Consider the following 72,089-nt stretch of genomic DNA (forward strand, 5'->3'; position numbering starts at 1 on the left):
TATTGTCAGAGAACCCTGACCAGAACCATCCAATCAGGGAGCAAAATAGAACCCAGCTCTGAATCACAGGACAGAAGGAGAGCTGCAATTATCTGCATTTTTTTTCCCCCTTTAAATAAGGTTTTTCCTGCAAGCAGGTGGAAAGGTGTACCTTACAGGGCCTCTGTGATTGGCTCCCAGCCAGTCTTATGCATTTTTCACAGCTGGCATCAAGATAAACTAATTTTTTTCTAAATTGACCCCTATTACTATCATTTTCATAGCTCATAACTAATTGATGGAATACAATTTAATACAATGCAATTAATGTTGCCACATCCTTCATAGCAAAGCATTTTAAAAAAAGAGACTTAAAACCTAAGTCTCTCACCAGCGTGGGTTGAGGATGGAGATAAAAAATAGAGAGGCTAACATAAGCCTCAGAGAAAAGAAAGTTCTAAGGAATAGAAGAAGGATTTCTGCTGCCTATACTGAGAGAGAAAGGCATTATGAAAAACAAGAGTGACAACAAATGGTCAATAATTAATGACTTCACCAAGATGCTTCTAAGAATTCAAGAAACCTTCCCAAAAGAGGTAACATATAAGCGGAGCCTTGAGAAGGAGTGAGGGAAGGAGGACACAAAGCTGGTGAGAAACGGGGAAACTATTCCAAGCAGAGGGCTGTGGAAAAGCAGATGTGGCCCCCACGACCTGACACCTGCCTTCACCTCCCTGTCAATTCCTACCACCACCCTACTACCTGATGCATTATTCACGTATTTATTTTCATATCAAGTTAGACTCACATGTTTCTATGTTATGGGATGGATTACAATCCATTCCTAGCACTATTCATATCAATAGTCAAATTGTTCTAGATTTCAGTCATCCATAGCCCTTTCAATATATCTTGTGTCTTTTAGACATACCTCCAACATTTCAACATTTTTGAATACTTTCTTAGTTTCTTGAACAACTCCTTTTGTACTTTTTCAGCTTTAGCTTTGATATTGATCATTCCTCCAAGGGGCCCTGGTATTTTTTTTAGGGGCGAATGGTATTTAGGAGCCAAGATATGAATACTAGCTGTGCTCATTGCTACCAGTATGTCATTGCTGTCAACCTCTTTCAGTGTTCAGAGCTAGGAAAACACCAACAAGAATACACACATATTTCTGTATCTATCTATTTATATATTAAAAATAAGTAATTTATCTGATTATTCCAAGTCCAGTCCAACCTCCTGTGTTTATTCTAGCTGTTCCCTTTCCCTATTTATAACTCCAACAGAGGAAAATCTGGCACCTGTTAGCATCTTTGTGCAGTCATAGAACACATAGTTATTTTGAAATTAGTTGTCTATACCATTGTGAAAATCATTCCTCCTAAGTAGACTGTAATATTTATTTGTAGAGAGTAAAGAGTGCAGTACAATATATAAATCTGAAGTGTACAATTTCATGAATTTTGATAAATGCCTGTATCCACATAACTTACACTGCTATTAAGATAGAAAAGGTTCCATCACTGTAGAAAGTTCTCTCTTGCCTCTTCCTGGTAAATCCTCTGTCCAATATGTTAGTGTTTCCTGTTCCGAAATATCATACATTAAAAAACCATTGCCAAAACCGGTTTGGCTCAGTGGATAGAGCGTCGGCCTGCGGACTGAAAGGTCCCAGGTTCGATTCCAGTCAAGGGCATGTAACTGGGTTGCGGGCACATCCCCAGGAGGAGATGTGCAGGAGGCAGCTGATCGATGTTTCTCTCTCATCGATGTTTCTAACTCTCTATCTCTCTCCCTTCCTCTCTGTAAAAAATCAATAAAATATATAAAAAAACACACACAAAAAAAAAACATAAAGTGTGCTTTTTTTTTGCTTTTTTTTTTTTAGTATGCCTATCTTCATTTGCCCAATATATTGTCTGAAAGATTTACCCATGTTGTGGCATGAGTCAACTGTTGTTGTTGTTTTTTCATTTTTATTGCTTAATAATATTCCACTGTATAAAAATTATTTATATATGAATTTAAATGGGGAAAAAAGATGTTTTTAAGAGATAGCACTAATGCGAGGATATTTGACCTCTCAGCATTCTGCCTCCCTTCTGCCTTTCTACTTTCATCCTACTTACATAATGCTGTCAATTTAATTTCCTAAACACTGTTCTCATCCTATTACCTCTTACTCATCAAAAACCTTTAATGGCTCCTGATTGTCCATTTAATAAAGTCTCAACAATTTTAATCTGTCATTCAGGGTTTTTCATGCTTTCTTCACCACTTACATTTTGAATCTAAGGTTCTGCTACTCATCTTCATTCATCTTCAATTTTGTAGAAATGAGTTTTAAGTCCTTGACCCTGAGACACCATTGATTGAAGAGTCCACCGTTCATTTAATACACATGCTACCCCATAGCCTAACGCAGTGGTTGGCAAACTGCGGCTCGCGAGCCACATGTGGCTCTTTGGCCCCTTGAGTGTGGCTCTTCCTTAGCCTTAGGAGGACCCTAATTAAGTTAATAACAATGTACCTACCTATATAGTTTAAGTTTAAAAAATTTGGCTCTCAAAAGAAATTTCAATCGTTGTACTGTTCATATTTGGCTCTGTTGACTAATGAGTTTGCCGACCACTGGCCTAACGGATGGAAAGTGTTTTTTGAAATTGATTCTAAGACAACTCATGGTATTCTAGACATTAAAATATTTTTTAAAATGTGACTGGGAATTAAGGAGAGTTCTCATTGTTTTCCGGATATTTTCTGCTTTCTGTTCCCTGTCTAGAACAATTTCCTCTGCTGTACATAATTCATATTCAAATACTGACTATCTAAAAACCTATTCAAATGTCCTGTGTCCTACAAATTCTAAAGAATGTTCCTCTTCACTGAGGTCAATATAATTACCCTACATGAACTCTCCTAGAAAAGTATTAGAACCACTCCTAGGCACTTGTCACTTCCTACTCTGGATTGGCAACACCTCTTCTTTGCAATTAGTCTACTAGTTGAGGGCAATTCAGCATTTATTGAATATTTCACACTCTCTTTTTGTCATGCCAACTCTAAGTTCTAAGTACAACATCTATTGGGTATTCTGCAAAATATATTTGTTAAGCAAATAGCTCCGAGAGAAACACACAATTAATAAACCTGGGGTTTCTAACATTTTCTTTTCATTTTGTCACTAATTAACCATGTGACCTTAGATAATTTACTTAACCTTATAGGGCTGAGGCCTCACATAACAGACGCAATAATGGCTGTGTGAATACTCTGTATAAATGATAAACTGTAAGATCGGTTCCAGATATCAGCATTGCTTCCTCTTTGGAGAAATGAGGCAGTTGAACCTGATCTATTTCAAAAGCTCTGTAAGTAGCACTCCTCAATGATATGAATACAAGATGCTGCTTTTTCCTTAAGTCTGTTGGCTCAAAGCGTGAGATGACTGGAAAGCCAGTTATGGAAGCTGCCTCAGAAAGCTGCTCTGGGCATTTGATGTACTAGTGAATCCCTACTGTGATTATCATTTCAGACAGCTTTGCCCCATGTGGACAGGTCAAATGAGACCAGAGTATTACGAACCAATGCTAATCAGCCTCTCTCCTGCGCTCTGACACCAAAGATGCCATTCTCACAAAGAAAGAGTTGGGTGTTATTAGAGCAATATAAATCACCCAAGAGTTTGGCTCAGAACTTTTTTTATTAGCTAAAACTTTTATTAATAAAAGTAGATTAAAACATATTAACAGTTCAATATTTTAAAGAATCACCCTTAGGAAATAGGCATATTGTGATTGGCTGTAATGATACACCATAATTAATAAGAGAACTACAGCGTCATGAGTCCCATATCTTTGCATTGTGGCAGATTTTTCCAGGCCAGTTCAATATGGTTCAAATCAATTCACTTGATATTTATTCCAACTCACAACAGCATTATTATATTATGGAAAGAACATGGTCTTTATTTCCCATCTTTGAATTCATGCACTTCAACATCAACTCCTGTTTCTATGACATTTGGCAATTTACCTAATCTCTCAAAATTTTAATTTCCTCATCTGCAAAAGAGGGTAATAACCCAGCTGGTGTGGCTCAGTGGTTGAACACTGACCCAGGAATCAAGAGATCATTGGTTTGATTCCTAGTCAGGGTACATGCCCGGGTTGCAGGTACAGTCCCCAGTTTAAGGTTACTTTTATAGACTAAGGACTGAGGTTACTTCTGTATCTCAAACCTTAATCTATACTCAGACTAACAACACCAATCTTATAGGATGTCTATGAGGATCAAATAAGATACTAATACATTTTCTGGTTTCTAAGAGACTTCTGAATGTCAATGAACTATTTTTTATGTGTCCCTAAAAAAAGAAAAGATGGCTGATAATTAAGCTCTGATACCATGATTTCTTACCATGCAGAATAGTTGTTTTATAATTATTGAAAGAGATCTTTCAGTGTTAGTTTGATATAATTATCATTTATCATGCTTGGGTGATAAGTAAAAGAAATATAAGTGAAATAATTTGGTTTGGTATTCTTGATGAGTTTGACAACTATGAATTAATTTTTGACTCTGTTTTTCTACCCAGAATCATCCTTGGTTCTATTAAGAGTGTTATTGATGATAAAGCTTTTAATAGATGGCTCCACCACTGTCTCCAGGAATTCTTCCAAGTTGCTGACACTCATAGTGAGTCTTCATGCTGACACTTTCTTGATCTTACCAGAAAATGTCAAATGTCAGACAACACAGAGACTTGTATTCTTTTCTTAAATGGTCCTTAAGTTGAAGATTGTTGGCTAAACAGTCAAAGGATTTCACTTGCTCAGTCATTCACCAGGATTAACAACAAATTGTGTGCATATACAAAATTGGCAGCTATGTCATAACTGTTGTTTGGATGAGGAGGACTGTCAAAATGTCGTTGATCCTAAGATATTTTTTCTTCATGTTGAGTGTAAAAAAAGAATATGTTACATTTTATCCCACAGAGTCTTTGCAAAGCTCCTAGAAGATGAAGGAATATCAAAGTATTTGATAAAGAAAAATAAAATAGAGAGGGGGGGGGAAACTAGCAATTTTACTCATCTCAGTTTCTTCATGAATTACCTGCATGGCCTTCCTTAAGACAGGAATTTTTTTTACCTATAAAATAGGAATAATCTGAGCTGTATTGATTGTATGTGACAGTACATAGGTGAATGGTGGTTACCTGTAGACTGTCATGCTAATGGGGGTTGGAAGAATTGATGATGGGGCACAGAAGGTCTCATGGGTTAGGTCTCTTTGGGAAGGGCAGATTGAACTAGTATAGTTCCTCAGAAAAGTAAAACTAAGAAACCCATAATATTTGTTTTGGCCACAAATATAACTTTTTGGAGGTGAGAGAAGATGGGAAGTTTTGATGAGGAAAAAGAGAAAATAGTGCCGACATCATAGGCCAAAGTTGGACATTCTGACTGGATAGTCTCAGACCGTTTAAGTCCAAGTTGTTCTCTCTGTCCTGGGCTGCTTGGCCACAGTGGGTCCAGGAAAAGGCACTGTTTGTGATGCTGAGGTTTTGGGGATTCCCACTTCTCCATTTAACCTGAATCCCAAAGTCCCTCATTCTGAGAGAAAAACAATGTTGCCTCCGCATTTTGGTCCTGAATTGTATCAGTTTGACCCCCCTCAGTCCCTGGATGTATCAGGACTTAGAGAATGAGGCCAGCACCAGAGAGAAATCAGTCAGGATAAGGGTCACCCCTCTCCTACCCCAACTTCCACCGTTCCAAAGGATCCCACAAGCTGAACAGGGCATTGTATATTTCACTTGCGATGACTGTACAACAGCTGTATCATCGATGTTGTTGAAGATATGAATATTGCTCAGAGTGAAGCATAAATGCCCACAGTGAGCTGCAAATGTGAGGAAGAATGGCCCTGCCTGCATAGTAATTGGTATTATTATTGAAATGAATGGAAAAGCCACATAGGGATGAATGGGTGGGGCTGTGAGAGGGTGCAGCGTGGGAGGCTAATGATAGCTTCATTTTTCTCTGATTTGTGCCTGTTCTTTCACAATCCCCATCCTGAGGAGGTGGCGGGAAAGGATACGGAACGGGAACGGAGTGAGGAAAGAGTGAAGCTGTTTACCCCTATTCTATATCCTGCGTCTCCTCTCTGTTAGTGCCCACTCTTGTTAATTGCAATAAAGCGCATCACACATCCCCTCCCTGAAAGACTCCCTGTTAGGAAAGGGTAGAAGGATACACTCAGGTGAAGTAGGTGGGGGTGCGGGGGAGACACAGGGAAGAGAAACACTTCAGGTTAATTGGAGCTGAGAATATAAAATACTCGTCTTAAAGTGTGTGCTTCAGTTATGAGAAGGAAAGTGTCGCGATCATCATGTTTTCTGTGCAGGATTCAACACAGCATGGGTGTTTTAAAACAAGCGGTAATCATTTCTCATGGAGAAATGAGAAGCCACAGCTCCAGGCTCCGGACAAACGCGGGAGACTTGCCTTTCTTTTCCCCAGGGAGACACAACGAGACACGCCGGTCAGCGGCTGAGCCCCTCGAACCACATGGCAGAGCTGGTGACAGGGAGAATGCTATAATTCGTTCACTGCTTTACATGCTTAGCAGGAAAGAACACGGAATTCTAGGATTCTGAAAAGTAAGGAGGCAAGACATTTTGGTTTGGAAAATTAAACTGTCTGGCTTCCCAAGAGATGGTGAGGCAAACTGGTCAACTTTGGAATCAGGAATCAACGAACACAATAGTGTGACAATGATTCCTTTGGCCGGGTTGGCTATGTCCCTTCTTTTAGAGACAGGACCTTTGTGAGCCTCATGCAAAAACAGCCCCAGCCTCCTTCCACAGCTTGCTCTCATCCTGTATGCATTCATGTTAGGTCTCTGTTTAAAGATTCATTTTTGCTAAATAATAAACAATGCACTATATAACACCAAGTTTAACATTCTTAGAAATAAATGCAGGGAAATTAGTTACAATTGCTCACATAGTTCTTCAAAATGGCAACACATGAGAAGAAAAAGGGGTCCCTCTCACCCTTTTTTTTTTTGAAGACCATCTTTGTTTACTTCATTCCCAAGTATTAAGAGATTGCATGAGCCATTTGCATAGGATAACTAACATATACCACATCATTTGCACGTCTGCAAGTACACGTGAGTAACCGTAATTACACGTGACACCAATTACTCTATTACTTTGTATTAAATTATAATGGAAAATTCCACTAGAGAATTGAAGCCTAATTGCATCTTAATTTGCATAATTTTGCATATTAATTACATCTCAGATGAATAATAAATTTCAGCAGATTTTTAATTTATGCATAGACACAAAAACAAGTGGAGAAATAATTTAGAAAAAAAAATACCAGCAACTATTACTTAGGGCATTCAACTAATTTTGCTTAGTTTAGCAAAACAAAACTTGGTTTGTTTAATATAGCATCTTTAGGCTGATTGCTGTTTATTGCACAATATGTCAGTCTTGAAACATAGGTGCAGACATGGCTTTTCTTAATAAAAAAAAAAGTGGTCAATTAAAGCATTTTAAATTTGGGACTTTATATTTTGATAAAACTGTCTTGGGGATAACATTGTTTAGTTGGAAGTGATCTTTAATTGTGATACATTTTTATTGAGGCTTAATTTCTGCTGCAGTTATTTAAATGCAAGGGATTACAAAAAATAGAATGTAAAACTATCATGGTGAGGGAGATCACTAATAAAACATGTCAAATGCTTTCTAATTTCAAGTCTAGGAAGTCACCCAAGATTGTTTTGGTAATTTTGCATGAACAATTCAGAGGGAGAAATTCCATACACTTTTGTTTTGCAGAGAATAACAATTTATAGGAATGGCTTTTAGAGATGATTAGTATTTTCTAATTGTTTTCTTTGTTTTTCCTTGCCTGCATGATTCACAGGAATTGTTTCTGAGAGCTAGAGACTTTGGTTTGAAATTTAGTCACCTTTGCTCTGGATTTATCAAATAAACGGATTTATTTCTATGAGATAATTCACACATTTTAGTTACATCGCTGGATGTGGGTTGATAGTCATAAGAAAACCCCAACTTGGGGGTCCTCAAATGACAGCAGGTAACTGAAAATCCATTTCATCCAACTCGCGCCTAAACCCAAGCCTATGGCTTTCTACCTGCTGCCACTGTGAGAGGAGGCGGAACCCTTAGCTTTGCCTCCACTAAGTCTAATACTGTGATCATTTGCCAAATTATACAAAAGAAGAGGATGACAACGTCCCAATAAATCAGGAAACTGTCAAGATTCATAATCTCAGCCGTCATCTGGTTTCCTATAAAAGCCCTACTGGCATCCAACATCTCCCAGTTTGTTTTGCAGCTCTGCTGGTGCAGAAACTGGACCTGTGCCAGCCCGGTGCCATGCGGCCTCTAAGAGGCCATTCTATATGTCTTTTATCACATTAATCAGGATTTCACAACTGCACTGGTTTGAAGGGCTGTAAGCAAGAATTCTTTACAGCATGTGTTCCCCTTCCCGGTTACCGATCACTGTGATCATTTGCTATTTAACAGACAACACTTTGAGCGAAGGGTTTGGATTTGTCTTTGTTTCCATATATTTCAACGTGTCCTGTGTACACCCAAAAAAAAAAAAAGTTTGCCCTGTTCTTAGGCAAACTATGAGCAATGGAAACGTAAAGACCGTCAGTGCTTTCTTTATTTACATGCGTTCCTATTCGATACTTGACTCTGGTTTTTGGTTTTTGCGAGCCAGGCTGCAGCCCTAGCAGCACCTTTAATTTTGTGAATGCTGAAGGGCTGAAATACTTCAGCTATCAAAAAATAGAACTGCATCGATGATTGCATCTGTCCCTTTACTTTTTTTGTTCAGCCCTTTTGACCAGGTTCTTAATGTGAAAAAGAAATCTGAGCTGGAGGAATTCCTCAAAGGACCCAATTCTTCCAACATTTAAACAACGGTTCCCCCTTGTGGCCATGCTGGAGTACTGCTATTTGGAAAAGTGAGGAAGTAACATTTCTTGCAACATTAAAACGGATTAACCACGAACCATACAGTATTAAGCTTTGCATATTTTATTTGGAGGGCTTCCCAGGTCTCCCGGGCCTTACTTACCTATTTTTCAATCAGGTACAAGGACTTCTCCTTTGAGATATAGTATCCGCATTTTAGGACAATTTTGAAAATGTGAATGAGGATGTTGGGGAAAATGCCTTTTAGGCTCTCATGGAAGGCTTCAGACATGGAGTTAGAACTTCACTATTCACAGTATCCTCTCCTGAGGAAACATTACAAGCACAGAATTAAATCTAGACTAGATTTGTTCTTTCGGGCATTTTATCCTCAAAGTTCATCGGAAAGAGGGGGAAATCTTACACTTAGCCAGTTGCTCAAAAATGGTCTTTCCAAGCACCTTTGATATAATGCTCTCAAAGATTTATTTTCAGTAACATTTCTCCAGGGGCCACCATCTTACACTCTCCAAATTACTGTGATCGAGAGCATTCTTCTAACACAGCAACTGTAAACAGCTCACAAAAGCTTTCTTTCGGTGTTAAGCTATGTGCAGAATGGCAACAGCCAAGAGATGTCCCTTAAGTAGATTTTTCTTCAGATCATGTTTAATGTAAAAGTAAAGTGGTGTTAGCAACAGAGACAAGAAGCTGCTCTTGTGGTCATTTGACCAGAAGTACCTAGGGGGGATCAAGATGGATGCGATGTCTCTTAGTAAACTTCAAAATCCCGAGTAATAAAAATACCATCTTTCAATTCGACGCCAAGGATCCTTTTTAAAGAATAAAAGCATTTGTATTTGTCAGGCCATTTTCAAGCTACAATCCTTCTCATTCACCATAGAGTTTATTTATTTAGAAGTTTAACATGGGGAGTGAGGTTTTGGATGGAAATGAACACTTTATGGGTGTCCTGGGGAGGGTGGTGGAAAAAGAGCTATTTGCCAAGAAGCGAGAGCATAGCGATCATATCATCACTAACACCAGGCTAGTGACTCTTCTGTTTCCAATCCCTTCCTCCCTCCCCTACTTCCACCCACATCAGGCTCAGTCACCACATTCCAAGTCTCTTCACTGCATTGCCAAGGCAGCAAGGCCACGCAGGCCACCTCTGCATACTTTGCTGACCAGCCTCCGTTTTATGCAGAAGAGCACAGGCAGTTCATCTTTAACTTCCCACCTGCAAGATGAGTCATCTAAGAAGCTCACGTAACAAAGGGAGGTTACATGTTCAGAAAAGAGGACTAGCATCAACTTCATTAGCCCGAATTCCAAAATGGAAAAGAATGACTTTCTTCAAATAGTGAACTTGAAAAGAAATCCATGGTGGTGTTTGGCTACCTCTTCCATGCTCACCGGGGTCGGAAGGTGGCCCTCTCACTTCCCAGGGAGTTAGTGCCAAGCAGGTGCCTGTGATTGCTTTCCTAGACTTCTCTTTCTGCCTTTTGGTACATGACAGCAATACAAACGCAAATGACCGGGGGCAGGCTCCTCCTACAAATGCACAATTATTAGCGACTTGTGGGTATGTTTTTAATCATCAACTGGTTTCTATAGGATGTGTACCCTCAAACTCTTAATCTCTCCCTGTACTTGCTTGTGCTGTGTCTATTACTGTCACTCTCTCAGGTTAGCAGGTTAAAGCAGAATAATTCCTTAAAGGCACATAGAAAACGGATTTTAGGCATGGAAGGAGGTGGAATTGATCACATTCACAGATGCTAGCAATGAGAGCATGTACCCAAGAAGATGTAAATTTCCCAAATGGTCTATGTTCAACCACCAAACCATTATATCACCATATAATATATATATCTATATATATCTATATATATCTATATATATTTATGAGATTCATAAATATATATATATGAATTCTATATATATATGAATTCTATATATATGAATCTCATATATATATGAGATTCATATATATATATGAATATATGAGATATTCATATATACATATATGTTGAGATATATATTCCTGGGACCCTATTCTAATTAAGACTACAACCTAGGGTTTAGCTGCGGGAGACAACATGTATTTCTTACTAGTCTTACTCTTGGCCAACCCTTTCTATTTTCAGATTCTCTTCGGTGAACATGATTCCTGATACCTAGGGCTCAGAGCCTGTGGCTATCATGGGCTTGTGGTTCTTTGGAGTTAGAAAGCTTTCTGGAGATGATCTGTCTCCGCCTGCCGGCTGTGTGGAAGAGGAAACTGAGGCTCAGGACGACAAAACAAACTGCCTCTCTGACCGCCCAGCCGGTGCGTGTCCGCCCCAACTACTTGACGGACAGAAGGGAAAAATCATGTGGCAATTTCCACGTTCTGAAAGAGAATTTTTAGAGGTAATCTAATTATTTTATATTGCATTAAGAAAGAGAGAGGGAAGGAGGAGCAAGCTGCCAAAATCAGCAGGGCGAACTCTGCGGAAAACTTGCTTTTATTCAGCTGGCCATAGTCTTGGGAGCCAGACCAGGGGCCCCCGGACAATCCAGGACTGATCCACTCTTGGCAGATACCATTTTGGGGGGTGAGAAATCCACCCACTAGCATTTTTTTTCCCCCACTCTCATCTTCCAGATAAAAATGAGTGTTTAAAAACTGTGCTAAAATTTTCAAAAACACCTTAAAAAGATTCCATTACTTAAAGTGATTTGGATAATTGTGTTCAATGGTAGCCATTATTTAAAAATATAATTAGTTGCTGAACTCAGAGAAGGAGGGAGATTTCTGCAGGTGTTTCTCATTATTTGCTATGCATACAAACTATCTGCATAAATTACCATTATTATTCCAATGTATACTAAGAGACAATAAAGCATTAGCAAGCGAAGAAGAACGCTGTTGACCCGCAGACTGTGAGAGAGGCCTGGATCCGCAGTAATAGCGCGCTGGCCTTCAGAGCGATTGCTGCACATGTGCGACGCTTTCAGGATTGAAAGAAGCAATTTTTTCACCTGTAACAATATTACATATGGAACGTAACGCCATCAGAGAGATATTGAACGTGGAGGAGGGGGCAGAGAGAGACAGCCAGGAAACAATGTGAAGAGGAACAGTGCCGGCTCTAATTGTTTCCAAAGCTTTACACGTGCTCTAGGTGGGTATTTTGGGAGAATGTCTTTGAGTTTAAAGCCCCCATCGAATGCACAAATGGGTGTTTTTTAAGTATGTGGAGTCTTTCACATTTTTATTTTATGATGTTTCTAGAGTTTAACGGCAATTGTCAGCACTGTCCAACAGAACTGACTGTGATGGTGGAAACTGTCTGCACAATTCAACACCACTAGCCACATGTGGCTATTGAGCATTTAAAATGTGGTCAGAGCGACGAAGAAACTGATTTTTAATTCAATTTTAATAAATTTAAATAACCACATGCTGAATTGAACAGCCAAGAACAACTTAATTTCACTGAGTTGTCCCTTGTCAATAAAAATAATAACTAATACCTTTTGAGTATTTACCACATACCAGGCACTGGGCTAAACATTATGTCATTTAATTGCCACAACAAATTTATGAGGTTGGTACTTTTATGGCAGAGGAGACTGAAGTCCATAAAAATTAAGTTACTTATCTTGAAGTCACCAGAGTAACATGTGAAGGCATTGGGATATAATTTAGACAGTCTGACTCCAGATTTTCCCCCATGGAACTCTTGTTAAAATGGCATTGAGAAACATGCTATTGGATTCACTCCAGTTATCCACAGAGTCAACTTCTATAGGCATGTAAGAGGCGATCAAATGATCAATGAATGTTATAGAAATGTGTGACATTGGAAGAAAGATTACCCAAAGATCACTCCGGTCTTACTACTGACAACATGGAATCCCAGAAGCGCTGAGTTCAAGTATACAGTCAAGTATTAGTCAGTGGTGGGAAAGCCTAGAACCAAGGCCATTGAGATAGATGATAGATAGATAGATAGATAGATAGATAGATAGATAGATAGATAGATAGATACATATTTATATATTTGGATATATATATATATATATATATATATATATATATATATATATATGGATCCAAACAGCATGCCACATAGTAAACATGTATAAAGTGGTGAATTCGCACCCCAGGGTAATCTGATGCAGCAACGCAGCAACCAAGAAGGAAGACATGGAAGACATGTTGGGGCCTGACTGTTGGCTGGCAAAGAAATGAAAAGCACTAACTTGGAAATGAAAGCAAGTTATTGACAGTTTAATGCATAATTCTGCTTTTTATTTATCATCCTTGCTTTGCATGAGGAATGCTCCACCAATATACCCCAGCCTCCTGTAGTTCAAGAATTCACAAGCCTCCTTGTGCTTAAGGCTCATCCAGGAAAGGAATGATGGATGCTAAAAGGGTGGTCAAGGAAATAAGGAAGACAGAAAGTTGGTTCAGCTTATTTATCTCTCATAGTGCAGTGGGTGTTAGTAAAAAAACCCAACCATGTGGCATCCTGCTACTCTAGCCTTTGCAGTACTCCTGGAATTCATGTAATCTTTCTGGGAGTTCTACACATCTTCTGACTAGACATGTAGCTGTATAGAAGCCCTTTGGACTAGAGGGGTCCAGAACATAGAAAAAAACTTGCTTTTGTTTCTTAACTGTGTATTAGGCATTGTGCACGTCCTGGCTTGGTAAAATTACTTCCACTGAATTTCAGAGAGGTTAAGTAACTTGCCCCAAATCACATAGCTCATGAGTAAAAAGCTAGGATTTCGTTTCTGATCTACTGAGATTTGAGAATTGGCCCTCTTTTTATTACTCAGACTTGCTCCTCACTACCACACAATAAGGTCTGTGCCACTGGCTTTCATTCTGAATTTAATAGTCTCATTTTTTACGTTTGATGCAACCAGAGTTTCAAAGGCACAAACTAACTCATCAGACCTGCATAATGCTTGCTGATTCTGTTCCTTTCAACTGAACGAGACACCACCCTCTCTATCCCTACCCCCTGCCTTCTGCCATCTCCCACAACTTTCCAAATTTCTCACTTTTCACAGTAATTTTACTGCTTATCTGCCCAAACTTCCTCTGAGGAACAGAGTTAATTACCCCTCCCTTTAGCTCCCACAGTCATTCTTCTGGTTTTTTTGCACCCATTGCACAGTATTACAGTTATTTGTTTAGGTGCCCATGTCCTCCCCTCTGCTACTCAGAGGTGGGTTCTAACCCTGATCCTTTTGGCATCTTCAGTCATGAAGGAAGTGCCTACACACAGTAGGTGCTGAAATATGTGTTGAATTGAATCAAGCAGCAAATTCACACAAACTCTAGCCAAATACTAATTAAACCAAGATATGCAGCATTTTCACCTTGACAATATTATTCAGTGAGCTAGACATAACAATGACATTTTCATAGTTTTATTTACATATTACTCTTAGAACTGTTTGCGTTTGATTCTGCTTCCCCACCAGACTGTGAGCCCCTTTAAGGCAGTATCTTATTTATATCAGTATAGCACATACATTAAGAACACAGACTGGAGCCAGACAGCCTAATGGGTCCCAAGTTCCCCCTCCTCCTTACTAGCTCTGTGATTGAATTGTACCTGAGTTGTAATTTATAAAGGTGACTGAGTGATGACAGGGAGAGGTTGATGGCATTGAAAAAAAACAAGAGGTGTGGCACACCACTCGGGGCCGCAGGAGGAAGTGCCAAGTTCAGGCAGGAGGCAGATGAGGAGTGAGAGGAAAACCTAAATCTGCCTTGAGAAAGGCTGCAAGGCAGGGCAGAATAAAGTTTAGAATTGGCTGATTTGAATAATTTCAGCAGGTTTGGAGCTACCATCCTGATAGCTGGCCCGACCATTATTTAGGGCAAGGGAAATATTGGCTTGCCGTGTGAGAGGTAGATAAAAGGAGTAGTTGGGAGGAAAGACTCAGGGTTGGTTTGCAGTTACAAGTCATGCTCCGGTCTGAGCCCTTTGCCATCTCTGAGAATTGGCTAGCCCTAGTAGAGGCAGTCTTTTCCCAGACAGCAAAGGTTTTAAGATGTGAAAACATTCTAGAAAATAAAAAAAAACCATCAACAATACAATGACTTTGACAAGTTGCTCAACCTCTTTGTCTCATGTTCCTCACCTGAAAGATGGGGATAATAATAATTACAACATCACATAGGCCTGTAGTGAGAATTACGTGAATAAATATGTAAAATCATACAGAACAGTATGTGACATAGGAAATATGATATAAAAATTAGCAATACTATTTGTCACTATAACACCTCTCACAATGACTCCCACTAAGTAGAGATGCTTGGAAAGAAATGAATGAATGAATGCATGAATGAGTGAAGAAGTTCCCATGATTATGCATCTTAATGTTAAGCAACCAATATTTTCAATTTCTTAGAGACAAAAAATGAATCCATGGGTAAAATTGGCACTGGAGTGGAAAGATGAATCAAATCTAGAGAAGGAATAAGATTCCCAGCAAGTAAGTACAGGCTTTGCTGCCGTTTTCCTATAATGCTTCTTTTAGTTCATCTATCTCTGTCTCAATATTTAAGGCAGGCATTTGTCTTTCAGGTTTCTTTTGGCATCAGTGCAGTCATCAAATGAAACATAATTTCCCCCATCCATAACCCGGTGAAGTTTAGTTGGACTCGGTACCACTGCTCCTGCTCCCAATTTAAAAAAAGAAAATTTGCATCTTCAGACATCAGCAGCATGATACAACCTAAGAAATAAGTGTGCATTAGAACTCTAAATAGACTTTTCCTTTATTATCTGTATATAGCATCTATCTAATGGAAAATGAAGTAACAGCATCCATCTCTTTCTACTGCCATTAAAATTCAATAGAATTCAATGAACTCTCCTTGTTACAAACATAGGAGCTAGTGCCATGCTCTACTCTTAATGAACCTGGCATCTTGGGTGCATAAGATGTTTAGAGTAAGAGAACTGGATGACATTTCATCTACCCCCTAAATTTCCCAAAAGGAAAACAGTCCAATGCCCCATCTGCCATCTTTTAACAATTATGGAAAAAGGATTCATTTCTATGCATTCAAGACACTGAGAATAATGTCTTGTTTTCTTAAATCACCATTGTGGCCTGATCAATGCAGATATTTACAGGTTTTGATACAAGATGCTTACTTCAGTGAACAATGAGGCTTGAAAATGTCCATCAAATGTATGCTTGATGCCTGAAGCTTGGATGAAATAATCCATATTATAAGATGGACTAGAGGCCTGGTGCACGAAATTCGTGCACCGGGGGGGCGGGGGGCGGCGGAGGCTGTGGCAGGGAGGGTATGTCCCTCAGCCCAGCCTGCACCCTCTCCAATCTGGGATCCCTCAAGGGATGTCCGACTGCCTGTTTAGGGGTGTCTGACTGCCTGGAGTGGGATTGGGCCTAAATGGGCAGTCAGACATCCCTCTCACAATTCAGGACTGCTGGCTCCCAACCATTCGCCTGCCGGCCTGCCGGATTGCCCCTAACCACTCCCCTGCCAGCCTGATAGACACCTAACTGCTCCCCTGCCAGCCCGATTGACCCCAACTGCCCTCCCCTGCAGGCCTGGTCGCCTCAAACTGTCCTCCTCTGCTGGCCTGGTCCCCCTCAACTGCCCTCCACCTGCTGGCCTGGTTGCTTCAAACTGCCACCCCCCCACCCCCCGCAGCCCTGGTCCTCTCTTGCTGCCCTCCAATGCAGGCCTGGTCCCCCCCAACTGCCCTCCCCTGCTGGCCATCTTGTGGTGACCATCTTGTGTCCACATGGGGGCAGCCATCTTTGACCACATGGGGCGGCTATCTTGTGTGTTAGAGTGACGGTAAATTTTCATATTACTCTTTAAGTAGATAGGATAAGTAACTTCTCCTCTTATTCATAGCTGCATTGGAATGGGCTTTGCATGGAGACTTTGGAGGAAGAGATTTGCCAACCTCTAGCTATGAGACTGAGTAAATTATTTAAACACTAGAGGCCCGGTGCACAAATTCGTGAACCATTGGGGTCCCTTGCCCTGGCCTGCAGGATCAGGCCCAAACTGGCTCTCTGACATCCCCCTAGGGGTCCCAGATTGCAAGAGGGTGCAGGCCAGGCGAGGGACCCCACTGGTGCACGATCAGGGCCAGGGAGGGACGTGGGAGGTTGGCCAGCCAGGGAGGGACCATGAGAGAGCTCCAAGGCATGTTCAGCCCATCTTGCTCAGTCCCAATCAGCCGGACCCCAGCAGCAAGCTAACCTACTGGTTGGAACATCTGCCTCCCGGTGGTCAGTGCACATCATAGCGAGCAGGTGAGGGGGCCTTAGCATATCATTAGCATATTACATTTTGATTGGTTGAACAGACAACTGGACGACCGGACACTTAGCATCTTAGGCTTTTATTATATAGGACTCAGAGTCTTTATTTTCTTATCTGTAAATTGAGGACTTTAAACCAGGTGTTTGAGATCTAGCATTTCCTGGTTTGATTAGAGGGTTTATACTCAAACTTTATGGTACTAATTACCTACAGGTCAGTTTAGTAAGTCTGAATATCAACCCATTTCACACAGACCTGATGTGGAGTTAAGCAGACAACATGATGATTTCATAAATATACTATTTATACATTTATCTTTATAAATTTTTGGAGGCTATTTCCTATAACAAGAGGGCCAATTAGAAAATGAGTTGAGTTATAGTTCTTTATATAGCATTCATTTTTTTACACTCTTGAAGTAGAAAACGTTAGCTATTTAATTAGTCAGTCTCTTAATTTAGTTTGTAAACTCAGAGACCATATCTAGGTTTTACATAATATTGATTACATGATCAGGGCTCATTAAAGGATAATAATTTAAAAATCACTTTTAAGTGCTAGCTTTCTCTAGCTAATTTCCTTTCCATATGAATGCTTCATATTTTAATATATCACCCCTTTCTCCCATTTATTTATTTATTATCTTTGCTCTAGAAAAACCAATGAGAATTCATCTAGAATGATGACAAAATTAATGGAAATTTAAATGAAAGTGTAATCTTATTGGCATTTCATTTTTGATGACATAATAATAGGCTTATATAGCACCTTTCATCTATGGACCTCTAAGCACTTTACAAACATTAGTTAATTCGTACAACAATCCTGTGAGGTTGGCAATTATAATCAGCCCCATTATGTAAATCAGGGAAGTGCAACACTGGGAGGTTAAGTTCCTTCGGCAGAGCCAGCATCAGACCACAAGCTTTCCCACGCTGAGCATTACACACCCAAAAAGACTTGTGCGAAGCCTACCATTTTCATTGGTTGCAACGAAAAGACCGCTTTTTCAAAGTCCCAAAGTGATGTCTAATTTTGTCACCTTCTCTGTGTTCCCCAGCAGATGGATGTGCAGGAACCGGAAGGGTAGGGTGAGGCAGAGGGGAACTTGCCGTGAAATGTGAACAGAACTGGGGTTGTCATGAATTTCCCACTATTAAGGCTCCAGCCAGAAGACTCTGTAAGACTCCATCTATTGATCAGAAACACTTGATGGAAAAACATATTCTCCCAACTACTAATGTGAATAGCAGAAAATTATAATTGCAGAAAAGTTTTATTGCTTACTGGTTGAAGGGCCTTGTAGTGGGTGCTTCATGTATGTTACCTCATTTAATCCTCCTAATAACCTGAGGGTGTGTTAGCCATTGCTGTGTAACAAAGCACCCTAAAGCTCAGTGACTTCAAATAACATTCTCACTCACATAGCTGAGGGTCACCTGGGGGTTGGTGGCATAGGCTGGTCCAAGCTGCAGGTCAAGCCAGGTTTGCTCCATGAAACTCACCTCCTCCGTAGACAGTAGGACAGTTAAAGCATGTTTTTCTCATGGCAAACATATTTTAAACTGTTACTGCATCATATCTACTGATATCCCATCAGTCTATGCAAATTATGTGGCCAAGGTCAAAGCCAAAAGGTGAAGTACCCTCTGCCCAGCATGAGGTCAGTCAAGTTGCAAAGCCAAACCCACCATCAGTGGGGTAGAAAAGTTTATTACGCCCATAAGGTGGTGAAAAAAAGTGTAATTTTGAATAATAATATAACCTATCATTGTAGGTTCTTGTTCCCATTTTGCAGACAAGAAAGTAGGCTGCAGGCAGGAAAAGGTTTGGAGTTTGAGATTCTGTATTTCTCCCAACCCCTGCTCCCACCATTCTTTCTCTTTAAGCACCGAGCATATTAAAGGCTGCTTTCTCATCCCTCAGAAGCGATCCAGACCCACCTTCTACTCTTCACTGGAGACTGATGATGATAGAAATTACAGGGCTACGGACCTCTCTCCATTCTGGTTACGGCTTAAGCAAAGGCTAAATAGCCCTTTTTGGTTCTGTGCCTACAGTTCCTCATGGGACCAAGAAGCACTGAGCCCGCCTCATCGCTTCATCACTAGTGCATTTAAGCCATTAAACCATCCTGCTGCATTTCAAAGAACGATGCAGACAATTCACAGAAAGCACCCTTTAGCTTTTGGATGTATGAATTAATCATTTCAGCTTAACCAGATCCAGAGTTCACCTAAGGTCTCTGACCTCCTCGAGATAAATATTAAACGTGTCAGACTCACTCAGTAGAAGCCATGCAAATTACCGACAGTCCCTGGGTCAAGGATCTAAGAGGAGATAAGAAGTTCATATAAATCAGATCACGAGGTCAGGCGAGAATTTTATTACTGGTGTGAATACTGTGCATCGTCCAACACCAGCAGGGACTCCAGGAAGTGAGAGATGGGCTGAATCAAATCCTGTGATTTTGCTGGCTGCTCTATGTTTCAACTCTGTTTTCAGGCTGCAAAATCATGAGCATAGGAAAAGGGAAAGATTTGCAACTTCATTAGTGTATGTTTATTGGTTTAAAAGGCACTAATAATATGTAATATCTGCGAAGCTATGAGGTGGCTAGAAGCTGCACCAGTCCAATGTTTGCTTTGCAGAGGGCGAGGATTCCCTGGCAGGGCTACGGGAGCAGCTGCAGGAGGAAAGGGAGAGGCAGAGGTACAGTGCCCTTGGCCTCCCCTCACGCCACTGCAGCAGCTGCATGTTTATCTGCTTTATCAATTGAAGTCCATTATGATTACATTTGAATAAAAGCATTCTGCTGCTTAGAATGTGGCTGAAAACCATTGGTTTGGATGATGTCTTTCTCTGCTATCATATCTGTTTTCTATGCCCAACTACAGTGTTTCTCTTGAACGTGGCCTTAACATTTATTTATTCAAGTTTTGGCTCTTTATGTCTCAGCAAAGAACGGAACTATCTTTGACATGGTTTGCCTTTTTTTTTTTTTTTTCAAAAACATGTCCCATTTTATTTTGATGGCTTGAAATCTTTTTGTTCTCTTCTCCTTCTGTTCAAGCCTCAAAATTGCTATTTCACTCCTAGCCTAGGGACAGGCATGTTGGATGCCATTTCAAATAAACTGTCTAACTGGAGATTGGAGAGGAAAACACTGCGATCTCTCAAGTCTAGGAATGGTTGTGTTTCACTTAACTTTTGCAAAGCCTTCTGTGTCTCACGCCCCCTAGAGCTTCCTTTGGAGGCCTGACCGCTACCTTTCAGGAGAGGGGAGTTTCCTGCAGTGCATGGAAAAAGCAGCATAACCCAAAGGGCTTTGTCCAAACTTTTCCACTTCCCATCTCTTTTTCCTAAGTGTCATGTATGGAGCGGAGAGACTGCAAGACACATGCAGGCTATTCCCTGAGAACCAGGTTGCTCTGTATTTATACGTGCCCACGGGACCTCTCGGACAGGTACAAAGGCCCTTCATTGAGAAGGATGCAGCTTCCTCTTTTAACACAATATTCCAATCCGCCCTTTTCCTTACCAAACTGAGTACTGCCTCACATGAAACCATTCCCCAGTTCTTGGCTCTTGGAACTGTGCCGTCAGTGTAGCAGAGAAGGAAAAAACAAATTTAATCTTCGGTGATAGCCAGTAACTCCTGGTGTCTTTTGTAGCACCATCCCTAGTGGCAAATCCCTGACCCATTTAGACCACTGCAGTTGAGGACTTCATGGCAATCTCTTTGCTGAATTCTTTGTACATGATCATTGCATCTGCAATTATGTTGAAATCGAATTCATGATGCTCCTTGGTCACATTTGAGGGTTGTTAAAGAAAACAAGTTGGAATAGTCATTATGATCCTTAAACAGTATGACTATATTGACCTTTATTAAATAAAACATAGTTACCTTCCTTGTGACACAGAGATATGCCTAGTTGAGGTCCTACTGACATTTTAAGTTCTTCCTCCAGCACCTAGTATGGATTTACATGCAAATCCTGATTCTGCAAAATGCTAGTTGCTCAACAACTTATAGTAGGTGCTGTCAGAGCCCATAGGTGCTCCATGCATGTAGGGCCAACTGCTAGCCCCTGAAAATCCTTGTCTAAAGGCTCTCCCTAGTGGCCAGATACATGTGCAAAAGTATGATAGGCTGAAAGCACGGAGCATGAAAGCCCTTTTGGGGAACAGCCCAAACCCATGACTGGTAGGAGTCTGAGTATAAATATTCCAGTTCCATCAATGTTTAGGTGGGATAACTCTGAGGGACATTGTTCTACCCTGGCTTCCAGAGTCCTCCTGCGGGGTGAATCTCAAATTGTCCTCAGTGGTAGCTGACATAACATATCATTTTTGTTTTCTTCCCTTCCCTGACTCATTTCCCAAATGTCTTACTGGAATCTTCAGGAACTAACTCCCAAATAAACTACTTGCACTCAGATCCTTGTCTTGTCTCAAGATTTGTTTCTGGAGGAATCCAAACTAAAATACCATTTTATACCTTAACTCCATCATTACTAACAGGGGAGAAAGTTTTTCATAATAAAATCTTTTTCAGTGTGCTCTTTATATATTTTAGGGTATTTATGGTTAGACTCAAATGGCATTTAATAGTGCCTGATCAGCACAAAGTATAGTGTTGACCACGGAGAGACAATTTCCATGCACCTCCAGATCTTCTACAGTATTTATGTGGAATTCTGCCAGAGCCCTCTTTCCAAAAGGCAAGCCAGTGCTCTCTCATGTTGAAACCTCTCTGCATATTTTACTGGCAACCTTTCTGTCAGTCAGTTCAGGCTGCTATCTCAGAATACCATAAACTGGGTGCCTTATAAAAAAGCAAAAAACAGAAAATTTATTTCTCACAGTTCTGGTTGCTGGAAGTCTGAGATCAGGGTGCCAGCATGACCAGGCCCTGCTGAAGGCCCTTTTCTCACTACAGGCAGCTTTTTCTTCTCATTGTATCTCACATGGTGGAGAGAGAAAGAGAGAACTCCTTGTGGTCCCTTCTATAAGGCCACTAATCCCATTCATGAGGGCCCCACCCTCATGATCTAATCATTTCCCAAAGGCCCACCTTCTATTATCATCACATTGGGGTTAATATTCACCATATAAGTTGGGGGGTGGGCAGTACAAATATTTAGTCCATCATACTTTCCATCCCTGGAAGATAGATTGTAGCGTTAGAACAGCGAGAGCTTGTTGTGTTGTTGCAGACCAAGGATAAGGGGAGAGGACTGATGTAGCCCTTACCAACACTGATGTCTGATCCCTAAGTTTATGTTGTTTTCTCTTTTATGCTTTCATTTCATCTTTTTCATTCCTAGTTCCTCAGAACACTTGTTATACCTAACAGAGTTGTATACTGGTGTCCTAGACAATAAGGTGAACAACCAATTTAGATAGATTTGTTCAGGGTTTCTCCAATTTTTAGCCCAGAAAACCCATATCCCAGGCAAACAAGGATCGTTAGTTACCCTGCTTGAAGAATGATGGCAAGAGGGTTGGGTCTGTGAGGAAGAGTGGTAATTAGATGGTGAGAGATGATGGAATGGAGCTCAGAGCAGTTTTCCAACCAGAAAGTGACAGACGCTGAGAGAATAAAGGTACTTTCCTGAGTATCCTAAGAGATGCAGGTCAGGTCATTAGATGCCCCCCGGGGCAGGGAAGACAAACAGATGATTTGAATGGTAGAGAAAAGTGTAACTCCAGAAGACTGAGAAACAGAGATCCCAGTGTTTCCAGTTTTAAACCATTTTTATAAGTTTTGTAAGTGCTGCTAAGAAACACAGAGTTCATTAAGCACATGTGTCTAGATGTATCTAGAAAGGTCTCCCTGGGGACATGAGTCCACACTCATATTAAATTTGAGATCTTCCACACAGCAGATTCATTCTCTAACATCACTGACATAAAGTAGTGCCTTCTAATGAGTACGATTTATAGTGACTTTTAGTGACTCCAAAAAGGACTTGGAAACCAGTGTTAGAATTATTATAATTCTGATTTTAGCTACTTAGAGCAATTTTTTACAGGCTTTTTCTCTTCCTAGGCAACTGCTCTATCCTCAAAATGTGCCAGACTTGAAATCTCTTTGCTTAATTTCTACCCTAAGGATGAAATTTTCCCATAAACCAATTTTGCATAATGTACTAATATCATCTAATTAGAGAGTTTATCTTCCCAGATAAAGTCACCCAACACAAAGGAGTGGTGATAACACTGGATCATTTTAGCCATCCGTGTAAAGTGTTGGCTCCTATAGTTTTGCCTACACAAATCTCAAGGTCTCTCCAGAATAAAGCCAGTTTTCAGAATAAACAAGAAAAAAGTTATCTTTAACCATGTGTGGCACCTTCCTCAAAGCCCCACTGAACCCTGCTGCCCGGGTAGCTTGTCCAGGCAGGAAAATAGAGCATGCAGCTTTTTCAAAGATAAAGAATGAAACTTTCTCCAGCTTGTCAATAAAGCTCAGTGTTACCGGCATCATATTTCTGTTAATGGGCTGTGACCATGTACTTGCTGTTTCTGCTTACAAATGATATCATTGCTGCTTCCTAGGTCAAAAGACCACTAATAGAGCTTCTCTACCTAAAGAGAGCACCCACAGGTATCCTTGAAACTCATTTTAAGAATAAAGCCATGGGAAACACAGGCTGCAATGAAGACTCTATAAGGCAGATGCTTATTCTTCAGTAAAAATCCTCATACATTCTAAACGGAATAAATCCAACCTAGATTATAAATATTATATCGTGCCATATGATTTCACTTATCTGTGAAATCTAATGAACAAAATAAGCTAACAAACACAATAGAAACAGACTCATAGATACAGAGGACAGACTGACAACTGTCAGAGGGGAAGGGGTTAGGGAGCTGGGTGAAAAGGGTAAAGGGATTAAGCAAAGAGAAAAAGAAAAGCTTATAGACAGACAACAGTATGATGGTTACCAGAAGGAAAGGGGAGTGGGGGGATGTAGGAGAGTGTAAAGCAAGATAAAGGGTGACAGAAGGAGACGTGGTTTGGGGTGCGAATACACAATACAATATTCAGATGATGTCTTATAGAATTGTACCCCTAAACCTTAAATTTGAGTAACCAATGTTATTCCAATAAATTCAATTTCTTTTTTAAAAAGTTAAAATAAAAGAAGAAGAAAGTCTGGTGGTTGCCTAGGAGGTGATGAACAAGAGCCATTTGGTGAAAGTTCTCTGTCATTATTCAATGGCTGCATGGCTGTGTGTGTGTGTGTGTGTGTGTGTGTGTGTGTGTGTGTGTGTGGAGCATGGGGGTGGGGGTGGGGGGTGTTTCTGCTTATCAGCTCCCAGTCCTGGAACGCCAAGAAGAGACTGGATAGAGCCAAGAGAAAGAAATCATGGAGCAAACTACTTTGACTTCATTCTGTTGGGGATTTTAAAGGTCAGAAGCATTCTCAATGGTTATACAGCCCCCTGAGCTAAGAATAAAGCCTTGGAATTCGGTTCCAAACACGATCATTATGTATGAATGATACACCTTCGTATCCCCCAAGTCTCAGAAGCTGAAAGGAATGTGCAAAGTCAAGTACAAACCATGGTTTCCCGGGGAATTCTTTTCAGCCAAAAGCCAGTTATTCTCATAACGTGTGTTCCTGTGCTGAGGGGTATTTTACTGTATAAGTTGTCTGAGTAGCACACAGTGGATTGCCACCAGCCTCCAGAGCTGCACGAAAAGAAAATGAACGCTTCTGTATCTTGGTGGCTTATCAGGAAACATGGAAGAATTAATGTATTTATTCTTCCTTTTGAGATTAAATGTAATTGCTTTAAAAAGATAATCATGGTATTGTTTGAATTGTATGCATTTCTTATGAAGCACTAATACATTTTCCTGTAGCCCAACACAGTGTATGGTCTCTTATCCTCATTTCCCTGTGGATAAATACTTTGTTAATTAATAAAGTATTATATGAGCACTTAGTGTCTGCATTTAACAGTGCAAGGATTTCATTCAGATTATGTTAATAGATTGTTCGCATTATTTCTTGCATTAATTACAACTTCTTTCTGTGGTTTCATCATAAGAGCATTGTCTCTGTGAATACAGGGGGCTTTTTGGATTACATTCTTGTTTGACTGCTAAAGTAATGCACATAAAATATTATTATATTGAAAATGACTCGCTAGAACTTGGATCAAAAGAAAGAAACAGACATTCAATTATTTCAAAATCTTAGAGGCGACACAATTAGAGTCCGCCCTAGTTGAATTAAAATCAAGCAATTAGGGAATTTCTGTAGAACCCACAGTATCTTAATAACAAATTCATGGAATGGGTATTCCCCATCATGATACTTTAGGCATAATTATGAAAAAAATAAAAGGTTTCCTCCTAGTAATTGATAAATGTGGGATGCAGAGGAAGCATTTCATTCATACCAGTGGAGTGGGTATGAATCTTAGGCCACAGGTGTGCAGGAAATTTTACTTTATTCTCCACGCATCAGCTTAGTTCTGACTTCTCCCGCTGGTCTGCTGGGAACTTTAATCACAGTTATTACATGACATATCCCTCCCCACTCACCTGAGCCCAGTGCTATACAGAAGTTCTAGAGTTTTAGGTAACTTCTAAAGATGAGGAAGCTGCTAGGTCATCAGTCATCAGTCTATCCTGGTTACCGCTGAGCTTTATGGGCCTACTTCTCAGGGTCCCTTCGGGTCTGACTGTGCTCTGTGCTCAAGCAAGGTGGCATATTTTGGAAGGCTTGGAATGACTGTGCCCACTCCAGTAAAGCGCTTCCCCAGCCATACAGGAAAATCCCCTCATCGGTCTACACATGGAGCACCACCACAAGAAATAGGGCATTGCCACCCCCCGATTCTCTGCCTGCACCTCTTTTTCTTTTCTAGAAAATAGTTCCTGCCTCACACCTCTTGCTCTAACGGCCCTCCTTGCTCTCAGAAGTCATCTCAGCATTACCATTTCAGACTTTTCCGTGTCAGGGAGACTAGTTTCATATCTATACTAAAAATGTCTTCATTGTTTTTCTGAATTTCAAAGTTAGCTAAGTGTTCTGTCTTTTACTTAGCAACCCTACTCAAATCCCCAGGTTAAGATCTTTCTCCCCCAACTTGTCCCACCTTCTCTCACAGAAGACTGCTCCATTTAAAAAGCCATGGTCACAAATGTGGAAGAATCTTCAAAGGAAGCCGCTGTTGTGTGAATACCCCCAAACCTCTAATGACTTCCTCAGCCTGTGCGCCCAGACCCTGAGCTGTCTGAGAAGCAGGACACTGGCCTCAGAGGCTCAAATCTAACAGCTTCAGGATTCCACATTTAGGGTAGAAATAAAGAGTCAAGATAAAAGTTAATTTTAGGTTGGAAGACAGTTTGTGCCACATTAAAAAAAAAAAAAACTTTATAAAACACAGTTCAGTTGTCATTATTTCAGTGTAGAATAATCAGGCACTCTGAATTCATGAAATAAACTTGAAAATGATTTTACAGTGCAGTTGAAATGAAAGAAGTTTTGGGGGGTGTTTTTTTTTTTCAACTTGATAATAGTAGATTTAGGAAAGTAGGCTTATTCCTTCAATAGTTCCCTTTAGAAATCATCCATTTGGAATATGAAGACTCTTATTATAACGAGAGGTGTGGCTGGGGATGCAGAGGCCATTGAACTTGGCAATTGTGCTTTGTCAAGCATTTAATGTAGTCAAGCAAAGGTAGAGTAGCAAGGATTGTTCCTACAGGAAAACAGATATAAACTTATAGGCTAAGCTTTACAAAATAAGAGGGCAAGGGCAAGAAAAGTAGAGACTTTTATTTCCAGGCAAAATAAGAGCTGTATAGGATATGGTCCTTCTGGTTCAATAAAGTCTCCAAGATGCTTTCAAGCTGAACACGTTTCTGAGCCTTGCAAGGATATTTCATAAATGGTTTTTCTTAAGTTGTTGCTTATTAAATCAAATCGGAATCTGGCAAAGGAACAGCATGGGCCAGGGGAAAGCCAGTAGATGATGCATTAATGCAGCCTTGAAAATAATTTTCAAGTCTTACTCAGCAACAAAATTTGGTTACACTGTGTTTCATATGGAATGATTTCATTCCACTGTTTTCCTGATCGGCCCATCTTCTACAATAGCCATTTACATCAAGCATTTAAGGTTATCAAAAAGGTATTTCTTATTATAATTAATTCTAAGGGGTAGGAGAATACCACCTTCTTTAGCAAACAGAAATGAGGAACTCTGACATTCAACCATTTTTAATACAGAAAAACATTATACAGAAGAAATGGCTGTGGATTAAGGCAGATCTGTGTTTAAAACCCATCCCTGGCACTTACTAGCTTTGTGACTTGGGTAGGTCCATTAACCTCTCTGAGTCTCTTGCCTTAATTGTAATATGCAGTAATAATGTCCCGCATACATGCCAGTTGTAAGAATTAAAAATCACATGTGTAAGTGCTTCACAAATAATAATACCTACCATTTAATGAGGTTTATTAAGATACCCCAAGGCTCATAAAAAAGAATTGCTAAGACCTCTTGAGTGACATTTCTCAAAATGTGTTGAGAAAACATTAGTCCTTATTAGTCTTATAAAGGGATTCTACTATCAAGTAAGTGTGGGGAATGTGTTGTTCTATAGGCACCTATTAGAAATTGTCAAACTCATTCATTTTTTAAAGACTCTAAGAAACCCTGCAACTAAGAAATATGATTTTTTTGTTTAACACTGAGTTTTCCAAGATTAAGAATCTAGTAACCTTTCATTTGGCAGTGACAGAAATTCCAGTCTTGGGAAAATCTTGCTTCTTTCATCAAAAAAAGAAGGTAGTTTATTGATAATTTGTTCAGTGGAGGACACATTTCCACTTGTGTTTATTTCAACATTGTTACCTCTCTTTTTCGCCAATTTTTTTAACATCCAGTTTCAATTCATGAAAAGAAATTTGGAGGAAATGTCATTTTTTAAAAATGTACCAATTCATTTTCTTTCCGAGGGACTTTCCTTGTACAACTATTAAGTTTAAAACTATTAAGGGACCAAGAAAATGCACGGATCCTTTACCTTATGAATAAATTTCCCAGAATCTGTGGATACAGATCCTGAATTGCCTGCACTCACACACTTCAAGCCTTTCTCCTCAGCTCATCCTCTATCTTCTTCTGCCCTCGCTCACTGCTCTCTCCACCTAGGTCATCACTTCATCATCCTGATATAAATATAATACACTCGTCTGTTTGTTTTGTCCTCAAACTTTAACTCTCCCACACCTAGGATCCCCATTCCCGTGAGCACTTGTCTATAAACTGCATTTCCACAGAATGTTGATAAACCAGGCCATTTCCCCACCAGGGTTCTACATTCCCACATCTGCTTGACTCTCCTGCCTCCTAGGTTCTCCCAACAGAAATATTCTTACCTGATCTATCCCAATTTCAAAAGTTAGCTCCAGATATTTTTTAATAACCCAGAATCAAGTTGATAACCAGGAAATCACGAGTTGTTGGTAATACATAGATAGGGTATCAGCAGTGATTGTTACATGGATGGTAGAGATGACTTGGTATTCAAGACAATGACATCTATTAACAGATTAATTAGATTAATGTAGTGTTGGGGGTCTTTGGGAGAAGTCGCCTACTGGTAATAATCCAGAAGCTGCCAATTTTCTCCCATCGAGCTTTTTTGAGCGTTTTCATACCTGGCCATTGTGCAATGAGCCCAGAGATCAACAGCTCCGATCCCACAGGCCTTGTAGAACGTGCCAGTGTGAGAGGCAGCCAGAGCATTCATCCCACAATCTCGCTTTCTAGAACACCGAGCCATCAAACAGCCTGCTGGGTTGGCAGGCACTGCCTCGGTGATGTCCAAGACCAGGGCCATGGCGGGGAAAGGGCTGAGGTGTTTTGGCAGCAGGGATGGAGAATGGCTTCTCAGCACCTGCCCACAGTATGCTTGCTTCCAGGTGCTATGACAAACACCTTGACTTTTTTATGACTCTCTGAAATTATTCCTCAGCCCAACATAAGACCATAAACAAAGAGGAATATGGATGAGCTCCCCGAATAGTGAAACATAAGACCCCTATTTGAGCAGAATGCAATCTACCTACTCATAATCAATCTCCGGTCGTGTGTTTTTTATGTTGTTGACTTCATGCATATAAAAACTCATTGTAATAAAATTTAAGTGCGGGTGTTCCATCAAGTTTCAACTTCCCAGGGCAGGAGGTTTTTGAATAAAATGTCTAATGATAACAGCTAACACACACAGAGTGTACTTTTCCAGTACAAGCACTATTATTCTAAATAACTCACTATTTTAATCCTCACAACAATCCTATGAAGTAGATACTGTTATTATTCCCATTTTAGAGATAAGAAGTGAAGTTAAAGAACTCAGAATATAAGGATGAAGCACTGTGGTTGATGGTGAGCAGTTACAGAACCAATAGTCCTATTGCTGTGAGGAGGCAATAGGTATGAAAAAAGGACTTGAGGTTGACAAGAGGAGACAAGACCTTTGACATCATGACTGCCTGAATGATAATTGGAAGAAAGTCATTGTACTCACATTTGGCCTCAGTTTCCCTATCTGTAACATAAACATTCACTCATCTTTTCTCAGAGTATTTAAAAACCTCACGGAAATTCATAATGACTATTGTGAATGACACGGGAGCTACTATTAATAAATAACTGAAAGCTATGGAAATGTAACAGCCAGGGTTTGAGCAATGATTATACCCAATTCCTTATACAGCGTTTTGTCTCCTGCAACTAGAATTAGGAAATGACTTAGAGTGCTTTTTCTGGCACCATTCAGAGGACAGGATTCTGAGTGTCAAACTCTTAAGGAAAGGAGGCAGTCATATTTCATTCAGAGAGATTTTTCTAGTTTGGTCCAAATATTAGGTTGAGCCGAATAACATTTCCATATTCAATCACTTTTGACTTAGAAAATGATAATTCCATATGATCAATCTAATATAAAGTCCTACTTCGAGGGGCTTCTAGGAAAAAGCATGTTTGCTTAGGTTAGGTCTGCAAAAGTATAGGCTAAAATATCTATAACTAACCTATACCAAACCTATAGCAACCTTGAATACATGATTGGGAGGCTGGTTTGCAAACTCTACTCATTCTTTTGTTGAGTCATTCTATGAGATCACAGGTACAAGAAAACTTGGTGCAACCATGCTTAACCTTTTCAGCGGGAAATTGTAAATACAAATCTGTTAGACCTCTTGCAAAACAAATAAAACAAGACAATAATAAAAAAAATCCTCTTCCTGGGATTATTCTTGTTTGGTTTTTTGCCAAGACAGTGAGGTAATACAATGGAACACTGTAATACACTTCTACAACTCCCACCATAATCTGTGATATATCCCTACAAAAACAGATTTGGAGTCATTCCAGTTCATGCTGTCAGTTTGGACTAAGACGAGCCGTACAAATGGGCAGACAATTTTTTTGGTAATGAAATCTAGATATTTGTTTGGAAGACCCTGAGCAATATCATTGGTGCTGTCTGATGCTGCAGTGCCATCAGCATGAAGTGGAACAGCTCTGCTCTAAAGTGCCTGGCAAAAAAAAGGCGCATGTCTCTGCATCTCAGGAGCACAAGCAATAAACATCATGTTACTGTAAATTCCATTTTTATAGCAGAGATTAATAATGCATCAGCATGCATTGCTTACTGCCATTCCAACGAATTTCCAGAAGACTTTTAATTCTAAATTTTAAAAAGACTTATTTATATTTTTCACATGATGATGTGTGTGCTGTACATGTAGTAAAAGATAGAGACGCATAAAGAGAAAACACAAATTATGAATTTTAGAAGAATCATTTTTCTAGCCACAGCCATTTTTTGGTGTCTCTGGAGAGATCAAACGTGTCACTGCAAATATTCAGAAAGTAAGAAAAGAGCAGAAGCATATTGATGCTATAGCTTCCTGGGGATTTCATTATTTACAACAAGTGAATTGTGCAGGTGAGTGCAAAGAAATGTTTTCCCAACACTCCTCCAAGAAATCCCTTAGAAATTGAAAATTCATGTGAAGGTTGACTCTGGAATAACTGACCTGGAAAATGCCATCTATGTGAAGGTGCACGTTCACCTTCGCATGACACACACACATACGCACGCATACTGTGTGCACACATAACGTGCACAAAAAATATATGCATAGGTAAAATGTGATGACTAAGACCATCTTCCTGCAGTCAAGATATCAGTTCTTAAATTGGAAACTTCATTTTTCAGTCTATGAAGTTATTCAGCCTCACACTTGGACCACAGGTGGGAAATTATGTGCAGGAGGCCCACCTGTGAGCTCTTTGGCCAACTGTGATTAAATTAGCCAGCTATGCAGTTGGGTAAAATGTACTTACTGTACCATCACTTGGCTTGTTGAATGAGCTCTGCAACTTCTGATTGTCTCTCCATTTTTAGCTCCTCCTCTTCTTTATTATGTTATCCTAGATTTTTAATCGATCTTATTTTTAGATGTTAGATACTATCTCTCCCCAACCCACACTATATACACACAATGAAGGTGGGCCACTAATTGCATGAGGCCATTAGAATAGTCATGCACTTATCTCTAGGGTCCATTCTTCAGAAATTGATTTTACAAAATAATCTCAGAGGGATGTACCCTGCTGTGAGATAATTGGAGTTTTGCTTGTGCTCACCTCACGTGGAAGATGATGGCAATTGGTGACCTAATATTGACTCCTCAATGCCTTCTTCCTTGTTCAGGATGGCAATGTACCCAGATAAAAATAGTCTATTGAAGCTAAGAGATGACCATGGGACATAATTCTAGCCAAGTGAAATGGCCAAGGCTTTCTGAGAATGTTTAGATTTCACAATGTAGGTAGTATACCTTCCTGTATGACCTTCTTTCTTCCTGTAATGGAAGTGAGATGAAGGTGTGGCCTGTATATTGCAACCAGGATGTGGCAAGAAGCTTGGATTCACTACCTTTGTACTTTTTATTATTTGATCAAAGTAAACCTTATATGCTTAAATGACTAGAGTCATATTTTCTGTTATTTGCAGCTGACCTCTTCCTCAACTGACATAGAGCATTAGTCAGGGTTATCCAGAGTAACAGGACCAACAAAGATATACTGAAAGGAATTGGGTCACATGATTATTAAAGTAAGAAGTTCCACGATCTGCCATCTGCACCCTGGAGATACAAGAGAGCTGACAGTGTAGTCCTAGTCTGAGTCCAAAGGCTGGGAACCAGGACAGCCTATGGTGTAAGTTCTAGTCCAAAGGCTTGAGAAGATCAGTGTTCCAGGTCACACAAACAGAGAAGGTAAATTCTCCTCTCCTCTGCTTTTTTTGTAATCAGTCCCTCAAAAGCCTGGATGTTGCCCACCTACATTTGGGAAGGCTATCTGCTTTACTCAGTCTACCATTTCAAATGCTGCTCTTGCCCAGAAACACCCTTATAGACACACCCAGAAATCTTTATCCAAATACCTGGGCACCCTAGGATCCACTTAAATTGACACATAATATTAACCATCACACATACCTTACATTGCCTATAAAGTATCAACAATGGGAGTTTTGAAAAATACTACATATAAACTAGACTTCTTATTACCTAGGGAACTAGAGGCACGATGCATGAAATTCGTGCAAGGGGCTCAACCCTCACAGCTCCAGCTGCCTTGACCCTCTCAGCCTGGCTGCCTTGCCGCAGCCCTGTGGCCCTGCCTACTGGTCATTCCAGGAGGTTGTTCCACCGTCTGATCTAATTAGCATATTAGCTCTTTATTATATAGGATTCTCTACCCAACAACAGCAGAATATACATTCTTCTTAAGTACACATGAAATATTCTCCAGAACAGACATATGGTAGGCCATGACACACTCTCAGTAAATTTTAAAAAAATTAAGTAATACAAAATATGTCTTTGTATTCCAATATAGTGAAATTAGAAATTAATAACAAATAAATTTTGGAATTTCGCCAAAATGTAGAAATTAAACAAGACACGACTAAATATCCAATGGGTCAAAGAAGGAATCACAAGGTCAAATAGAAAACACTTCAACTGAATAAAAAGAAGACACAACACAGCACAATTTATGAAATGCAGCTAATGTAGTGCTTTTAGGAAAATTTATAGCTATAAACACCTACATTAAAAGAAAAAGGAAAAACACCTCAAATCAACAACTTAAATCCCCTCCTTCAGGCATGGGGAAAAGAGTAAACTAATTCCACACAAAGCAGAAGAAAAGTGATAATATGCATTTGGGTGGGACTCATATCTAATAATAACAATGAGATAGCACTTCCCACCCACTACAATGGCTAAAATAAAACAAAACACATACATTAAAAAAAAAAAAACAGATAATAGCGCATGTTGGTAAGAATGTGGAAAAATCAGAACTCACATGACAATGTCACGGATGTAAAGCTGTGCAGCCACTTTGGAATAAGTCTGGCAGTACCTGAAATGGTCAAACATAAAATTACCATATAATCTGTCAATCCCCCAGCTATGTATATACTCAAGAGAAATAAAAACATAAAAGTTTCACATAAAAACTTGTACATGCATTTTTATAGCAGCCCTATTTACAACAGTCAAAGGGTAGAAACAACCCAAAAGTCCATTATATGATAGATGGATCAACAAATTGGTATTTCCATACAACAAAATATTATTTGGCAATAAAAAGAAATGAAATGTTGGTACATGCTACAAATGGGTGAATGTTGAAAACTTTGTGTGAACTGAAACAATCCAGTCATGAAGGAACAAATGTTGTGCGCTTCTATTTATATGAGATGTCCAGGACAGGCAAACCTATAGAGACAGAAAGTAGATTAGTTACCTAGGGATGGAGGGATGGGGTAGGGGAGGATTAGGGAGGATAGATGGTGCCTAAGGGGTATAGGGTCTCTTTTAAGTTGATTGTGATGATGAATGCATAACTGTAAGTGTACTAAAAGTCATTGAATCACACACTTTAAATGAGTAAATGATATAGTATAGTACCAATAAAACAGTTTAACATAGAGTAATAGCCAAATGCCAGGGTCTCTGTAAAATGAGAAAAATAGGAACACATACAAATACATAAATCATATATTTTCTTTGTCCGATACAGTAGTCACTAGCCACATGCGCCTATCTAAATTTACATTTTCATTAACTGAAATTAAGCATAATTCAAAATGTAGTTCTTTATTTGAAGTTACAATACTTCAAGTCTTCAATATCAACGTCGGGCAAGTGGCTCCATGTTAAATAGTGTGTATGTAGCATACCCATAATCTCAGAAAATTCTATCGGACAACATTGATATCTATAATCTATACATCATAAATTTAGTTTTCATATTAGTAAATTTATAAGTACAAATTTTCCTACTTAAGAAAAATTCCTGACTTGGAAATGTTTGTCCTTTCTGGTTGTTGTTTTTTTAATAATAATAGATGTGTGTTTTTTTTAATGTTCTTACCTTGGGGCAGAAAGGGATGGTTAATCTATATTAGTTGCCTGCTCCTGTCTCCAATCTCATCAAGAAGTCCAGAACCATTGATGTATATTTTCAACAGCACTTCAGTTTAAAATTTTATACAGAAGAAAAGTAGTTTGTAAGACTGAAGGCAGACAAAGATGAGAGTCTTGGCATATTAAGATCTTTTCTATTAGAAGGTAAATAATGAGTGTTAATTTAAAAACAAAGGTGGTTTTGACAGTGAAGTGCTAATATTTCAACATGATTCTGCAGCTGACAGAATCAAAGGCATTCAAGAGGAGGGTAATTTCAGTTGCTGTGTCACTCAAGAATAAGAAAGAAGGGGTAAAAAAGTATTCTATTGATATATGTTGTCTTCTGAGTTTGCTATTCCATAGTCCTCTGTGTCTGTGCATGCACGCAATTGACTGTATTTTATGTCACCCTGGTGAACACAGTATGTCAAGGCCATTAAAATTCAACTACAAAGGAACGAAGAAGAGAGTTCCAATGTTCATGTCTAGCAGGATCTTCCACTTAGATTTGGAGGCTTAAAATTAACTCAAGCAATATAAAAAAATATATAACAGACACAATGCAGAGCAGACAATCTCACAAAAGACTTCCTTCATGGCTCATCAGAGTATATTTCTTGTCAAAATACTCCCTGCACTAAGTAAAAGTTATCTATTCATATGAACACCTGACCTATAAAATCAATCAGGGCACAATAAGAAAGATGCCTGCTTTTTGCATGCATTCAAGTTGTTGCTTCCATTAACTTAACTTCCTAAAAATATATTTCTTTTTTTTTGCAGTCTGCTCTGCAGTACTCATTAACATCATAATCGCCAGCAATAATTGCCTGAAGTGAGGAAAGAAAATCACGAAAGATGAAGAGTTGAATTACCACTTAATGAAAGAAGAAAAAAAAAGAAGACAATTTAAATCAACAGTCTACCATACTGTCACCACTCCCTTCCTTGAGAAAATGTATAGTAATTGTGTTTCTTGGAGCTTGATGTGTTTATAAATGAGGATTCTCAGACAGTGAGTTCTCAAAATGATTCTAAGGGCTTAATTGATGATATGAATCAGATGTACTCAAGAATATTTGCTCAGCAATCCAAAGATGCATTTTTATAGCAAGTTGCAAGATAATAGTATTTAGAATATTTCAAAATTATCTCTATGGTAATTAGAACTTCTGACCAGAAGAAATGTTTCCTCTTGGTCTTCAAAATGTGTAGAATCTATCAAGGACATGTTTAATGACTTAGGGACTTAATGAGTATCCCCAAACCAGCGTTTCTCAGCTAGAGTTGGTTTCAATTCCCAAGAAACATTTGTCAATGTCTGGAGAAATTTGGGTTATGAGAAGTTAGAGAATGCTATTTGCATCTAGGACAGCTTCCTACAACAAACAATCATCCGGCCCAAAATATCAATAGTGCCATGAAGTGGAGGAATCTTGATTTATATCCACAAAAGGACCTAAAAGCTTACTATATAAGGTAGCAACTAAAATAAAGAGATGATGTATCTTAATAATAAATAGAACACAAAGTAGTATGATCAAAGCTTAAAAAATTAATACAATATTTTACAAAATAATCATTTATTTTGCAGTTTAGTGAGCAAGCTAGAGCTAGGGAGATGGGAGAGGGAGGATAATGACACATTACTCCAGCTGCCCTTCCTGGCCAAACCTTCAGGTCCTGGTGATTTAGGTCTGATGAGTGTCAGATAATCAGCAGGCTCTAATTGTAGTAAAGTGTAATTATGATTTATCATCTTTATAGCTATTTCTTGAATCTGTAAACATATGAGTTATTATGAGAAACAGATTAAGTGGGTTGACAAGTTCAGCCAAGTGCACATGTGAGAGGATATTACAGTGGAATTTTGGCAGATGCCTTAAAACAGTGGTTCCCAAACATGAACATACATCAGAATCACCTGGAGGGTTTGCTAAAATAGACTTATGTGATGAACCCCTATAATCTCTCTGATCTAGTAGCTCTGGGGTGGGCTCTGAGAATTGGTGCTTTTAAAGAGTTCCCAAGGGATACTGATAATGCTGGTCCGGAACCCCTGTTTGAGAACCACAGCCCTAACTCAATGCATAGGCATCTTAAAAGGAAGTGCAAGGCTCCTGTGATGCAAATTTTTTAGAGGTGGCTAAAACTCCTCCCCACAGCAAGGATATAACGGAGAAGAAGTTTCGAGATGAGTGAAGTGGAGGGTTTTGTGTGCTGTGAGCCCCATCTCCTCGTGGATGGTAGGTGGTAGCTGGAGAGTGCAGGCACTTTCCATTATCAGTAGAGAAAAAACTTCAATCTGACCACTTAGACATGTTTCTTACAGTTTGTAGATATGGAGTGGACTCGTATTTCTCTCTCACCTGAGACATCTAAACAGCCAGAGAGACTGGTTGGCCAGCTGATCTGATGGCAGGACGGATGGAAGTGGGCACTGTGTTGGAATTAGCCTGTACTGCTAGAGTTTTTCAGGGAAAAATATGGATGTGTCCCCCACCGGTATGGGTTGTGTGCAAGGGACTCTGCATGGGTCTTCTTAAATTATGTCCACGAGGGCAACCGCAGGGCAGTAAGTAAAAAGGGCTGGAGGGATTGCTGATTGCAGGGGCTAGGAAGGAATAAGGTATCTGCCGTGACAGAGATACATTTTCCTTCAACAAAGTGATGACAAGTGGAAAACTTATCCCAGAACAAGGGGCATGTTGAGTTTATTTTTAAATGCCTGACAAATCTCAAGAGCAATGAAGCTAGGTAAACAGGAATCCGCCTGTTAGGACGTCTCCCCTCAGTGCACCTTCCTCTCTTGTGCCAACTCTGGAAGGATCACAAGCAAGGTTTGTGAGGCGATGGAGAATGAATCAAATAAGGAAAAGATGCCAACTCCACTCTCATTCCTGACTCTAGCCTTCCTGTCTGCAGGAGGCCTGAGCAACAGGAGGAGGGATAGTTTTAATTACATACAAGTGAGACTGAACTTTTAAGTTACTAAACCAAGGGTGTGTTTGTGATTGCAATTGACTGTAGAATTGTTAGTTTTACTGGAGAGGGGCCAGAAAGGTCAAGGGCTTGCCTGAGATTTGATGGAGGAGAAGGATTTGTTAACAGTGGAGATTTAGAAGGAGACTTGAAAGCTAAAATTAAAGTTGCTATTTCTTAGTGTAGCATCTTTAGGCCCTCTCCACTAACCCCGAGGGAACAAAGCTGTCATCCAACTTCCTACCTTCCCCTACCACCAAGAGAGGTTATAATTGGTCATAACACAACCCAGGATATCTATTGGATCAGGTCATACATAGTATGGACAAGGTTCCGGTAACCATTGTATGAGCCAGCTTCCACCATTCATCTTGATCTTCTGACCTCATCCTTAGAAGCTGAGGCCTCAAGCTTCAGCCCCATTCTCCAATTCAACTTTTATGAGAGAGTTTTCACTATGGTATTGAATATTCTCTCAAATATCAGTGAAGGTCTACTTTGATTTCTAAGTTTCACTATTGTTTCTTTTAGACACAGTTTCCTTAGGAAGTCGAGGGATGTAGACTGATTAGCAGGCAGGATACAGACATTTCTAAATTCCTTACTTTGATCCAAGCATATTTTATTTAATAAAATTAAAATCTCACCCTGAACCCTTAGCAAGGCTTAAAATTGGATCCTCTTCCCCCATTTCACCCCCTTCCTTTTTTAAAGTCTCATGTGTCCATGATACTCTAGTGTTAACTCCACATCACTTGCATTCCAAGACAGAATAGGAAAACAGGCCTTATGTCTCTATAAATTATAGTAATTCCTAATGACCCTAATGGGTTTGTTTTATTCTGAATTGCTAAGCAAAATTTTTCTGTTCATATTCTTGGTCTTCCTGAGTTACTGGTTCAGTCTCCTATCCAAATCAAGCCCTGGTGTCTAGTAATGAGTCTCTTCCTGCTAGATTTTAGTGTTGTCTCTCTTTGTTCCTCCTGGGCTTTGGCGATTTACCCTGCTACCTCATTTTGAGTCCTGTAATTAGGCAGAATTTTAAGAGAGCCTCCAAATGTATCTGCCCTTGAGTGTGGGTAGGGCTAGTGAGCATGATGGATGTCACTCCATGAGCATTTTGCATTATACAGTCATGCGCCACATAATGATTTTTCGGTCAACAACAGACCCCATATATGACAGTGGTTCCATTAAAATTATAATGGAGCTGAAAAATTCCTATTGCCTAGTGACTTCATAGCCACCCTAACAGCATAGCTCAATGCATTACTTACATGGTTGTGGTGACGCTGGAATAAACAAACGTACTGAGCTGCCAGTCATATAGAAGGATAATACATACAACTACATATGGGACATAAGACTTGATAATGATAAATGACTATGTTAGCAGTTTATGTGTTTACTACACTATGCTTTTTATCATTATTTCAGAGTGTACTGTTTCTACTTATACAACAGATTTGCTCTAAAACAGTGTGTCTTGTTATACAGGCGGTAGCCTCATCGATCTCGTGTCGGCTGTATCTCGATTGCACCATTTTCTCTGGTGCTTGATTTAATCTCTGCCTCTTTTGAACAGTAACATGCTGTGCAAGCTTGTAGCCGAGGAGCAACAGGCTATATGCCATAGAGCCTAGGTGTGCAGTAGGCTACCATCTGAGTGCACTCTAGGATGTTGTCGCGATGATGAAATTGCCTAACAATGCACTTCTCGGAAGGTATCCCTCAGCATTTCGTGGCACATGACTGTATATCCAAAGGTCAGGGATTTTGCATTCAAGCCATTGAATTGTGAGAAATCCACAGTGAGATTATCCAGGGTGAGCCTGGCCAAATCTAGATCCTTTCAAAGAGATTCTAGGAGCAAGCAAAAAGCAGCAGCAGAGACGCTCCCTACTGGCTGGCCTTGAAGAAGCAAACTGCCACGTTCAAGAGAGGGCCACGTGGCAGAGAATGCCGGGGGGGCCTCTAGGAAGTGGGGGCCTCAGTCCCTCAAATGCAAGGATCTAAATTCTGCCAATAATCACATGGCCTTTGAAGAGGAACCCAAGTTCTCGAAAGGCATGCAGCCCAGTCAGCATCTTTACTACAGCCCTGGCTGGTGTGGCTCAGTTGCTTGAGTGTCATCCTGTGCACCAAAGGGTTGCTGGTTCGATTCCTGGTCAGGATACATGCCTGGGTTGTGGGCTCAGTCCTTGGGGGTGGGGAGCGTGCAAAAAGCAGCCGATCAATGTTTTGCTCTCACATCATTGTTTCTCTCTCTTTCTCTTTCCCTTCCTCTCTCTCTAGAAATCAATGTGTGTGTGTGTGGGGGGGGGGGGGGGGCAGGGGGAGAGCATCAGGAGATCCTAAACAAAGCACGCATTTAAGCTGTGCCTGGACTCCTGACCCAGAAAAACTATGAGATACTGAATGCACGTTGTTTGAGGTTGCTAAATCTGTGATATTTTGTCGCACAGTAATAGGAAACTAATATAGGTTCCCAGGTTATTGTTTCTACTAGAAGCAAGACTGAAGATTGGAGTTCTGAAAATTGCACATGCAGTTCCAGGGTCAGCCAGAAATTCTCTTAGCACTCCCTTCCCCTAACAAATACACACAGATGCACTCCTGCATCTCCAAACTGCCAGGATCTCTTCTGCTGTAGGAGGGGCTGGATTTAATTTTAGGTTTGGGCTCCTCCCTCTCCTGCACTGGGCTGATGATACCTGCAGCCCATCGATCTCGACTTTTTCTGAGATGAAACAACATTGCCCTTGGGGGCTCACAGGCTCAGCTGGGGAAGTTGCTTCCATTAATTGCAGTACAAAGAAACCTCTTGAATATGATATTGTGAAGTTTGTTTTGAAAATCATATTCCTTTTGAAAATTACCATTCATTATGCTTCACAGCCAAATCATTTTACTTGGGAGGATAAATGCGATTTTCTACCAGCTGAAGGGACCCTCCACAATGAAGCTGAAGGGTCATTTCTTGAGCAAGACTGCCTCTCCTGAAGCTAAGCTCTTCTTGCATATTCTCGGGGGGGGGGGGGGGGGGAATGGACAAGTCACATGTAAGTGGAGAAATAAATCTTTGAAAGCAAGAGAGGACTCCCTTTTGGTTCATTTCTATGAGTTTCTTTTTCTCATTTTGTTTGTCAAATGGGAAGTGATGTAACTATCTGTATTTTTGGTGAATATGTAATTCATCACTTCAAAATCTAAATTTTTCTTTCTGAGCTATAATACCTCATGGCCTCAATAATAAGGCAATCAAATCAACTCAATGTGTCTCAAATATGCCATTTTTTGTGACATTCCTTTTCAAAGTCATTTTTGGCCCCTTGACGCTGTAGTTTCTTGATATATGCAATACCCTACTTATAGCTGTAAATCGTATTTGCTGGATAGACTGCAATGATTTGTATAGTGATTTGTACTGTGTGTCCTGAAAGCAACCACACAGAAATAAATTGCATTATAAAAACTGCATCTGATGCCTCAATCAAGTCTATTCATTATTATTTTGAAATTTTCACCACCCACAGGTCAGAGCTACTGCTTTGCATTTATCAGTGGTGTTTAATCCTCATGAATTCGAAATTCATAAGTTCCTAGTTATTTTCTAGATGCAACTGAATACTAATACTCATGAAAGAACTATTTAGTTTCTACTATTACAGTAACATTCTGATTACAAATAAGTGAAACCAATTTTTTTTATCAGAATCCTTGCCTGGATAGACAGGGTGTGGCAAAAGTAGGTATACAGTTGTGAGTACACGAAACAGTTTTTTTCTTGTAATATTATTTATTAGTTATTGTATTATTTCCATACGAACGAATGTGTAAACCTACTTTTACCACACCCTGCATAAGTACTGAAGTGGGCAATATTAGGGAAGGTCGGGGTTTTTTTTGTGGATGCAAAAGAAACACTAATGATTCCTTTCCCTCCTTTGCTTTCTTTATCCACCATCACAGGATAAGAAATGAGGGCGTAACTTTGTGCATCTCCATTATGGGGGTCACCTGAAGGCTCCGACTATGTATGTATGTGCCCCCACAAGCACAGAGTGGAAAAGTATTCATCTCTGAGTCTTCTGTGCCTAGCAATGTGTTTCACGTTCCATAGATGTTAAATAAGTGTATGTTGAATGGCTCATAAGCTGAAAGATACTAAAAGGTGGAACATGCCCACCCCCACCCCCAAAAAAAGAAATGAAGGTACAGTAATAATTTACCATATTTAGTTACAGACAGAAATAAATATGCAAATTAATTTTTAAAAATATCCTAAAATGCCACGACTTCCTTTTGCATCTCCAATCATTGCCTGGGATAATTCAGAATCTCATTAGGTGCTTTGAGCTGTATTTGAGAAAAAATAATTTTGAAATGACCAATACAGCCAAGTGTTTGTTTGTTTGTTTTTTTAAAAAAAAAAACTTACATTATTCCTTCTTTATATCCACCAACCCACTCCCTGAATATGGTCTATTATGATATTTTCTCCACCTTCTTTAGCCATGCCTCAGAGATTGCAGGCTTCATGAAGGTTAAAATGGTTACTGTCCTATTCACTGTTATATTCCCACAGTTTAGCAGAGCTAGACACATACAGATATTTGTGGGATACATGAATATCTCTAAGCATTTAGAAATTTTGGGTTTCCTTAAAATCAGAAAATGGATTAGATAAATCATGTTCAGATTGAAATTTCCCATCACTCCTTTAGCCAATCACTGTTTAGGAAAATTATTAAACAAATATCTAAATATGTAGGGGGTGAGGGGGTACACACACAGCAGTATCCACAACCCCTGAGAGAGGTAGAAATCAAAATCTAGAGCATAAAAAATATTATCTAAAATATTCAGTTTTTAACAAAAAAATGCAAGGCATGCAAAAAAAATAAGATCATGGGGCCAACATCGAGGAAGAAACAATTTCTGCATATGCCTGCCAGCTAGCCATTGGATGTGGGTCAGCTGCCTCAAGAATGGGTGTGACCCTGGGCAAAGGATTACCAGGAATAATTCCTGGAGTTGGCTGACAGCTGAAAACTAACAGCTGGAAGTCTCCCAGCCATTGGGAGAAGTCACCTTCTCATTCCTAAAGGGAATTTTGGGCAGATCACCACGATATCAACTATATGTTGACGGTTAAGCCAGCTTTCAAATGCATATCTTCGTGGCTTCAAGCACATGCTTTAACCCTTACATTATTATGCCTGGTGAATGCACAAGGAATACTATTTACAACTGTTACCAGAGTTTTAGCCTCTCTAATGAAGCTTCAGGGTGTCTGAAAGAGCAAAACATAGTTGGTTGTTCCAGTAAATGTTTGGTTTGACTGCCACAGTTGTGAACTAGATGTGTGAAGAGGCATGCTATAGCCTGACATCCCCCCTCCCTTTCTAGATATAGTGCAGTAACTCAGAGAACCCCCTCTGGTTTGTAGGCACAGGGAAATGTACACCAAGGCTCTGTGTAGGCAGGCATCCCTGAAGACTTTCCTGATCCCCGGGAAGTGCTCTGCAGGAATGAGTTGGGTCTTCAATAAACTCTCTCCAGCCACTGTTCCCCATCCTCAAAGAGTTATTCATAGTTTTTAAAGAGAATAGTAGTAGACATGAACTTTTGTTTTTTCCCCAAGAGGTGCCAGATAGGTGGCTTAAGATTCACCGCAGGAAAGTCAGGGTAAGTTGAGTGATTCATGAATGCTTCTCCTGGCCAATGAGGAATGACCTGTAAAAGAGGAGCCAGACATATCCAAACCAGAAAATAGGGTCTGCTTGGGTTCATTTACAAGCAGAGTCTAAAATAAGAACTACAGAGTAAGCCTTTTTTTAGAGGGAAGAGATTATCCCAAGAATCTAGAAAGTAAACTAAAGAGATTAAGAGACAGAAGAGCTTTAAAAGGAGAGTCTGTCCTCTGAACTGGTTATTGTTGTGAGCAACTTGCCTAACCCACCTCAGAACTGCCCAACAAGAATGGATGCCTGGGGCATTATTCTAGTATTCTAGTGACTCCAATTTCCCATTATGCAACCATCTCCCCTGGAGTAATTAAGTCTCCCCTACTTCCTTAGCAAGCTCCCTTGGTTTTAAAGAAAGCATTGAATAAGAACAATGGCAAATCCAGGTTCACCAAGGTCTGCATCCACAGGAACTGTCCAGCACAGCTGCTGCTGAAATCAGACATGAGCTGAGGGAATACTGTGGAGAGTGCCAAAGGTGTCTGCTACAGCCAGTGGTTGTCTAGTTAGATATCTAAATGATTGTTTGAAAGATTAGCTCTCAAAAAAGCAAGAGTAAATAATCAACTGAATTGTCAACTCTTCTCTTAGATGTCTCTGCTCTCTGATGTTCAAGGGAGCTTCCTTCTGTGCTCACATTAGAAAATATTTTAACCAATAGGAATAATTTCTCTATGGCATTCTTGCTTTCAATTCTGGCTCAATACTCTAAGAGGCAAGAGTAATTTATCCACACTGGACCTCTCATCTTATCCCCAGTAAATATCAGCTTCTACACCTACTAAAAGAAGAGGATGTCAGGAGATTATATAAGTAAACAGTATTTAAAAAATTGGCTGGTTTCTCCAGACTATATGTGTTTTAAATGATTAACCAGTGCTTCCTAAAGGAGCCAGTCACCAATAAAAAGGTCTTTTTAGTGACCTTTCATTTCGTTTGTTAAAAATCTGTCCTGGGTATTTGGAAGGGCCTCTGGAGCTAGCCTTCACCGCTAAGTTTGTTGTTTCTTTGGGTTTCTGTATGCCTTACCTTCAAATTCTATGATTTCATTATATATCATGAAATGGGCTTCTGTTTCTTTCCTTTCAATCATTCAGGCAGTTGAGATATGACATTTCACTTCATTTTGATTCACTGAATATAATTCAGTAAAGGGTGGAGAGAGAGCTAAAGCAGGTGCCTTTTTCCTTGCAAACCAGTTGGCTTTTCTCCTACTGTTTTGGAAAACCCTGATAACATTCATGCTTCCAAATTTCTAGCCCCATACCTTTTTTTGACTATTTCACTGCATTGAACCTTAAAATGCAATTTTTAGCACAGAAAACAAGTCCGCCTTCTCTGGCTGACATCTAGAGAAGAAAAATAAATATGAGGGTAAGTTTTATTTAGGCTTACTTCCTTATTAACTGTGAAATGTATGAGTCTAAATAAGATGGTACAGACTCTAAAACTAAAAAGCTGGCTATTCAATAAAGAACAGAATATATCGTTTTTTAAAATAAGCTAGAGCTCTAACCGGTTTGGCTCAGTGGATAGAGCATTGGCCTGCAAACTGAAGGGTCCCGGGTTCGATTCTGGTCAAGGGCATGTACCTTGGCTGTGGGCACATTCCCAGTAGGAGGTGTGCAGGAGGCAGCTGATCGATGTTTCTCTCTCATCGATGTTTCTAACTTTCTATCCCTCTCCCTTCCTCTCTGTAAAAAGTCAATAAAATATTAAAAATAAGTAAATAAAATAAAAAATAAAAATGAGGTAGATTTCTTTGTTTTGCATAACTCTCACAACATCTCTATAATTGCTATTGCTAGTCTAATTTACAGATGGGGAAACTGAGACACATTGACATGAGGACCACAGTGTACACAGGTGCTAAGTAGGGGAGCCAGAATTCAAACCCAGGCAGCCTGGCTTTAAAAATCTATGCTCTTTACCACAATCCTATGCTACCTCTTAGCTAACGTTCTCTCTTTAAAGTCTTTGGCATGAATTCACTGATACCTTGTCAAACAATAAGGAAGTTAAGGACACCAACATTATTTACATAAACTGTTTAAATTTGTTTGAAAATTAGCAGCAAAGCACGAAAACATCTGCTAATTCTAATCTTTAGATACATTATTTCATTTTAGCAATTCTGATTCCTCCCACAAATCAGAGCTCAAGATTGTGCCCCTGTATTGTCTTATGGTACTGCAAAGTACCCCAAATGTGAGGGCTGCATTTTGGATATTTTTAGTCATAGTAAAATATGTGTAAGAATAGAATTCTGTTAGTTAGCTTTGACCTGGTTGCATCTTAAAATCACCAGAAAACCTCCCTAATATAGCTCATAGTAGCATATCAGCATGCATACATACTGCAATTCTAAATTTTCTGGTTTAAGAATGTAATGATGCCTAAAGCACACTAGATGGCAGCCTTGCCACATGAGCCCCCAACCTAAGATCAGGGTCTGAGGCTAGTTCTCATTTCTAAGTAGAATGTTCAAACAGTGAATGCAGGACTAATAATGAGTCTACCTCTCTGATTTCAGAATTTGAGGTCAAGACCTCTGGAAGGACTCACATGAAGTTAGAAAATTGTCCCCTGCTCAATAGTTCAATAAGACTTGTCCTAGGGAGACTTTTTTTCCCTGTGAGGCTAGGAAAGTTCACTTTCTGCTCCTTGCACAGTTGGGATAATTGTAGAAAGCTTCTTTGGGGGCCCATCAAAAACTCAAACCGTTTATTTGTAATTATACACTAAAATACCTGATTTCTTGTAGCTCTTAAAATACATGTTTAATTTACAACCATATGTAATGCCAGACATTGGGTATGTGTGTGTATGTATGTAATTTTTACTTAAAACGTCCATTTTTCTAAAACATAAGAGATTTAAGATATGAATAAAAAGCTAATAGTCTCAACATTATCTATGGTCCTTTAGAGTCACTTAACACCTATTTTTTCTTCATCCCAGGAATGCCTCCCCTAATCGTTATCCTCATTAAACTTAGTCCAAGGCAAACATTCCATACAAAATCCTCCAGTTAGCATATTCTCCTCTCTACTGGATGGAAGTAGAAGGGAGATGGAAACTCTCTATCTTACAATCTAAAGCAATGGTTCTCAACCTGTGAGTCGCGACCCCTTTGGGGGGGGGGGGCGAAAGACCCTTTCACAAGGGTCGCCTAAGAGCATTGGAAAACACATATATAATCACATATTGTTTTTGTGATTAATCGCTATGCTTTCATTATGTTCAATTTGTAACAATGAAAATACATCCTGCATATCAGATATTTACATTACAATTCATAACAGTAGCAACATTACAGTTATGAAGTAGCAACGAAAATAATTTTATGGTTGGGGGTCACCACAACATGAGGAACTGTATTAAAGGGTCGCAGCATTAGGAAGGTTGAGAACCACTGGTCTAAAGTGACAGACATATTCCTACCACCTTATGGAAAAGCCTTGACCACATTGCCCTGTAGATGAAAAGACTGCTTCAGGTGTATTAGGCATTAAATAGGCTTTTGTGGGTTGGCTTTGGAACCAAGCACCATCAATGAGCTTGTGAGATATAGGTTCCTTGAGCAGTGCAAACTGTTCAAATGATTGAACTACAACCAGTTCCTAGAATGGAACTTAAGATATTAATCTCTTTTGTCGTGTCTGGGAAGCTCAGTTAGTTGGAGCATCATCTGTGCACCAAAAGGTTGCAGGTTCAATTCCCAGTCAGAGCACATACCTAGGTTGCACGTTCAATCCCTGGTCAGGACACATTTGTGAGGTCATATCTCTGTCTTCTCCCTTCTCTCTCTCTCTCCCTCCCTCCCTTTCTCTCTCTAAAGAAAAAAAAAATCAGTAAAAGCATATCCTTGTGTGAGAATTTAAAAAGAGAAAAAATGTTCATCTCTTTTATTTTCTGTTGACCTCCTACAGTTTTAATCAGCTCTCCCAAGTCAGATGGCTGCTGGTGCTCCCATTTATCTTGTTACAAGTATACATTAACAAAGCAATAATTATGACATGACATAGGCTCAGTAGGACAATAGTTCTTTATGATTATCATCTTGAAGATAAAAATAAAACTCTGCATTTGGGAGTGAGAGACACAATCTAGGTGAATGTTTTGTAAAATATATATATGCCTAAACAACTGTCTGACTGTTAGTTCTACCATTCGCCTGGTAGCTATGACACACAATGACCATGAGGGGGAAGATGCTCTGACCAGTAGAGGAGGGAGCCTGATTCCTTGCAGAATTGGCAGTGGGTTAGGCTGCTGCTGGGGCACTGTTGGCCCAAATCTGCTTCACCCGCACCCTGGACCCAGAGAGGTCCCTCGGACTGGCCTGTGGGCATCGGGCCGAAACCAGCTCTCCGACATCCCCTGAGGGGTCCTGGATTGTGAGAGGGCACAGGCCAGGCCGAGGGACCCCACTGGTGCACAAATTTATGCACTGGGCCTCTAGTGTGGAACAAAAACAATTGATCCTGAAAACACATCATCAAACTCTACTTTAAAGGTATATAATAAAGTCTTAATCTATATACAACATACTTGCAACTTATCCTGCTGCCCTTTAAGCAAGTTTATGAATAATTATAGATTTTTTAAAATAATTTTATGGTTATGTAGGTTGGCCTTCCTTCCTTTAGCAAAATAAAATGAGTATCTCTGTGTCAGTTCCTATTTAAGGGCCATAGTAGGATACGTGTTCTGTGTTATAACTCTTCACCTGTTCTCTAGTTGATGAAACCTTAGAAAAGCATTAGATGCACACTGAAGTACCATTTCTAGATTTGTAAGGACATTTCCAGCTCTGCTGTATGCTGTCATGAACAATATAGCATTCAACTCTCAGAACAACTTTTGAGTTGGAACAGATGCAAAGAAGTTGAGGATATTGTTCAAGAGCATGTGGTAAATTCTAGAGCCTGAATTTGAATTCAGTTCTCTTGCACTGATGTCCAGTGTACTCACTGATTATAGTCATGAATAAAAGTCTGGATACTTGCCTAGTTTTAAAACTAAACCTGACCACTCTCTGAGTGCCTAAGCCAGATGACTTGGCAAATTGTGGTCAATCCTGTTCTGTTGAGGGTAGCTGGTTGCCCATAACAGTGACCTCCTCAGTTATGGGTTTGGTTTAGATGAAGTCTCCCTAAAATTTGAAAATAAGAATTCACAACCAAAATAGGTTTTTGCCTATGTGGTTACATATAAAGGAATGAACAAGTACATATAATTATTTATATTTGCTCTTGATTGTATAAAAAATTCATCAGACCAAAAATATTAACTGAATGTGGTCATATTAAGTTCTGCCTCCTCCCATTTTATTTTCTACTTCGTTGAGTCCCCAAACCTGATTATAAAATGAATCAAGCGATAGCCAAGGTCAACTACAGTTCCTTGGGAAGGAAAAAGACAGTATTAGGTGTCTCAACCTGGTTATGTGAAGGTATTTGGAAGAAAGGCCTACTCTTTAGGATCTAAATCAAAACCACTAATAACCTAACTTAACAAAAATGGATTCCAGGTCTATGGCAATTTTAACACTCTCCAGAGCACAGGTGAAGCTAAAGCAACCCTATGGTTAACATCCAAATTGGTACACACTTGAGATGGAAGATAATCTCAAATAATAATAATAATAATAATAATAATAATAATAATAATAATAAAAATGATAATAATATGTGAAACAGGGGTAAGCCACAATAGTCCTGGGCCTATCAGGATATCTGACTCTCTGCCTATCAGCAGCCTGGTTTGAGAGTGAGACAGTAGTTTGGAATCCATGGTCAATATATGTCTTTTCTACTGGTTGTCTAGTAAGAGGGGCCACCTGACCCACTTTGATGCATGCCATACTCTTTGCAAATAGCATTGGTAATTGTTTGGTCATTCTCATTATGGACTATTCCTACAGGTTTCTCAGTCTGTGAGACATACTTTCTTGATCATGCCATTTTGAACACATCTTCAACTTAAGCCCATGTCTGTCATGATACATGAGAGGATGTCCCCAGCAAGTTGTGTTTAATTATTTGTGACTGTCTTATGCTTGGTAAACATTTACCTATTCAGCAGATATTTACTCAGTGTCTACCATAAGCAACGCATTTACAAGGAAGGGGATAAAAATAAATCAATAAGGGAAGAAGGAATTTAAATAATTGAAGAATTTTAAGGGTCATTAAAGTTCAGGTGAGGAGTATCTGTCTCTATATAAGGGTTAAAATTCAAGATTCAGCTAAACCAACTATTAGCTATTATCAGTCCTTCTTAACAGAAAACGTATCGCCCACTCATTTAAAACAATTTTAGGCATAAGTTTTTATAAAAAGACTAATTACAAAGTCATGCACAGGGAGTAGGGGAACCACCAGAAGATGCAGGATCCTGGTGGTTGCAGCAGTTAGGACTTGTACATTTTCCCATGGCAAGGTTTATTAAGGTATGGTGATGTCTAGTGCAACACAGTGAATGGCATTCCAGAGATCAGAATGCCAAAGGAAAATAGAATTTTATATATATATATAAAAGCCTAAGCGACCGAACAACCGAATGATCAGTCGACTGGTCGCTATGATACGCATGGACCACCAGGGGGCAGATGCTCAATGCAGGAGCTTCCCCCTGGTGGTCAGTGCGCTCCCACAGCCAACCTCCCACATCCGGCCAACCTCCCACAGTCCCTCTTCCCAGTTGGCTGGCCCTGATCAGCCCCAATCAGGACTGGGTGAGACAGTCCCAATCGGCCCCGATCGCCAGTCAGGCCAAGGGACCCTACCTGTGCACAAATGCATGCACTGGGCCTCTGGTTACCTATAAGTCCCAGAGAGGAAACTGCAGCAGGCCTCACAGGGCCGACAGGAAGTTGGATGATGCAAGGGCTCAACCAGTAGGTGGGGAAGGAGAGGAAGGGAACTGTGGCCCAGCGTCTTTAATGAGGTCCATAACACTAGGCAAGTGGGATTCCCTCGCTCATAGGGGATTGGTTAGGTTAAAGGTAGCTGGTGGTCCCAGGAGATTGTCTGGTGGGAACTTGAGGAACTTAGTATCAGCTGTCCCATATGTTTGGTGAGCCAGAGCAGAAGTCCAGGAAGACAGGTGAAGTCAGAACATGGACCTTATCTAAGTAGAGCAGAGAAAAGGGAAGTTTTGTTTTGTTTAACTGAGTCCATTAAACACACACAAAATAGATGCCGAGGCAGCAAAAATAATAGATGAGTATGACCCCACTCCTACTAGATTGCAAGGGAGAGAAGAAAGCATTTATTTAACAAAAATTTGGAACCCAGAAGACAAAGTTGTATAAAGTGGGCCACCTTAGAGCAGCAGTGCCTGCAGTTAAAGACCACAGCCTCAGGCAACTTTTCCAAGAAAGAAGCCCAAGGAATGATTCCTCCCACCTCACTCTAACCCATCCCTCTGAACTCCCTCTGGGGTCCCCAACTGGCTGACATAACTGGACACAAATGCAAAGGAGCCTGTTGATGTCTTCCATGCAGGTCAGCATCCACAGGGAAGAGAGTGTGGTGGAGACAGGCAGACAGTAGATGTGGCGATGAAGAAGCAAAGGGAAGATATCTGCCCCACAGCATTAAACAGGTGTCCTGGTTACCACTGCTGCATAGCACACCACCCCAAACTTACTTCAATATCAGGACAACTCAAAGTCCAGAAATACAGACTATTCTTGGCATCCCAAGGGAGACGGGGTTGGAAATTCCACCAAGGTTATGAGGACATGGCTTATCTCTACTCCAGGATGTCTGGAATATCAGGTGGGGAGGCTTTGGTGAGTGGCTTGGTGTCTGAGGGTTAGAGTAATCTGCTCACTTATCCACATGTATGGCAGCTGATTTTGGCTGTTGGCTGAGAACTTAGCTGGAGCTGTCAGCTAGAATACCTGAACATGTAGCATCTCCAGGACCTGGGCTGCTGCACAGCACAGTGGCTGAATTCCAGAGCAGATGTCATAAAAGAGAATCAAGTGGAAGCTGTGTGCACATTCATTAGCCTGAGATTTCACACAGCATTACTTATACTACAGTCAGACTCAAGGGAAGAAAATAGAAATCTACTTTTTCCATGAAAATATTTGGATGGGAGAGAATGTGTCATCACTGGAAAATGCAATCTGTCATACCAGGTTGATAGAATTTCCTCTATTATTTTTAATATCATCATTTATATGCTTTATGTGCTTTCCAAAATAAACATTGAATTAATGTACATTTAACATAATTTGATTGATTGTATTTTTGGACATTACTTATTTGGTTGTACCCTATACAAATAAGCAATACATTGGTAGAAAGAGCTAAGCCATTTTTTAAAGATAGATGTGATTCTTTATAATAGTATATGTTATTTTTATGTTTATAATATTATATAGTTGTACACTATTAAATAAATTGGTATAATGTATTTATAAATTATGACTCTTCTTCCGTAATTTTGATGTATTGAGTAACTCTAGAATAGTGTTACATGTCTATTCCGACATTTGAAATTATAGGTACAGCCAATCATTAGTTTTATAATGTAGAGATATATACTTGAGACATTTTATGTTACATTGGGTACTTGTTTCTAAATGGTTGTAGAAAAGCCATAACATTTTGTATTTCTCCATAAAGTCTAGAATGGAATCCATAATCATACAGAGTTAAAATCTAATTCAACTATAGGTAATTTGAGTCATATGCTGGATGTATTCCATGTGTCTCAGAATGATTCCTTACTTGCTCCATGCATAGTTTCATTGTGAAGAAAACGAATTCTCTCTTGGGATTGGATTAAGTACTGGTAAAGTGATGACTCAAAACATCAAAATATGGGCAAACTTAACACTCTACATTGTCATATTTGACATCAGTAAATAACATTTCTCTTCTTAAGGAGAATAGCTCATGTTAAGGGCTGAAAGATGAGAAAAGCCTCAAAAAAACTTTTGAATAAAGAAATTTAGGGCTATGGTATAGAACAGTGATGGCGAGCCTTTTGAGCTCGGTGTGTCAGCATTTTGAAAATCCCTATCTTAACTCTGGTGCCGTGTCACATATAGAAATTTTTTGATATTTGAAACCATAGTAAAACAAAGTTTATATTTTTGATATTTATTTTATATATTTAAACGCCATTTAACAAAGAAAAATCAACCAAAAAAATGAGTTCGCATGTCACCTCTGACATGCGTGTCATAGGTTTGCCATCACTGGTATAGAATGAAAATAAGCTTGGAAAGCAAGAGATGTAATCAAATTTGATAGACAGTTTGGTTACAAAATCAGAAATATAAATGCTTTCATATATATTTGTTGGAACTCTGCAAATAAGTAATTATTAAATGTTACCATAAAATAAAAAATAATGGACAATCTGAATAGGCCTACATCTATCAAATAAATTGAATCAATAATTAATAACCTTCAAACAGAAAGCACCAGGTCCATATGGGTTCACTGGTAAGTTCTACCAGCAGAGAAAATACTTTTTAATATATTCTACCTGGCCAGCATCATCTTAATACTAAAACTAGACAAAGACATTACAAGAAAACTACAGATCAACCACTATCTATCATGAGCATAGATGCAAAAATTCTCGATAAAGTATTAGTAAGTCAAATACTGCTACGTATAAAAATAAATATATATCATGACCAAGTGAGATTTATCTCAGGTAGCAAAGGCTGGGTCAACTAAAATCAATTAATGTAATAAAAATAAATTAATGTAATCCATCACATCAACAAACTCAAGAAGAAAAATTGCATGATCGGATCAATAGATTCAGAAAAGCATTTGACAAAATTCAACACCTATTCATGATTTTTTTTAAAAGTCAGCAAAATAAGAATAGAGGGAATTCCTTCAACCTGATAAAGAGCGTCTACAAAACACAGCCAACATCACACTAAGTGATTAAAAAAAAGAAGTTAATGCTTTCCTTTGAACATTAAGGAAAGGATGTCACCTCTCACTACTCCTTTTCAACATAGTACTGAAATTCCTAGCTCTTGCAATAATACAGAAAAAGGAATAAAAGGCACACAGATTGGGAAGGAAAAAATAAAACTGTCTTTATTTGCAGATCACATGATCAGCTATTTATAAAATTTAAAAGAAGGAACAAAAATCTCCTAGAATTAACATAAGCAATTATAGCAAGGTTGCAGGATACAAGACGAATGTACAAAAGTCAACCACTTTCCTATATAGCAGCAATTGACAAGTGGAATTTGAAATGAAAAACAGTACCATTTATATTAGCATCCTCCCAAATGAAATACTTAGATATATATCTAATGAAATGTGTACAATATTTTTCTAAGGAAAACTGTTAAACTCTGAGAAAGAAATTAAAGAACAATACTTTCACAGTCATATTATGTCCTCCTTTGAACCCATGAAGGGCAACACATAAAGTATAGCTCATTATTAGGCATTTGAAACTCAATCTTCCATTGAGAAAAAAAAACTGTTTTCAGTATGTAGGTTCTACTTTACTAGAAGAAAGACCTTTGAAAGGAAAAGAACATCACCAGCAATTTTTACAAACAGCCTTCTTATGAAATGTATGAAAAAATGGCTTTAGATTCATGGGTTCATTGTTACTTCTGACTTTGAAAATGTCATTTTAGAGCAAAGGCATCTTATATGCAGATATTATATTTTAAATCCTATATAATAAAAGCCCAGAGACTGAAATGGCAGAACGACCAGAATGACCCGAGACCAGAAAGATTTTGGCCCCTCGCCCCTGCCGGCGCTGCCCCCCAGTGGGGAACCCCACCCCAATCAGGGGCGTGGCTGGCCTGCAAACCACCTGCAGCCCCTTGCCCCAGCCATCCCCACCCCCCAGCAGGGACCCCCACCCCAATGGGGGGTGTGGCCACACTGCAAACCACCTGTGGCCCCTTGCCCTGGGTGGCCCCACCCCCCCAGTGGGGACCCCCACCCCAATTGGGGGTGGGGCCGGCTGGCAAACTACCCCTGGCCCCTCTTCCAGCTGGCCCCGCTCCCAGCAGGGTCTCCCACCTGGATCCAGGGCCCTCATCAGGGCAGGCTGGTGGGCCCCCACCCATGCACTGAGCCTCTATCCTATATAATAAAAGGGTAATATGAAAATTGACCCTAACAGAGGAAGGACCAGAATGACCACTCAACCAGTCACTATGAGTCGCACTGACTACCTCTTGGTCCCTTTCCCCGGTTGGCAGGCTCTGATGGCCCAATGGCAAACAGGGAACTGGGGGTGGGTGGCAGGGGATGCAGGTGGCGCCATGCCAAGGTCCCCACCCCACTGGTTGCCCCACACATAGAGGGCAATCTGTGGCTGGGGCAGGGCTGGTGAGTGGGTGGAATGGCCAACCTCTTGGTTCCTTCCCCTGGCCACAGGCTCCAATCACCTGATGGTGAATGGGAAACTGGGGGGTGGGTGGCAGCAGGGGGTTGGGGCTGGCTATTGGCAGCGGGGAAGATGTCCCTGATCACAGGCCAGGCCTAGGGACCGTACCTGTGCATGAATTTCGTGCTCAGGCCTCTAGTATTTGTATAAAATCCAATGACACACTTAAGTAACTTTAAAGAAATGTATAAGGACAGACAGCTTCACCCATTTGATTGATAGTAAAAAAGAATCCTAATTTGGAATGTGGCTTCATGAGCCACACATTGTTCTCATTTCAACTGGTACATTGAATAGCCCTTATTGTCACTAGAAAATTGCATCCCTTTTAAATGACTAGAGAATGAGCTTGAGTTTTTTTCAATCTGAATTCAGGAAGCTGCTAGCTAATGTATTCAACTCAGAAAATATACTTTTCTGGGGCCTAAACAGTCAGGCTACCCTTTTAATAGCTGTAATTTTATGAAGGTATTTTCCTTGAGCTAACTTTTCTTGACTGTGACTCCACACAAGTAGAGGTAAATCAAGCCACCTCTCACCCTCACCCTCCCACAATTAAATGCAACAAGGAGCAATAACCTCTGCTCTCTTCCTCCCAAATGGAACCTCTGTCTGGGGGCATAACTATCGGATTGCCACCTCCCTACCTGGTCACTGCCCTTACGGGTTGTTCTGACCCATCTAGTCTGGTCTGCATGTGAAAGGCAACCACATACTTTAAGAACAGCTTTATTGCTATTTTATCTTTATTTTTAACTAGAGACCAGTTGCACTAATGCACCAGTGTGGTCCCTTGGCCTGGCCTGCACCCTCTTGCAATCCGGGACCACTCAGGGGAATGTCAGACTGCCAGTTTCGGCCTGGTCCCTGCAGGCCAGGCTGAGGGACTCCACTTGTGCATGAATCCACGCACCAGGCCTCTAGTGTCCATATAAGATCTTTGGTTAATCTCTTCCCACCCTCCCCACTCCCCTCTGAAATTCATCAGACTGTTCCATGTTTCCATGCCTGTGCGTTGAGCATCTGCCCCCTGGTGGTCAGTGTGCATCATTGCTACCGGTCGAATGGTCACATAGGCTTTTATATATATATATATATATATATATATATATATATATATATATATATATATATATATATATATAGATTAGAAAAAACTCATTTAGCTTTTACAAAACCTCTGATTAGTCCTCTTCTGATATACTGGTCCTGTGCCAGTGACAATGGGCTTAAACAAAGGATCCATGTCCATATTACACTATACTTTACCAAGCACTCTCACATATTATTTACCAGCCAGGGACACATTATCTCCATTTATGTTTGCAGAGTGCGAAGGGGAGAGGGGAAGAGGTTATAAGGTCTATCTCAAGATTACACAGGGAACAAATGGCAGAGCAAGCACATGAGACTAGGTCCCCATACTCTTTCTGGTTCTGGACTTGAGTAAGCATTAGAATCACCTGGGCATTTGTTAGAACAGATCTCTGAGCTCCAAGACCAGAGTTCCTGAGTCAACAGGGCAAACTGCATTTCAAACAGTTTCCTAGATGATGCTGATGTGTCCTGGACAGGGACCACACTTGGACAACCACTGTGCTAGAACTTGCCACATTCACATGTCTGTGTTATCTGCATGCCCCTCACTCCAAACCTAGACACAGTCCATAAAATGAAAACAAATATGTCACTAAAAGGAGAGGGGAAGAGAATCAAAATCTCGTTAGGCCTGCTACCTCCCTGGCTCTGACGCCCCACTCCGGAGTCCAGAGTTTACCATCACTGCTGTTGCACCACAATGCCCTGAGATTTAAGTGGTCACAGCCAGAGGTCGTGGGGAGAGGAGAGTGGATGGGCTTTGTGTTGACAAATGCATTTCCAGGATAGGATCATTGTGGTCTTTTCTGTCGATTTCATCACATGCTGTTCTCTCAACAGGCTTTCAGCATCTGGCCTCCACAGGAAACTCCAGATTGATTCTAAGAGTGAGGTAAGTCTTTATTTTTAGAAAACATCCACCATTGCTGAATGTATTTGGTTTTGCTTCAGATTTGAACATAGATTCATTTTTAAAAGGCACTGGGGCCAAAGGAAAAATAAATAGTCGTGTTTGTTATGGGAAAGTACTGTCTTATTTTAAGAAGTCAGGGAAGTTAGCCAGCTACAATTTTAAACATTTTCAAAGCAAGAAATACTATGAGTTTAGGGAGTCACTTGGATTTAAATGCTAAGATAGCTTAATAATAATGATCATTTACTATGTGCCAGACACAGTTTTGATATATATCTACATAAATTAATTTTAGTTACATTTTCAGCATTTTTTAAGAAGTAGTATAAATATCTCTATTTTAGAGATGAGGAAACTAAGGCCAGAAGAGATTAAGTGACCTCCCTAAGAACACATAGATGGTATAGATGATTAAAAGGTGGCATTTGAATGCATCCACAGTTTGGATTCTGTGTTTAGGCTCTGAATCGCTATCTCTTCACTGTAGGACCCAACTTTCTGGCATGAATTCATAGGAAAGGGAGAAATAGGAATAAGGAAACTGTGCCCAGGTTTGATGCAATGCCAGGACTAGACTGGATAAAGGCGATAACTTTCCATCATGAAGGCATTGACTTACAGTTGAGAACCAACAGTCTGAGTCCAAGACAGGTAATCTCAAACCTTGGATGACCCTGGATACTCTTTGCTTGTCTAGGTAAACTGCCTTGACAACAATAACAAATTAGTGAGTAGTAATGGGAAAATAACACCAGTGAATTGCATGACTCAGACATAGAGATAATTGAGGAAGGAAACAGCTCTGTTTTGTCTGATAGGTCTTAGTTTAGTATGTCTGTCTGATGTCACTCATTTCTCCTTTGAAAGAAAAAATAATTAAGATGACTAGTCTTTTGTCACATAATGAGTCCCTTTGTGACAATAACTAACATCCAGCAGAATGAAATACACCCCCATAGTTTTTTGGTTAATCTATCCAAGTGATTCTCTCCTTATTTTTATTTTCTCTTTTAATTGCTTAGAAAATTAAAGTTGGGAAAAGGGGAGGGAAGAGCAGAGGATGCCACTATAGAGTGTTACTGTCTCCACCTTCACATGGTTACTGGGTGGCCAAAACCCAATCCTGAGAGGAAGTCACATTAGCCCAAACGGTGAGCTCTTTGCTAGTCAAACTGTTTTCAAAGACCCAACTTTCAAACTTTTTTTTAGAAGTTTTGGACTTCTTAGGTTAGCATTGGGGAAACAAACAACTTTAACATACCAATTTCAGTTTACAATAATGGTTATATGTTATCCAGTTTATTTTTATAATAATAATTCATGTGCTAATTCCAGTGGGTTTTTTGTGGGGAGCCAGCATGGCCGTGGCATACTCAGCCCCAGGGTGCCTTATGTGCCATGCCAGCTCTGCCTGGTTCAGTGACCCTGAGTGGGGGCGATGAAAGGTTTAGAAAAGACAGACATGAGAATGAAAGCTGGGTCTCGGTGGGATGCTGCCCCTCTGATGGACAGCGCCAGCACCCACAAGCCATGTCTTTATTTTATAGCAGATGCCACGAGACAAAGTAAGGGCGTGATCAAGATGTTTACAACATTCTCGTTGGTTTCAATCCTTACTCAACTACATGCACCTGAACTATATCACTCAGGCACATGGGGCCACATGTTCAGACTATAGGTTCAAGCTGACAGCTATAGCTGTTGGCTAATTGTGCTGGGAAGGGTCTGCCCTCCAGCTGGGACTTGCACGTTGCAATGAGAGGACTATGCCCTCTCCTCAGTCCAAGGCTTGAACCTGTCCAAAACACTATAGCAGTGCCCCATAGTTTTTATCATCCTCATTTTCCAAATGCAGAACCTCATGCCCGGATAAACTCACATTGAAAAGCTTCTATTTAGTAAGTGATAAAGTTCAGACTTGAACCTCAGCATAACAACTATTAGGCACATTATTATACTCCATTATGCTCTGCTTGGGGCTCTCGCCCCTCTTTGGACTCTCAGGTACATTCTTGGGCTCCATTATGCTCTACTTGGGGTTCTTGCCCCTCCGGGAAATTTTCTGTTATTCTCAATGTAGGTTTCATGATTAACAACAGCCTTCTGCTTCCAGTCAACTGCCTCACCCAGTTTCCAGTGACTGCCTCCACCTGCCTCCACCGGTTACTCTGACTGACCTTTACAGGAGACATAAACATCCCACTTCCCCTACTCTGCCCTGATGATGCCGTTTTGGCCTCAGCCCTTCTGCTAGCAGATGTAACAATCCTATATAATAAAGAGGTAATATGCAAGTTGACCCTCACGTTCTCACAAGATGGCTGCCTATGACCAGGCCAGCAGGGGGGTTAGTGAGGGACGACCAAATGACTGAACAAGCAGGCTGTGTGGGGCAACCAGGCTGGTGGGGGCAGGGGGGAGGGCAGTTGGGGGTGACCAGGCCAGCAGGGGGGGCAGTTGTGGGCAACCAGGCTGGCAGAGGGGGCAGTTAGGGGCAACCAGGCTGGCAGAGGGTGTGCAGTTAGAGGTGACCAGGCTGGCAGTGGCGGCATTTGGGGACGATTAGGCTGGGGGGGGGGGCAGTGAGGGGCAACTCGGCCAGCTGGAAGGGGGGGTAGTTGGGAGCCACCTGGCTGACAGCAGGGAGCAGTTAGGGGCAATCAGACCGGCAGGCAGGTGAGCAATTAGGAGCCAGCGGTCCAGGATTGTGAGAGGGATGTCCCAGATTGGAGAGGGTGTAGGCTGGGCTGAGGGTGCCCCATGCACGAATTTCATGCACTGAGCCTCTAGTAAATTTATAATTCTTTACCCATTTTGGCCTCATGTGTTCCTCCTTTGGCGACCCTCACACAAACTATAAAATTTTAGTACCTTTTATTTTTTTACTCTAATGTAATACTTGAATGTATAAAACAGCCTTATTGTATTCTTTTCATTGCAATTGAAGATATTCTCACATATATTTTTTAAAGGAACAGTGTGTTTTTCTCCAACCAAGCTAAGAGCAATATTTGAAGAATGCAACAATACAAATCAAAGTTCTGTTTTCAAATTGGGAGAAAAATATCAATAAAGAATTTTTAAATTATGAAGAGCCCTTCAAAATTATTTATAAAGTAGTTCTCAGATGTTCTGAAATATTAATTTGTTGACAGGGGCTAATTTTCCATTTTAAAAATGAATGTAAAATGACAGTTTAAAAAAATGAAGAAAACCCTTGTAAATGGCTGATGCACTTTATCAAGTGAACATCCAGGGAAAACCAAAGACTCAGTGTTTAAGGCATAGATGCAGATATGGCTAATTTATTGAAAAAATGGAGAAGTGATACCTCTCAAAATACATAATAGTATGAACAAAAATATAAGAATAAAAACTGAAATATAACAACAGTGGCAAATAAATAACAAAATTTACCAATTACAAAAAGTTGTGATCTACAAATTAAATGTAAGTTTCTGGTTTGACTTGGTGTAGTTCTAAGCCTTATATGGCTTTCCACCAATAATGTAGAAAGAACATGAGTGAAATAAATCCCAAGAATTCCTTCTAAGTAACAAAATAAACTGATGAACGAAGTGGATCCAGAGACATGGAAACATGGAACAGAGGGCGGATTCTCAGAGGGAAGGTGGGGGAGGGTGGGTAGGTGGGAGGTAATCAACCAAGGTCCTTGTATGCATATATGCATGGCCCATGAACACAGACAATGGGGTGGTGAGGGCCTGGGGTGGGGAGAGCAGGGGAAGCTGGGGGGGGGGGGCAGGGGGATCTGAGGGGGGGTCAATGGGGTAAAAGGGGACATATGTAATATTTTCAACAATAAACAATTATTTTTTTAAAATCCCAAAAATTTTTTCTACCAATTAGGATAGAAATCAATTCAGCATATGAGGAAGTGCAGGTTAAGAAAGGGTAATGACAAGTCTCTAAAGTGTATAAATTCCTGACTTCTGCTATAGAATCTCAGCACAGCCAACAAAAAGTCAGAAATCACTATATCCCTGGTCTCTATGTTGAATGGAGAAAATGGTCCAAACACCAATTGTGTCTCGCCAAAGAAACAGCATTGCTTTCTGTTCAGAGTGAATCCAAACATAAGATATTTAACACAATACAAAAGAAAGAGCAATGTTGCCTACTTCCTTAGGAAAATACAAACTACTTAGGGTAAATGAAATAGAATGTCTAGACCAGGGGTGGGCAAACTTTTTGACTCAAGGGCCACAATGGGTTCTTAAACTGGACTGGAGGGCCGGAACAAAAGCATGGATGGAGTGTTTGTGTGAACTAATATAAATTCAAAGTAAACATCATTACATAAAAGGGTACGGTCTTTTTTTTTTTTTTAGTTTTACTCATTTCAAACGGGCCGGATCCGGCCCGCGGGCCATAGTTTGCCCACGGCTGGTCTAGACAAATATTACCACAATATTATGAGAAATGTGAGAGGATGTGGTGTGGCAAATATGAGATAGAGAGAGACAGAGAAGGAGGGAGGGAGGAGAAAGGAAAAGAAAAAAAAGGAAGGAAGGAAAAAAGCCTCTAAAAGGCAGATAAATAATTCAGTCTGGAAGTTCAGGAAGTAAATTAAAAGACTGAAGAATTACCCTTGAAATGCTTTACATTATAGCAGAACTTAAAAGGAACAAAAATTAAGTAAAACAAGCATTTAGATATTAAAGCATGAACAAATGTAAAATTTTAAAGTTATTATCAACCTAAAAATAGAGATGAAAACATCATTAGGGAATTAATAGGTTAGCAATAGCAAATAGTAATGATAATAATAGTTAACATTTATATAGCAGTGACCTGCCAGGCACTGTTCTAAATAATACACACACACATATTTGCACACAGACACAAACATGGAACCCTAAAAATGACACCATGTTACACCTAACCTCACAACGTAAACAAAAATTAATTTGACGAAAATCAAAGACTTAAATGTGAAAGATAAATCAACAAAGCTTCTGAAGAAAAACCTTGCTGAAAAATCTTCATAACGTAGTAGGCAAAGATTTCTATACCAAAAGCCCTAACCAGAAAGGATTGATAAAGTAGACTTTATGAAAATTAAGATTTTCTTGTTACATGTGCTCTTCTGAATACCTGTAAATTGTTTTTTGTTTCTAATTGATTTGCTTTAAATACACTGAAGAAACTTACACTGTAAATGAACCCTAAGGGTATGACAGCAACAGCAGCTATTCCTTTGTAGTATGAATAAGCCAGATTCTATTGTATCTCTTTTCTTTTTTTATTATAATTCTGAACTGAGGATATTTTTCCATTGATTTTTAGAGAGAGTAGAAGAGAGAGGGAAAGACAGAAATATCGATGTGAGAGAAACACATTGATTGGTTGCCTCCCGCACATGCCCTGACCAGGCCCAGGCCTAGGTTCATGCCCTTGACAGGAATCAAACCCGGGACCCTTCAGTCCGCAGGCCAATGCTCTATCCACTGAGCCAAATGGGCTAGGGTTATATCTGTTTTCTAATTAAATTTAATAACAATATACAATTTGACATGTTGAGATAATCTTTAAAACAGCACAGAGATATATAAATAGTTACTCTCATTCAATCTCTTTCACACTTGCATCCTCTTGAAGCAATCTGTGGTTAAGAGCCAAATATTTACCTTTCCCCATTCTTTTTCAAACTCAAACATACAAGAGTTTATAAATCTACCAGGAATGTTTGTTTTCTGATATTGCATGCATGTCTCCAAACTTTTTTCCCCCCTCTGAACAATACATCCTAAATTACCCTGGAGGTCAGCACATACAGACATAATTCTCCGTTGAGCAAAAGCTTCCATTCTCCAGCTGCTGGGAATTTCTGCTGCTGACAGCTCACACCTGTGCTCCCCCTTGGTGCTGCCCTGACAACAGAAAACAGCCTCACCCAAGGTAATGACCCCTCCTCGGACTGCCTGCAGCCAATGATTGACTGACCTGGGAACACAAGGCCAAGTCTTTGGTTGCCACTGGGTTTAACTCTGAAGGGCTATCTCAGCTCCAGAGTACCCTGAAGCTCCAGAGAAGCCTCAGTGGAGAGTTGCTGTGTTTCTGCCCAACCTTGCTTTCACCTACCTCCTAGCTTGCGTATTTCCTGAGATTTCTGAGCAAAAACCCTTTTCAAGCAAATCAACATCTCAGACTCAGTTTCAACCCAAACTCAGACAACTGCCCATGAGAAGGAGATGGGGTAGATAATGGGGACAGAGAGAAATAAATAAAACAGTAGAGAGACACTGCGTAGAACAATGAGTTTTGTGCATGAAGAACTTGATTTTCAGAGAGATTTGAAGATGGCGGCATAGGTAAATGCCTGTCCTCACCGCCTACCACAACCACATCAAAATTACAACTAAAATACAGAACAGCCATCATCCAGAACCTCTGGAAAGCTGACTGAACGGAAGTCCTGTAAATAGAGAAGTAAAGAAGAAGGCACACTGAGGCTGGGAGGAGGTGCAGAGGCGCAGAATGGGCTTTTCTAATCGGGAGGGAGATCCTCTCTGCTAAGGCCTCCTGTGAGGAGCAAGGGGGCCCAGCCCCACACCAGACCCCCTCCCCTCCGCCCCTGCCCAGGGCCCCAGAGCTGGGAAAAGAAGTCTCTACGGGTAGTAAGAACTACGGGCTGTAAAAACCAGTGCGAATTGGGGCTCAGTGACACAGAAGCTGCTGGGACCCAGCTGTTCCTCTTAAAAAGCCGGCACCAAACTGAGCTTACAAGGTCCTGCTTCTGCTGAACTCCAGCACCAGGACGAGGCTCTGGGGGACACACACACATACCAGGAGGAACTGGACTGTCTGGCATCGGGGCAGGAACTCCGGGGCAGCTTTCTCCCAGACGGAGGTGCTTGCAGGGATCATTGTTCCTATGCTGGGACCTCCCAGGTCGCAGGGCTGACTGGAAGCCATTGCTGTTTGCTCCACCCTGGTAATTCCCTAAGACCCCGCCTCAGCCAATTTATAACCCCACCCAAGCTGTATGCAACAGCTTTTGCCTATGAATGCCCTGTCCTGGCTCTGGCTAAAGTCTCAAACAAACTGCAGCTGGGTCAGGGAGCCGCACCCCTATCAATAAAAGGCCAGACACAAGCACCAGCACCAGCCTGCCTTGCTTCATAGCTGGGCCTCATCTGGGTACTTCCATTTAGAGCTTCCAAGGCTGTCATACCTATCCAGGCTAAACATTTCTCAAGGCGCACTGGGTCCTCAGCGATGGACTCAAGAGGAGAGAGGATAAACTAGAAAATGAAAGAGTCTAAATTAGCTTAATGTTGCTCAAGGGCCAGCTTCCGAGAGGGTAGCTATTGATGTAAGTTACATCATTTGACACAGCAGAATATATTTAACTCTCATTATCACTAACCAAGAAGCTAGGCCTCCATTTAATGAATGGGTGTCTCAAGAAGTCATCCCCAAGGAGTGGATGAGTGACCACATTTTGGGATCTAATGGAAAGTAACTACATTTTTTGTAAGTTTTTGTATTGAAGCAGAAACATCGAACAGGAGTCCTAAATCCCAGGTTGAAGAATAGGAAACATATCATAGACAGAGAATTGCACCATGCTTGAAAACATGATCTGAGAGTCAGTGACATTGGTTTTTAACATTGGCCACGTTAGTGAGCTAGTGATTTGTAACAATGAACTACCGTCCCAGTGGGATGAGACTACCTCAAACTTTGGGTTGTTTGGGGCATCCCTGCTGAGCTCTGTTCCATCATTTGTGTCAGCAGGTCAGCTGTGATTGGTTGGCTCAGTTCTAGAAAAAAAAATAGAAAATCTTATTGAAAGACATTAGAGAGATTCTTAATAATGGAGAATCATACCATGTTCACAGATAGGAAGGCACAATATTGTGAAGATGACCCTTTTTCTCAAATTGATCTATAGTTCAATACAATTCTAATAAAATTTCCAATAGTATTTTTATTGACCTTAGCACCCCACTGCCTCTCCACCCACTGCCTTTTAACTCTCTGCCTGGCAAGAATAGGCCCCCAAATCATACCTTTTCATGAAGCCTCCCCCAGACCCATAAACCTACTCACAAAGCACAATAAAATTGCCCTGAATTGCTCTGTCCTCTGTGATTTTAGAGCACTTTGGACATCTGTACAACTCTCCATTAGAGCACATATCACATTTTCTAAAACGACAGCTTTCCACCCACATCTATTTTAACTTAACTTGTATCAGCTGCAATCAAAGGTGAAAGAGGAGTCTTTTTTTTTTTTTTTTTTTTTGCTGACAGTGTTGGCCCGGTAAGTCATGCATGTTAAAGTGAGTCACTGGAGAAAGGCAGCATGAATGACACAGTCCTGAAATTTTTAGAGACATCTCTTCCTCTAGTCTCGAGCCTCAGGAGAAACACAAACCAATAAAATAGTTATTAAGAAAAGAAAGAAGTTGATGAGCTGGAGAAGATTAAAAAGCAGATCGGTGAGCGGTATGAACACTGAACCATTGCCCTCTTGCTGAGCTTAGACTACTTTGCTGTGTCTTAATTAACAAGTCTTTTGCCATCGCCGGCTCAGAAGGCTTCAGACAGCAGTGCTTCTCATAGACTGGGTTGCATATCTTCACCCTTTAAAGGAACCATGTGGTTATAAGCTTATGAACCAGATAAGGCTGTTTGAGATACACTTGTAAACAGAATCACATTATCTCAGTGGACTGATTCCTTAATGAAAACTAGATAATTTGGGGAGGGGGGTACTGCAGATTTCTCTTTTAGCATGGTAAGTATAATCAGAATATTACTGCTGTAGCAAATGAAATAATATTAAAAAGTAAATCCTACGGATGCAAATTCTGGGAGAATTCAGCTCACTTTCCATTCTACATTTACAAACCATAGCTGGATATTTGGAACCATATCAGAGAGCTCTGCAAATCAATTAATTCCCGCTTTTGTTTTTGCATCGAGATCAGCTCCATGACATGATTTTCATACCCTTGGGCTTTTATGTGGTGGCCAAGTAGACAGATTTTCCTCGCAGGCACTGTTTTTCAAAAATTGAGCAAATTTTTTTTTCATGGTTCTTCTGGTATTTTCAAGAAATTTTAATGCCTTCTAATCACTGACACCCACGACGTTGAAGTCTATTGATAATAAAAGAGAGAAAGAAGTCCTAATTGATAATGACACTAATGGAAAGAAACTATAAGGTATTTCTAAAATATGTATGATCTCTCACCTTTTTTAATTATGCTATGTATACTGTGCCAAACAATAGAAATAAACATTTCTCATTGCTTTTGTTCATTTTTTCTACGTATAATTGTTATTAAATATTTTGTAAATAGATAACAAAAGAACATTTTCCCATTATGCTGTTTTAAAATTAATAATAAAAATTATGCATGTCTATGTTAGATAATTAGGAGATAAAAACCTGTAATAAAAAGCCACAGTCACACATAATCTCACCATTAAAGAAAGCCTATTATTAATATTTTTGTGAAGAATTTTCATGTCATTTATCTATGTATGAGCTTATTTATTTTTACAATTTTAAATTATAATGCACTATGCTGTTTTATCGTGCTTTGTTTAGTCAATATTTCTTGAGCATTTATTTATATTTTCTGATTTCAAAATTTTAACACGTGGCTTTATTTCTGTCTCATGTCTTGTAATTTATTCCATAACATGATTTAAAATGACTTTAAAATTATCCAAAAATGATTTGATTTAAAATCAATTCTATAGAGAAGCTCTAGCCCAGCATTATGCAAGAGAAAATATAAGCCACATATATAACTTAGAAAGTTCTAGTAACCATATTAAGAAAAATAAAAATCTGGTATGTAACTCACACACAACACATCTTACTTCTGACGTCCCACATATCAAGTACCCAATAGCCACCCGTGGTGTGAAGCTGCTATCTTGGGTAGTCTGACATTTTTTACTTGACTACACTAGATATCAAACTAACAAACACAGTCAAACTAATTCATAAAGATATGTGATTTCTTTTGTATGGCTCTGTTTAGCAATTTTCTTCTTTTCTCCTATCATATTAAACCCCTAGGATTCTAAGAGAAGTTTCACATATGTATCCCCTATGATATGGAGATGATAGCTTCTTAAAGACCCACCCCCGACCTAGCCAGTTTGGCTTAGGGGAAAGAGTGTGGACTTGTGGACTGAAGGGTCCTGGCTTCGATTCCAGTCAAGGGCAGGAGGCTACTAATCCATGTCTCTCTCTCACATTGATGTTTCTCTCTCTGTCTCTCCCTCCATTCCACTCTCTCTAAAAATCAATGGAAAAATATCCTCAGGTGAGGATGAACAAAACAAAAAATAAAAGACCCTCCCCCTCTGACTCTTTTCCTGATCTTCCAACCCTCACTCCCATCCCCAGTAAATAGCCCAGGGTTCTAGAACGGTGGTCCTGAATGCCTGCTTCTGCCACTTTATGCCCTTGTTGTAAAGAAGTTCCTCGGTCTCAGGCCTCATGATTTCCTTAAGGTCTTGCTTCTTAGGGATAGTTTCTGGTTAGTACATTCATTTGCCCCCTTACTACACGGGGCAGCTGTGCAGTCTGTCCTCTTAGCAAACAGTCTTCACACTGGGGTCTGCGAATCACCGAGCTCCCAAGGGGTACATGGGCAAGTAGATATTTTAAGAGAGTTCATTTCTAAATCCTCAGCTTCCATATATATTCTCATGTAAAATGAACCTGCTTTTACGATTTCACAAGTTCTCCTTTCTCTCCTCCCTTTTTACAAACAACCCTCAGCATACCGTTTACTCATGCCTGGTGTCATTCCGCTGCTGGAAAATCCCCTGGTGGACAAGACAAATAATCATTTCTAAATGTAGGTGCAGGTGCCAAGAAGGTAATCCTAAGGTAGCAGTCCCTCTTTCAGGCCAGGTGCTTTCTATGCTCTGATCTCCATGACTCATCTAAGTGGGTTATCAGCTGATAAATTATTAGAAATAACGTTGAGAGTAGATCAGTAGGTGATTTTTGTTATGCTACCTGGAATAGCGGACAAAATTGAAGGGCTATTACTAGTAACATAAATCTTTTCATTTCTATCTATGTATTTATGCAAATACATTTTCTCAGTACTTACATCAGAAAAAAAATTAAATAGGAGTAAAACTGATGCTAAACTCTATGTTTACAAAAAAAAGTATAATTCATCTTGTATACATGAAGAAAATCCCCACCCATCTCCTTAAGAAATATAATAAAGTTTTACTTTTTATGTTTATTATTTATTATGTTTGTTTATTATTTGTATCCATTTTATTAGCTATGCATTAATAATAGCTATAAAATAACTCAATCTGGAGCCTTATTATAATAAGAAGTAAAATATTTAAATTTAAATTTATATGCACCATTTTGTTTCAGAAAATTTTTATAGAGTAATCAATTCTAGCCTTTCACATATAAAAAATATATTTTCAAGATAATATCCTATGAAGAAAGTATCATAGAAATATGAATTCAAGGAAATGTGAATTTCATATAAAAAGAGAATATGTAAATATTTCGACTCTTAAAGAAATTGATATATGTTTTAAGAAGAACAGTGATATTATTATTAGACTAGAGGCCTGGTGCATATTGGAAAAGTTTAGAGAAAGGACAAAGCCAGTACAAACATACAAACACTGTAAGGAGAGAGCATGTCTGGATTGGTCAAGGGTCAGTACAGAGGTCACAGTGGCTGGAACACAGAGTACAAAGTGGAGCATGTAGGGGACAATGTCGGAAGGGCTGGCTGTGAACTATTGTGAGGTCCTCGGTTGTGCTAGAACATTGAGAAAAAGATGTTCTATGTGTAATGAAAGCACTGTACTTTTCTTTCAAAATCTATGAAATGGAAATTCAGTGAGAGTTGAAATAACTGGTATTATTTCCTTCCTAATACTATGACTACAATGATCTTAATTTTGCTTATTTGTGTATTCTGCCAGTCCTACTGTAATGTAAAATTTATAAATACATGGACCTCCCCTTTTTATTTCATCATTGTGTATGAAAAATCCAAAAGAATTCCTTTTACAGAGTAGATGCTCAAGATATATTTTTCGGTAAAGGAATTCACAGATGAAAAAAAATTATTAATAACAAATATCTCAATATTTCATAGTTTACAAAATGCTTTTCCATTAAGTTATCTCATGTTAAAAAATGTTTGTATTGATTTCAGAGAGAGGAAAGGAGAGAGAGAGAGAGAGAGATAGAAACATCAATGATGAGAGAGAATCATTGATTGGCTGCCTCCTGTACATCCCCTACTGGAGATTGAGCCCGAAAAACAGGCATGTGCCCTGACCAGGAATTGAACCATGACTTCTTGATTCAATGCTCAACCACTAACCCACACTGGCTGGGCAAGTTATCGCATTTTATCCTTACAACATTATCAAATAAATCATATTACTCCATTACTCCATATTATTAATATTAGAGTATTATCCCAATTGGAGACTGAGTTGCAGAAAGTTTAAAGGTCTTGGCAATGAAGTCTTCCTGAGGACCAGTTGCAGGTGAGTTGAGCTAATTTTATGGATTCTTCAATGTTTTTGTGTACTATCTCATTTTTAAAAATTGTGTCCTATTGCACATTTTTACTGGATTAAAGAAATTTCATCATACCTCTAAATAAGTACAAAGGAAGCAATTTCTAATATAATGAAATTTTGATGCCTCTTTTTAATTCTAACAAATCCTATATAATAAAAGGCTAATATGCAAATTGACTGAACCTTGTAACAACTGGTCACTATGACTCTCACTGACAACCAGGGGGCAGATGCTCAATGCAGGAGCTGCCCCCTGGCGGTCAGTGCACTCCAACCGGGCTCATGGCTGGCAAGTGCAGCAGCAGTGGTGGGAGCCTCTCCCACCTCTGCTTCAGTAGGACATCCCCCTAGGGCTCCCGGACTGTGAGAGGCCATAGTTACACTAACCAATAGTTACATTTCGTTGCAGTGCTCTCCCAGAGGGTGCTAATTGTTTTACTAGTATTATTGCTATCTCATTTACTAGTATTATTGCTAACCACCCCATTAGATAGATTCCATTGTTGTTTCTATTGCTACATAACAAGCCACTCCAAAACTATGTGAGTTGATGCACAACACTTCATCATCTGTCACTGCTCGGCGGGTCAGGAATTCGGACATGTCTCAGCTAGAAGGTTCTTTGGAAGAAGACTCCACTCAGATCTGGGGCCTCAGTGACCCTCCTTGGGCCTCTCTGTATCTACACGATTCTTCCTTCATCTAATAGCCTTGTCTGAGTGTCTTTATAGCATGGCGTCTGGCTCTCCTGAAAGGGAGCTCCCAGGCTTCTTAAGGTTTATTACTGGAACTGGTACAGACTCATTTCCTCGGCAATCTACTGGCAAAAGGAGATCACACGGCTGGCTTACATTCGAGGGCATGGGAAATCGAATCTACCCCTAATGGATGAAGCAGCATGGGCATATGAAGAGAAAAGGGGGTGATGGCAGCCCACTTTGGAGACTGTCTACTGCCACTGTTCTCCCATTTCAGATGAGGAACTCGGAGAGATTAGGTTGACACATTAATAGATGGCAGAAATGGTGGTCAATCTAGGTTTCACTGATCCCAGAGTCTACCTCCTGAAGCACTCTGCTTTCACAGCCTCCGGAAAGTGGCTTCCACTCTGGCAGACGGGAGGTCTGGACCTTCTGAGACAGATTCTTAGAAGGCTGGAAAGCAGGCAGACCCCTGGGGAGGCAAGTGTAAGGGTTCCAGGATCCCATCCTTGCTTCAAGCAGAAGAGCTCAACCGCAAATTATTTTACCCATCGAGCTTTCCACTGAATTTGATTCGAAGAAGGGATTCCACAGATTTAGAGTGCAAAGTGTCCAAAACAAGTATCTGAAGCAAAAATGAGTTTCCGTTTCTGTGAGTTAAAATCTCTAACATAGTCCAAAACTGTTCTTATTTTGTTTATAAAAATAAATTTTAAAGAGATAACAGTTTACCACTTCATAGTTATTTTACGCATATGTCAAGGGTGATTTTTATACAGTGACGTAAAAATAGTAGTTTTTGTGGGAAGGTTCCTTTTGAGCTCTTTTGAAATGTTATAGCGTGTGAAGTATCTAATTTCAAGCCAATAGAGCAACTTACATTTCTGCTGAGTTCTTCACAGGGATATAATTTGGGGAGCGATTTTCCACACAGTTGATGAACATGTTACATTACAATTTTGTGCAAACTTGGCACAATATTATTGTAAATTCTAGTAGTTCTGTTTTTTTCATAATACTGTATACAATGGGGATGGAGGGAAGGCAAAATGGTGAACAGTCACTCTCCCATGCTTCATCCAGAGGAACGCTCTTTCTTTTTCTTTTATACATTAGATTTCTGTACAAAATTTTATTTGAAGAAAGCCATCCACAGCAATAAAGTAATAATACAGTTTTAAAACCATCTCAATCAATGTCCTCTAAGAAAAATAGTTTAACTACAAAGTTTATGGTTTTCTAGTCACAAAGTAATTCATTTTCCAAAATCTATATCAAATATAAGGGAGCTGATAATTTTATGAGCATTTTTGGCTATGGTGATATTGATTGGAGATAGACTGCCGGGAGCCGGTCCATGCTTGTTGTTTCAAGGGACCTGGCATATATGGCATACTGTTCTTAATATGTTTGCTCACCTTCTTGGCACTATGTGTTTTAACCAAGGTCTCTGAGAAAGGTTGTTTCCCCAGGTAGGGATTTTCCCCTGAAGTTAGGGAGGGAATAAAACCTCTTAACTAAGTGCCAGGTGGGTAATTAATCACTTTAACTATGAACAATCATGCTTAAGCTACATAATCTTTACTCCCTGGAATGGAGATAAGAAACGCCCTAACCTTTGAAATAGAGATTGATAGGATTGGAATCAACTGGTATAAATACAGATGTAAGAAGACAGGACAAGGAGAGACGGAACCTAGGTACAGAACCTACACAGAACGTTCTCTAGAGACAGAAGAACTTCACTGGAGAGAACATGGCAAAAGTTCCTGGACAGAAACTGGCCTCAGA

This window comes from Myotis myotis, unplaced genomic scaffold (assembly GCF_014108235.1).
Source record: "Myotis myotis isolate mMyoMyo1 unplaced genomic scaffold, mMyoMyo1.p scaffold_m19_p_13, whole genome shotgun sequence".
In the NCBI taxonomy this organism is placed as follows: Eukaryota; Metazoa; Chordata; class Mammalia; order Chiroptera; family Vespertilionidae; genus Myotis; species Myotis myotis.